Source organism: Typha latifolia, chromosome 12, assembly GCF_019914945.1.
Source record: "Typha latifolia isolate L0001 chromosome 12, TyphaL0001v2, whole genome shotgun sequence".
Taxonomy (NCBI): domain Eukaryota; kingdom Viridiplantae; phylum Streptophyta; class Magnoliopsida; order Poales; family Typhaceae; genus Typha; species Typha latifolia.
In genome coordinates, this window is record NC_133097.1 from 495636 (window position 1) to 567724 (window position 72089).

Below are 72089 nucleotides of genomic sequence, written 5' to 3' on the forward strand. Positions count from 1 at the left end.
TGCATGGTTTGGTAGTGGGGTGGATGTTTGGGTTTGGGATTTGATGGTGGGTTGAATGCGTGAAATTGGAACTTTAACAACGCTAGCGGTTGTACTTGGGGTATGTTTTGAGATGGAGTGACAGATGGGTGGTAGGGATAGTCAGGCATTCCGGCATCTCTAATAGATACATTAACCAATGAGCAATCCTTGATCAAGGCACATTTAACTAGGGTGTCTCTAGACCATGTGTTGTCAGATTTAAATTGGCTTGAGATGGGTGACGCATTGATCAGTCTGTTATCGTGTCTAGTGATGAGTGGCTGGGGATGATCCAATGTTCTTCTTGTGCTAGATCTCGAGGCATAGGTAAACCCTGACTCGACACCTTGCTAGTTTGGGATTTGCCTCTGTTAGGAGGGATAAAGTTACCATGCTATGGTAGGCTACTATCGTGCTCCAAGCTAGGGTGAGATGATAGGCTACTCTGATGGCTAGTAGCTTCATCGCCTTTGGCTCCCGAGTTCAACAAGCCTTGCCATCCAACCAAGTTCGCAAATTGGGGCTGGAGAAGGTCGTGCAGCTTCGGCTATAAATACTCTGGGTACTCCAATTTTATCTTAGATTCAAGTCTCCAATGGTGCATGCATTCTACAAAATCATGCCCAAGATATCTATAGAAGGAACAATAACGTGGTATTCTCTCATATGTGACTTGAACCTCTCGGCAAGAAACATCCAGGAGAGAGACAAACAAAGAGCTTGTTAAAGGCTTGGAAATGTCTATACTCAACCTACATCTAATGAACCTTACCCATTTGGCCAAGTCAGGAGATTCCAAGAGAACTGAGGTGCTCACCCTTGCCGCAAGCGACTAACTCTGATGTTGAGCTCGCTAAATATTCCAAGGGTAACCCATGGAATTGAACCAAGAACTTAGCTCAGTTGAAAGTCCAATCTTCAAGAGGCATGTTTGGACGAAAGATATCTAAGGTAAAGAGTCCCTATTGTATGACCATGGAGCTCCAACCCAAACTTTCCACTTGTCACTTTCCAACTGAAATGATAACAGGAAAGTATTTTCCCCCACCTCGTTGAAGGCTAAGGCACCAACAAGAGCCCAAGCTTTAGTGAGAGAGGCTTTGAGTCCCATTAGGCTAAAGGTGCGATCGAAAATGAGCTTGCCGATAAGACATAAGCTTGGGTTATGGCTTGGGATTGTGTTTTCTTCCATTAGAGAAATTGTTTCCTCCATAATATCCTCTTTGAGAAGAGAGGTGAAGCTTTAGAGCAGTTCTTCATCGTCATCCATCAGTTTGAAAACACACCAGACAAGAGTACTAAGAGCACACTAGTGGTGGAGGGGTTGGTGAAAGGAGAGATATAGGTGTAGCAAGGGCTAGTGAAGGAGGAGGCTTAGGAGCTATGTCAGTAGAGGGAGAGGGAGGTTTGTAGAGAGGTGAGAGTAGAAGTGAGCTTGGGTACTATATCAGAAGAAGGAGAGGAAGAATTGTAGGGGAAATAGAGGAGAGGAGTTGTAGGGGAAAGGAATGGTGGAGGGAGAAGCTCTCGGTGGAGAGAGAGAGAAGCTAGAGGATGCACTCTAGAAGAAAATCAACGATATATGTATCTTCAACTTGCAAAGTTAATTTATGGGCATCAATATACATGGTAGTAGTTTCCAATTTCCAAATTGCTCAAATTGGTGAATTAGAGGGTACTTTTTTATTTCGAGTTAAATCTCAATCCAAGATTATTTATTTTTTAAATTTACTTTAGGATTTTAAACTTTTTAGCTTTCAAAGAGATCCCTGTGGACTTGACCCTCTTCTTACCGCTCTATCTCTTTTAAAATTTATTAAGCAAGATTAACTATTTCTATTATTTGTTTATAGTTCAAATATTGATGGTTCTTTTTATTATTTTCCAAGTCGTAACACTTTAACCATATACGAATCTTAGATTATACGTCATATTTCTAAGTGTTTTACTTCCACAAACTTGTCATTATATAATTTGCATTTATAGTCTACATTTTGATATCTATCTCATATGACTCCTCTTATCATGGCATCACAAAGATTATATTTGTTCCAAATGATTCTCTATATTCGCTTGCAAGAATTATGCAAGATTTTTGATTTAATCTGTTTATATAACATCACTTCTAAGCATGAAAATCGATGATCAACAAGGGCCAGGCTTATCTTATTCATATTGGAGTCAATATCAGTTTGAATTTTGTTATATATGAGTATAATGAGAGTGCAACACTAAAGTTATCTCCAATAAAGGGTCTTCTTTTTAGTGTTTTCTTGTCATAACTTTGCATTCTTAATTCATAGGGTTTTTATTCATCCTTCTAATGCGTCATTCCTTCCATGAAACCTCTTATTATGGCTATCTTAAATCACAACCAGGCATACAAAACTCGACGAAATGTACCGGAGACATCACCTGTAGAAATTTGGTGATGAGTATTAATGACTCCAACGATGAAGAGTAATACTAGTGAAGGGGAGAGATGCATATCTAATAAGTCTTGAGGGTAAGATTAATGAGAAGGCAAGGTCTATGCAAGTAGATGGCTCTTGAGCAGACTCACCTACTTGTTGAGCAGGCGTATCAGGGGACAGTTTGGATGATATTTACTCCTTCATGTAGTAGTGGTTTTCTTCCTCTTAGATTGTGCTTAAGCAATTTCTAACAAAAAGTAGAGTGTAGTTGTATGTTGATTTGAGCTTTGACTATAGCCTATTGACTAAATTATTTAATTTTGGTCGTGCCACTTTGTTCAATTACTAGTTGACTCTATTATGCATGTGCACATATACATTATATGAAGAGTTTTATGTGGTGCGCTGCTTTGTTATATAATGTGTTGCTTTTCTATGTTATGAGTATTGTTTGTTTTGTATTTTGAATAACATTGATCACTGAACTATACTGATTATCTTGATCACTATCTTGATATGCACTTCTTCTAATGATCATTATATATATATATATATATATATATATATATATATATATTTCATTGATCATAGAGCAATTGAGTTTGCAGGATCTCTCTAGATTATTATTGACTTGTGTTTGGTCTGTTAGGAAATTATAATAATGGATTTGTTTTAGAATTTATATATGAGCAATAGTACAAGTTGAATAAGGATTGGTGAAGTACCATAAGTTGGAAGTCGAATTATTGGCCAATGTTGGAACACGTCTTTAGAGTGTTGTTCAAATGCTAGCAATGTTTTGATGTACCTTGGAATGTTCTATAGAAAACAGATATAAAGTTCAAACTATCTCAAAAGTATAGAAATATCATTCGAATCATCTCTTTGTGGAATTTATAAAACTTAGATATTAGAAATGTGGTTTGAACCATATCAAATACGGAATTATCAAAACTCAAAAAACCAGCCAAGTGTTTAGAGGCTTCAAAAGAACTTCTGATACTTTATGATAGAGATATATAAAGGGACTATGACTTAACCTTAAAGACATCTCTTGTGCTATGTTAATTGAGAGACTTGGAGATCACTATATATTATGGCTTTGAGACGTCCTATGACAGAAGTGCTAAATAGACAATAGCAGATTTTGTGGGCAAGTTCATGATATGCCATCATGATTATTATCGTCTCGAAGATTATTAAGACGAGTGATACAATCTCGAGGGTTATAGAAATTGAAACCAAGTTAAGATTATTACAGACTTAGTTAGGGTAACAACAATCTAACGGTAAGTTATTGTAGCCGCTACTTTTAGTTTAGTGCTTAGTTTCAGTCTTAACATTTAATTCATGAATTTTTGTCCTAAGTTTATGATGGATTTTTTTCATATAAAAAGCACTTATTTTCTGTTTTATTATATATCTTGCAATAACATTTTGTCTTTCCACTTCCCAAGAGTTTCAAATTTTCAGATTTGATTAATCATAGAAAAGCTCAAGGTGATATGTAAGGCTTATATACTCTAACATTTGTACATTATTCTGAAATAAGTAATCTTTAATGTAAGATCAAATTATTTTTATCCCAAATCATATGTTAGCTGAATGCCATCAAGATAAACATATCCCCAAAAATTTGGCTTCCAAGATACTCTTCACCTCCTTTCACTGATCATGCTGATCCTTTAGCAAAAGCAAAATAAAAAAGTTCACACAAACGCAAAAGAGGAACCTTATTCCCTAACCCTTCCACTGTCATCCTTTTCTTCTCTCTCTCTCTCTCTCTCTCTCTCTATATATATATATATATACGCTTATATAAATTAAGCGCCAGTCTATCAGCTTGCTTTCAAGTTTCCATGGCGGAAGAAGAAGCCACCACCTCCTACCACTCCCCTCCTCCCAAGATCCATGGCGGCGTCTCGAAGGTGGCCAGCCGCCGGTCCCCTGTCCGCGTCTTCATCATCGCCCTCCTCGCCCTCCTCATCCTCGCCAGCGTCGTCGCTCTCGTTCTCTACCTCGTCTACCGCCCCTCCCGCCCCCGCTTCTCAGTCACCACCGCCGCCATCTACTCCATCACCAACACCTCCTCCTCCCCCGCCGCCGCCGCAGTCTCAGCCACCATGCAATTTACCCTCCTCATCCGCAACCCCAACTCCCGCTCCTCCGTCCGCTACGACCGCCTCTCCGCCCACGTGGCGTACCGCGGCGAGGCGATCACGCCGCCCATGCCGCTCCCGCCGCTCGTGCTGGAGAGCGGCATGGCCGTGTCGGTGTCGCCGGTGCTGGGAGGCGCCGCCGTGCCGGTGTCAGCCAACGTGGCGGCTGGGCTAGGGACCGACAAGGCGTACGGGGTGGTGGCGCTGCGGCTGGTCGTGGTCGGCCGGGGGAAGTACAAGTCCGGTCCATTCCACAGCCGGTGGAATTCGATGTACGTGCGGTGCGATATGCTCGTCGGCGTCAGGAAGGGAGTCACCGGCCAGGTGCCGCTGCTCGGCAACCCGGACTGCCACGTGGATATCTAATCGATCTTTTTAAGTTTTTTCTAATTTTTTCCTTATCTCTTCTCTTGGGTGTATAGGTGAGTACTGCCACAGTAGAGTGTAATAAATAATTAACAGCTAGGGGATGCATCAAATTGTAAAGAATTTCTATCTTCTTCTCTATCTCTGAATCTATGTGTAACTTTGTCATGCATGGATGCATGGTTTGCTTTTGTTCTTTTGAGTTCAAGAAATGAAGAATAGAGAGATCTCATATGGTCTTGTTGATAATTATTTTTTACTAAAGTTTATTTATCTCCATGTTCAAGATATTATCACAACCGCAACTTGGTCTTGATCTGTGATTAAGTTTTTTTAAGTTCAAAATACAAAAATTAAGGTGAAATCTAGCCAAATTACATAGGTATAAACCATAATTCGCCCCCAAGATAGAATAAATGGTTAGAGGTGCAAGGTATCTTTGGTGCTCGTTATTATAAATACTATAGGCCTTTATCATGCATGAAACAATATTTTAATTAAAAGTTATGCCTTTCAAGAGTTTCAAGAGCAAAGAAAAGGAAGGTTCCACTACTTTAATGATCTAATTGTTATTCTTACTTAAAAGCTCTCTACCTTCTCTCTAAGTGTAGAAGTTTCACATGACAGCTAATTACACATATCTATAATGCATGCGTTATTATATGACTGGAAATAATATTTTACTTAAAATCCTAGATTTATAAATGACATTATTCAATATAATATTCTAGATGTAAATATCTTTTATCTAAAAATATATAACAAACATTCTATCAAAGGTGTGTGTATATATGGCATTCTACACTATATCTTAATGATCATGAGATGAATAAACTTGAGATTATTTTTTTTTCTAGATATCTGGTAATATTTGGATGTGCTGTAACTCCTAAATTTAGTTAGTTGCACTTCTCTTTTAAACTTGAATATTTATAAAAAATATGGTGTTTATATTAGTGATATCATGATTATACTTGATGTGATATAAAAAAAAGTAATAAATTTAAAAGGATAAGAGAGGATAAAGAGGAGAGAGAATAGTTAAATTAATAGTTTATTAAAATGATGTCTTTTTAATTCCAAAATAGTAATTAAATTTTGTTGATAAATATAAAATATTAGAAGACAAGAGAAGAGAGAAGAAAAAGTCTAAGTAGGTTAACCTAAACTAATTTTAGAATAAATTAGTGATTAGATACTAAACTGATTTAGAGTTATGTCTAAACACATCACAAAAAAGGCTAAGCATTTATTCTCTCCAAAATAAATAGAAGGGATTTTTTTGAATAATACACTATTACCTTATGATCTTTTGCTCAATTCTACTGCACTATCTTTTTCTTTTAAGCATTGTTCCATTAACAATAAAAAAAATCCCACACCCCTTATTGTATCAATAAAAAGATACCAAATAATTATTTTACCTCTAAGCAAATTTATTTAAATATTTTTTTTTTACTTTACAAATCACATCTTATATTTTATTTGATTCATATCTCATCTTTAAGGTTTTTATAATCCAATTCTTATTTTTTTTTCTTATACTTCTCATTTAATTCTTACCTTTAATTTAAACAATATTAGTAAATAACTATTCTGTTATAATATATAAAATAATTTATAAATACTTAAATTATCTATGACTTTTTAGAGAAATGATAGAGAGGATGAAAAATAATGGTGATAGTATTTTAATAATTTAGTCAATATTAGCTAATTAAAGAGTGAATCGCAGTAGATAAAATATAGGGTAACGATTTATAAAATACCATAATACCGTAATATTAATTTATTTAGAGGAAATAATAACGTAAGCAAGTACCCCCGGGGATGAGGATTGTCAGAGTGATCATCTCAGGGTGGGGGACGGGGGGGGGGGTGAGGTGTCATCTGCATATATAACGGAGTCACGTTGTCTTCACGTGGTAGTTTATCAGCACTTGCACGATGCATATCCTGATGTCGATCTAATAGTTTTTCTCGGAATTCGTGAATTATTTTTTCGTCACTCATGACCTCACATTTTAGAACTGCTTATCAGAGAATTTGCATTTAACACCCTGCCCTTTTATCTATTTATAAAATATATAAATCCAGCTCTAAGTTTTTACCAAGTATTTATTAAAAATACCAATTAGGTGCATAAGAATATTTTATCCACTATAAATCAATATTTCTTTTTTTTCCTTTTAGGACACAATGAGACTTAATTTTCTTCCTTAGCAAAATCTCATTCCAAGAGGGAGTAAATTGGTTCTTTTTGAAAAAGTCGTTGTGATTATAACTGGGGATTATGTCACAGATATTGTCAAAGTCAACCTGTGGTTTTCCAAGGCCGCCGATGACTTCAAAGATTGACCACAAAAAAAAAAACAAAAAAACACCCTCTTAGAGGAGTTTGGGTCGGCAAAGAGGCAACCCGGTTAAAGAAGATCCAAATCCAATATTCACACCCAAACCCACTAACTCGATCCATGAAGCACCGCAAAATCTTACACAGTATTCTTACTTGCAGTAAGGTGGGCCCCATTCGGATCCTGGCTGGACGAGCTGAGGACGATAATCCTGCCATCCGTGCGAAAAAGCGTAATATATTTGGTGCACCTTCCGAGAAAGAATTTGGGAAATTTGCAAATAACACCTTAACTTTTACTGATTTTTATGATTGAAAACCAGCTATTTATAATCGATTTCATTTCACACCTGGGTGAAGTTAATTTTTTAATTAAAAAATATCTCAACTATCTTTATATATTCTTTTTTTTTTCTTGGCTTCGCAAATATTCTTGTTTAAAGTACCATTACAAAATCTAAACTTCTTCTAGAACATTTTTCAAAAAGATATCTTCGTAAATTTGGCTGGCGGATTGTATTAGAAAGTATCTGAGAGGTATTTTTGTGACTTCACTCATGGAGTTTAAACAAACAATAGTTTTAGGATCATAAAAAATAATACCACATACAAAAAAAATACTAAAATATAGGGTGTTATTTGAAATAATTTCCATGATTTTTTTTTTTGAAAGACTGACCTCAAAATCGTCGTCGAGCTCTTCAAAGGAAGACCTTTCTCCTGTCTCCATTTCATTCCCCTTTCAATGCCATTTAAATCCTTCTTCTTTCCTTGACTTACTTTTATATATACTTCCAGGAAAAAAGTATCTCTTGGGATAACTTATAGATAGGTTTGGATGTCAAAGGTGAGTTGTTTTGGAAACCCCTCCCAATTAATTCCTCCTCTTTCTGTCCCTTTCTTTTATTTAATTTGATTACCTACAATCGCTGCATGTTTGGTTTCATGCATAAATTCTGCATGTGGGTCGACTTTGAAAAGTCTTAAAATGACAACCAATATTACAATTATTATCCATTTTTATATATACCTCCTTATTTTTTTGAGAATTTCATGATTTGGCAATTTGCATTTTACTACTATACCAAAATTTAAGTCTTCTTTGTAGGATAATCTAGTCCAAAAAAAGGTTTTCTTATAAGGAAAAAAAAATAAAAATTGGATAAAGGGTGAACTATATTAATTTAGAGATATTGGTGTAATTAACAAAAATTATTATTATTTGAATGAGATAATTGCACTAACACTTCTCTAAACTATGTACTATTTCTACGAGCACCTTCTCATTTATTTATTTATTTTTAAACTTTTGGGACCAACTTTGGGGTTCCGATAGCTTCTGCATCAATGGTTTAAGTCCAAACTCCCATACAGATTCCAACAAAAATTTTCTCTGTGGAAGAAAACTAAAGTATGTCATTTCTTGGAAACACGTCTGTGGATTGTTTGACCTAATTACCACAATGAGTAAGACAAATCCTATGTGGTATATTTTAATTACAGATATTCGACTATTTATTTACTCTTAATTTTTCTTTCTTTTTTCTCTATAATAAGAGTAAAATAGTCCATAAAGAGACTAAAATTAATAATTAGACACTCGCATATTATATTTGAACTGATAATTAATAAAAAGGGCATTTTTCATTTAGTGCGTATGTGAAAATGAATAGTTCAAGGGTATAGATGTAATTATCCCATCACTTTAACTCCAGTAATAGCCGCTTATGGATGCTTCGATCAGCCCAAACCCCGACCTGGTCTTCGTCTCTCTCTCTCTATACCACCACCAGCGGTAGCTCCTCTCTTGTTCTTGACGCTATTGTTTGGCGGAGATCCGAATTGGTAGCTTGAAAGATACGATTAGGTACGCTCGAAAACAATGGTGATTTATATCTTCTTCTCTTTTCTTGGACTCTAGATCTGTTGTTTTATTTCTGCCACGTATATTTTATTTATTATATGGTTTGATTCCTCCATCTAATCCTACTTCAAATATATATTCCCTTTTCTGCATTCTGGTTTCTTAGCAGATTGTGTTAATCTGCCTCTTCCAGGTAGAAATTAGATTAAATTGGGTTCTTTTTGGGCCATGAGTTTTCTTCACTTGGGGATTTTGTTGAGGTTATCATCCTAAATTGCGTGATTCACGTGGTGAAGCCCTTTTGCTGTGAAATCTGTGACTCGTCTTTTGCGATCATGCTCTTTAGTTTCCTATATGGATGGCGATAAATGTAGAATATAATCTAATGCTATCATTCATTTAGTTCCATTGCGATGGACTTAAACACGAACTCAGCCGAAGTTTGGTTATTTCCGCCATAAGGTCAAATCATTAAGTAGTGGATTTCTGCTCAACCATATCTCGTTTAGGTTTAAATTTAGGCTGTCAATTGAACCATTCATATCTCTTGCTATTGGTTTCCTTTTGTCATTAACGTGTTAAGGTCCCTCCCAGTTAGTTCTTACTACTTTCTTTTGTCCTTCTATGGCTTGACACCAGTGTTAGTCTTTTCTCTGACTCATTTGAGGGAAGATTTTACCTTTTTATGATGTGTGAAGTCATGTGTTGACTTCTGCTGGATCCTATATTTCTTGATGATCTGCCATTTATGTTATCACATATATGCACTTCTTCTTTGGATTGATGAGAAAAACATCTAACTTCTTTTTCTATATAATTTGTCTTCCATTTACTCATTATCAGATGATTCAATTTCTATGTATTTATTAGTATATCATAAATGTGATATCTCCTCAACAATTTGCAAGATTAAGAATCTTTAGCTATTCATATGACACAGTAAAAAGCATGTTCGCTACTGTAGAAAAGATCACTTTATGTGCTCGAAATAAGAATACTGCCTTCACTATTTACTTTCATAGGAAAAGAAATAACTAAATATATACCTTCATGAATATAGCAGAATTATAGACTTTGTAACATTTCAATAACTGTAGCTATATCATGCACTCTTTAATAGTTTTAAATCCCAATATTCTAAAAATGGAGGAACATTTCAATAAACCACAATTTTGGTAATAGATTAACATTAAGTCTTCCCCACTCTGTTTGTCAAAAACTTTTTTTCCACCCCATGAAGTGCTCCTTTATTGGAACAATTAGGTTGGCTCCCTTTTCCTCTTTTAATGAAAAATCTAATAGAAGTTAGGATCGTCTTATGTCTTTACATATAATTATGCACTTAAAATGACATGTCAAAAGATAAGTTCTTCACAGTTTTAATAAATGGAAATTGGGGTTCACGACACGTGGATTTTGTTACTTCGAGTATGGCAAGCATGATCTATATCAAGTAATTCAGAAAATCATTCGTAACTTCTATAGTGTGCACAAATTACATTTCTATCTATAGAAGAATTTTTTTTTCACATTTTGTAATGTGTACTCAAATCTTCTCATATATCATGATTGTGATTTTCAATAAGATGTAGAATTGCAGATAATTTCCTTCTCATTGTTTCACTATAAAAGCATTGAAGCACCATATCTTTACTAATTCAAAAGTGAGATCCTTTCCTCTGTGATTTCTTCTCCTCCTCTTGTGAACTTGTGATCATTGTGCAGTTGATAGCTTGGGGAAACGTTTCCTTATCACTGTTACATGATTGTTATGCATTAATTGCAATTTGATGATGTAATTGATATGGTTTAAATTCCTTTCATTTTTTAATTTCTAATTTTTAGTTGTAAATTAATAACAATCCTTTGATGTTAATCCTCTGCTGGTCTTAGTTTTGCTTCATTTAGTTTCTGTGCACTTAGAAAACTTAATTGACTTTTAATGGGGAAGTGTTGCACCTTGTTCTGTTTCAACATGGAATTCTTTTTGTTTAGATCTGCTTTAGTTGAGCTTACAAGGAATATTTTTAGTTTGTTTGCAGATCTAAAGAACTTGGGTTAACTTCTACCTGTCATTCCATAATTGTAGTGGATTTTTGAAATTGCATTGTGGAAGGGATGGCTTCAGCCTTTATGAACATGACAACAACGACATTGGCTTGGGTGTCATCAGCATTTGATGCTCCTCTTGCGCGTGCAGTCGTTTTCGGGGTTCTCATTGATGGTGGGTTTTATTTTTCTGAAAAATTGGAAAGTTCCTTTTCTTCATTCTCATATTGTGGTGTTGATCGACCCTAGAGAATGAAAATTGAGTGTAACTTGTGTTTTTTTTGGTAATTTTGTGATTGAAGGGCATCTTGTTGTTGAAGTGCTTCTCGTTGTGGTCATATTGTTCCTGCTTACGAGGAAGAGTTACAAACCACCAAAGAAGCCACTGACTGAGAAGGTTCGTGGTTCTTGTTGAATGGATCCCATCTTCCATTCTTTGTTTTCTCTAGAATTGTTTTGCTTTATTTCTCTGTTCATGTTTTTTGCTTTAATGTGGTTTATTTTATTTATTGGTACATTTTTTTGGCCTTTTTCAAATTGTATATATCTGTTTTGAGTTAATGATGACTCTTATGTTGCAATCTGCAGGAGATTGATGAACTTTGCGAAGAATGGGTGCCGGAACCTCTTTGCCCACCGATCACAGAGGAGATGCAAGCTGAACCTCCGACTTTGGAAAGGTTTGAATAATTTAATCCCCCTAATCTATCTTTTTATTTTTTAATTTTTTTAATGTGCCTCTTCCTTATTTTTAAGTGCTTGAGGAAACATATTATGTACTGATTATTTTCCTTTTTCAAAGTGTATTACCTCAATATTCGGCCACGAGCCCTTTGGTATCCAACATTTTTTCTTTGTGTAACTTGATTGTATATTGTTAAACAAGTCTAATTAATCTGGGATTTAGTATCATGAAGATGGTTGTGTGCTTTTCTAAGATAATGCCAATTGAATGTGCAATTAGAGTAAAAATAAGAAATTGAGAACAAGAGTAGTTGGTATGATGGTTTGATTGGTTCATCTTTTACCAATTCTTTTGACATGCATAAGCTAGTGGTGAAGGGTTATCAAGATTTATAGAGCTATTTTGGCCTTGTTTTATATATTTTACCTCTGAACATCTAACCTATTAAGTGTTCTACAATGATGTTTAACTTTATAGTTGAAAGAGAACCTTAAAGTAATTATCATGGTTATCTGAGATCTATTTTAGAAGAAATTGTTACCCTCCTTGTGTTTAACTCAATTTTACAAAATCACCATATACTCTCAACTTAAGCACTTAACCTCTCTATAATTTTGGCTAAAGTATAATTGTTATATTTTTTTATCATATGACTAAATTAGATGTCGAATTTGAAACTTTTTACCAGAGATAAAGTTGTAGAGTATTGGATAAAGTTTTTGATACATTTAAAACAATATCAATTGAGTTTCAAATGATAAAAGTATGATAAATATATTGAACAAATGTATATTATTATCACTTAAAATTCGATCGGTATTATTTTAGATGCATTAGAAAGCTTATTCAATATTTTACAATTTTGTCTCTGATAAGGATATTTAAATTCGACATCTTTTGGTCAAATATGATGAAGAAGATAATAGTTGCATTTTAGTCAAGATCACAGGGGTTAAATGCTTAAGTTGAAAGCAAGGTTTGAAAAATCGGGATCGGGATTTGTTTTTCGAAAAAACGATACGTCTCGATCATATCAGTTGCCTAGATCGAATCGGACTTTTTTTAATTACGTAAATTCTAAATATTATGTAGATTTTTTTTAAAAATTAAGAAAAAATGATAAAAAATAAGAAAATAAAGAAAGAAAAACTATGATAAAGTGAAAACTGAAAAGAATAAGAAATTAGAGAGAGATTTAGTGGAAGAAAACTAAACAAAAGAAAAAAAACTATAGTGCACTGAAGAAGAAGAAGAAGAAAAGAGAAGAAAAGGAGACGGAGAGTAGAAGAGATGAAAAAACTGAGAGAAATAAAAGAAATAAAATTAAAAAAATTACATATCGGAGTTCGCCGGAGTTAGATCTCTCTGTAAGAAAAACAATGGCTATATGGTAGGGAGAGAAAAAAAAGAAAGAAAGAGTGAAAAAGAGAGAGAGAGTTTGGATCGGGCCTGGATTGGGGTCGGCCGATTCAACAAACCATGGTTGAAAGTATATGGGGTTTTGTGAAATTGAGCTAAACCACAGAGAGGTAAAGTGTAATTAACCCCATATTTTACTGTTTGAAATTACTTATCAATTCAATTCTGATACTTTGTGCTCAGTCTTGTATTCTTTCTAATTTTGATCTAAGCAATAGCATTTCTCTACAATTGATAATTGTTCCTCTAGAAGTTTATGCACATGATATTTTCTCAGTCCCCACAAGAATCCGATTGGAAGCATCTGCATTATTTGAACCAATCAGGTCTAGCTGAATTAAGTAAGTTCTATTTTCTTCTTGTGTGACTCAAAGATCTTCATGGTAGATGATGGCTTTTGTCAAAAAGTTTACCATCTTTCCCTCAATTTTATTTCTCTCCTATATAACCTAATGAAGTCACTTTGGTAGATATTGGTAATATGAAGTGGGCATTTGCTAAGATGAACCTGATGCGTGATGTAAACTTGTCTAGCATCGTTGGCTGATTCGATGAATTGAAATTCTGAAGTACAGGAGGGTAAACTCGAGTAGATGTTATACTTTATAAGATCTCAATGATTCTCATGTTCTTGCTAAGTCTTTCAAAAGTTTATTAGTAAATAAGTATTACATAATTAGGAATAGTGGGAGAATGGGCTGCTAGTATTCTTCTTATATTACTAATTTACTGGGACACCCTTCCCCCTAACAATTTGTTATTCATTTATGCTGCACTTTCAAACTCCTAATTATGATAAGATTCCTTAACAATTTGAACATCAAAGTAGCAGGTAACTTTTACTCGCAAAATTTGAATAGCTTTCAGTGTATATACCACTTTTGTAGTTATTTTACGGTGTTCATTATTATCCTTGGCTTCAAAAAATCTAATTTGAGCATGTAAAAGTCTTATCAGTCCATTTATTTCAGGAGTAGTCTTACATCATATTTTGAGGGAAGTAAAACTTTTGCCTCTCTAATGGAGGCTCACAATCTTGATTCTACTTAAAAATTACAAATAAAGAAAGAACCCTCATTTTATGAGCATACTTTCTGTTGTTCTCTCTACCTTTTTCTGGATAAGCATTAACCAGATTATCATTAATTCATGGGGGTGATGCTAGTGCGAAGAACTAAAGTCCTCTCTTCTTTAGTTGTTTGATCAATTTGTTTCAAATAGTATTGCTGAAAGAAGCATTTCCAACGTCCATTCTCTCAACTTTTAACTTTTTAATATGAAACTTTTTAACTCTTCAATATGGTAATGATACATTGTGTTATCAACTTGGTTTTAGCTTCCCACTTCCCAGACACTAACTTTTCTTTGTACTTATTTCTTTAATGAGCATTCCCTCACAAGGATACAATTTTTTCCTCTATTCCTTACCGTTTTAGTCCAAGACCATCTTCACAGAATTTGGTCAGCAACAGTTTGAAAGATTCATCTATATTTCACTTGACAAATGCATTGAGCATGGTTATGCCGTATGCATCAATCTTACTTTCTTCTCTTGTGAACTTATTTAGCTTTGCTGCTAATTAATCATTATCTGTGGTATTCTTGTTTCTTTGTTCATTTGTTGCAGTTTGCCTTCTGACACTCTTCGTTGATCTTACTTCTGTTCAGGATATCTGAAAATGTAAATGCATTATTGAGACAACTTTTCTCCTCATGTACTTGATTTATACTTGTCATAATGGTTGTGCTTCAGTCCTTCCATACTTTTGGCACCTACTTATTTAACCAAAAGTAGACACTTTTTTTCATCTATTTTTCCTTGAAGTTCTGACTTGTTTTTGTGCAGTTCTGTAATGCTTCTTCCCTCACACCATACCTGAGAATATTTTTTCCTTCTTCCACATAATAGGACAATATAGAACCATTTTCTGAAATTTGATTTGTGATCTCTTAGCTCTTGAATCACCTTAATTAGCACATCAATGACTATTAGAAAATGACACTATTGCTGTGACACTCATCTTGCTTTGCTAAAGTTCCCCTCTAATGGTTATGCCTTTTCCTTTTCTTTTATCACATTATTTTTTCTCTCAGAATATAAATTGGTGTACCTTCTTGTAAATAAAGTTGATAAGGAGAAATTATTAACTCACTAGTTTCAAATTGTCAGAAATTAATTCCACATGTTGTGTCTGCCCTAGTTGAGCTTGTTACAAATTGTGAGCTGTCTCGTGTACTAAGTCATCCTTGCCTAACTCCTTGCCAATAAACTAATAATGTTGAAACTCTTATTACCTGGATGGTTCAAACCCTTTGATTTGGACAACGATGGCCGTGTAATGACATGTGCCGTCCTGTGCCGTCCTGTGCCACCATCGACATGGGGTCTGCCGAGCGGCATGAGTCGGCACGCCTCTGTGTGCTAGTGACACACATTTATAATATTTTTAATAAAATTTTTAGGATATTTAAAGATGCTTTTTGGTCTTTGACATATCAATATTTAGTTTTTGATTTAAATGTATGTAGTAAAATCTACTTTATAGTGTTTTATTTTTAGATTATCTTGTAAATGACCTATTTTATTAAAGATAAAACAACAGTTAAATATAAATATTATTTAACATATAATATAATTGACTACATTCATTAAAACTAATATTAATGATTGAACACTTTATAATATGATTGAATACTACATAATATAATTGAATATATAATAATATTCAACACAATATTAATTAATAATAGTTTAATAATTAAAACTAATATCTAGTTGAACATAGCATGATGAGGAGAATCAAAGACTATATTTGCCGGCACAAGATAAAACATGTGAATGTTGCACTAAATACTATCGATAATTTTCAAAACTCATCCACTGATAGTACTGTTTGTTGTAACGTTTTACATATTCTTTATACAAATAAAAATTTTACGATTCTCTTATGATATGATAAGAATATTGAACATGCACGGGAATTAAAGTTGATTTGATGATTATTGATGGAAAAAAAAAAAGGCTTCACATGTCGTGCCGGTCGGCACAACTCGGCACAGGGGTGCGCCACTTGCACACCCCATGCCAAGTGCTGTAAGGCGTGCTGACCGGCACAACCATCCTTGAATTTGGACTCCTCCCACATAAGAGCTATGGCAGTTGAGTACATGTAATTAGTTATTGCAATTTGTTTCAAGTTCTCAATCTTACAATTGAAGCATCAATCCATTTGAGATAAACAAATTATCTTGAAGATTTATATTGCTCAAATCAACTCTCTTCAAATGGAAGAAAGAAAACATCTTTTGTATGATTGCAGATAATCAAGTTATAGCATGTTTGTAAAGTTTTTTATATGTGCTGTAGTCACTTCATATATTTGTGTGGCAGTACCAATAGTTCCTGGCATGTCTGGGATAAAACCATTCATGGCAGAACTTTTAGACAATAGTGACCTCATAGGGGAGTAAGCCTGACATTCTGCAAGATGGAGAGGAAGACTAAACATACCTAAATAAACAAAAGAGAATGTAATGAGATGACAACCTTCAAATTTAAGATGATTATTAGATAAAGTTGTAAAACTCATGTTTCATAGTTGACCTAGCCGACTGCAAATTGTATGGATTTAAGACTCTTCTGGATAGCTCAAAGTCATGACCCCTAATTGGCCTCAATTCATCTTTATGCTTTGAGAGGAGTTGTCTATGTGCTCATATAAACCTCTGATCTTCTATATATTTCTTACAGACATTATGATATATAATATTTAAGTGATTTTACATCATGAGAAGCAAATATTTAATTTCTTCCTGTATTGCAATTAATGTAAGTATGTGCAGGTTGCATTTGTTATGGATGTGTATTGTGTTGAATTATGAAGAGTGAGAAGATATGATTAGAGAATGCCTTTAGTTGCTGCAGTTTGATCATAAGGATCTTATAATTATTATCAAAAGTTGGAATAATTGTGTCCTCTTTCCCTCTCTCTCTTTCTCTCTCTCTCTCTCTCTCTCTCTCTCTCTCTCGCTCTAATGAGGTGGCATTTGATGCAGTGCTGCTGGACCCCACACAGTGATTAATGGAAAGGAAGTTGTGAACTTTGCATCGGCAAACTACCTAGGGTTGATAGGGAATGAGAAGATAATTGTGAGGAGACTCTCATGTTTATGTTATATATTACTGTTTGTTTGTTTTTTGTTGTGTATTCACCATAAGACAAGTAAAACTGCAGGATTCATACATTGCTATAATGGAGAGCTTTTACTTATTTGTTTATGTTTCTATCCATTCGCATGTTTCTTCTCTCACAAACATGAACTGCAGGGTTCATGCATAGGATCACTGGAGAAGTACGGTGTTGGTTCTTGTGGTCCGCGTGGTTTTTATGGGACGATAGGTAAGTTGGTCAGAATATATAACTATTATGACTACGATGAAATTCATGTTCTATGCTTTAAGCCTTTAACCATTTCTACAAATAGGCAAATACTAAAAGGAACATTTCATAGCTAACTAATTGCTCCTTTGCAGATGTCCACCTTGACTGTGAGACAAAAATAGCAAAATTCTTGGGTACTCCAGATTCAATTCTCTACTCATATGGAATTTCTACAATTTTCAGCGTAATTCCTGCCTTTTGTAAAAAAGGAGATATTATAGTAGCGTAAGTATACCCTTTCCACTGCCTAAAGTATCTGCAATTGCGATGTCTTGGAGAGAAATTATTATATTTGTCCAATATTATTTATTATGATTGTTGCTTTGGGGCTTTAGTTATACTTTATTTTAAAGATAAATGATAGTTGGTTACTTGCTCTCTTTCTGCATTACTGTTTAGTACTCATTTCCAGAGTTTGTGATGACAACTGTCATTTTTTTACATCTATTTGGCATTTTCCCACATTTAGTAGATTCTTCATTGTTCTTAAAATAGAAATACTAGACAATGCTCATATAACTTAGCATTTGCCTCTGGAAAAATCATTGGAATAATGGAGTAGTATTAAACTTATTAATTCCTTTGAATGATATGTCTTACTTTCAGATTAAGCTCACGAATTTCAGCAAAAATGGATATTTACTCTCTTGTTTGCTTGGTTTTGGTTTTATTTTCCTTGTTCTAATGCTGATGTTTATTTTGTATTACAGAGATGAGGGTGTTCACTGGGGAGTGCAAAATGGTCTTTATCTGTCAAGAAGTTCTGTTGTTTATTTCAAGCACAATGATATGACTTCACTTGCAAACACCTTGGAGAAATTAACTCGTGGAAATAAACGGGCGGAAAAAGTACGGCGTTACATTGTTATAGAAGCTATATACCAGGTATGGAGGCTGATGCCATGATGATTCTTTTTTATTTAGATGAATTCATTTCTGTAATCAGTCTAGATCCTTTCTCTAGTGGGTCCATGTAAAAATTAGCCAAAAATCCATGCTGGACTCTGATGATCTTTTTCACCTTCATGATAAAAAAAATGTTTGTGGAGGGTATGATGTATCTTTATTTCTGAGAAATACTTGGAAAATCAAGGCAATTTGGGAGAATATCTATTCAGGTCAATGACCCTTGTTAAGTAGATCCTTCCAGCTCCTCACTGATTTTAATACCAAGCATGTAAATTATATGTAGGCCAATTCGCTTGCAAAATAGAAGCATGTTATAAGATTTATTTTATAAATAGACAGTATATTTGTGTTGCTTGATTATTGAACATTAGCAAAATAATAGTAAGAATGAAGCTATCAGCATGATGAACCTAATACTCAAAGGAAATTAAATTTTTCATTAAGTTCTCATGGAAGATTCTATCTAGTTTTTTTAGAGCATCTTGGAAAGATACTACTGCCTTGTTGATATAAGCTACTTTTCAAGGATGGCTGTGTTGGTCGGCATGCCCCGTGCCAGTAGAGGCACGACACTTGGCACGGGGTGTGCTAGTGGCACACCCCCGTGCCAAGCCGTGCCGACCGACACGCGTGCCGTGCTGATTCGTGCCAGTCCGGCACGACCACGTGTCGTCTGGCACAGTCTCGTGCTGGTCATATGGCAATGTAGAGATTTTTTTTTAAAATTTTTCTATTTCCATCAATCTTTATCAAATCAACTTTACTTATTTTCTTAACAAACATGATATGACATGTTGAACCTATTTTTATAATTTTTTCTTATTTTCATCAATTAACTTTTATCATTTATCATTTTTGAAATGACAACTTATTTGTCATTTTTTAAAATTGGAATGACAATTCATTTGCTAGATTTAGACAACCATAAAGCCGAATTTATCAGAGACAGAAGAAAGGAAAGGGACCATCTCAAGCTCAATATGATTATAGTCAGATGAGAGAAGGACTTGAGTGTATAGGTAGCAGGACATCAGGATAGGTGCGCTCATAGGATGGTATGAGTGCATCATTATTACCATTATAACAATCACACCCACCAGAGCCACAACACCCTTATTATACTTCATATCCACAATCTGCATATGTTTATGGTGTGCCTGTGCCGGTCGTTTCCGTGTATATTCAATATCCATATCATATCATCGAAGAATTACAAAATTCTTATTTCTATAAAGGCTATGTGAGACGTTATAACGAGCAATATTATTAGTGGATAAGTTTTAAAGAATATCGACTGTATTTGACGCAACATTTTCGTGTTATTCTTGTACTAGCAAATGAAGTCTTTAATCTTTCTCGTCATTCTACGTTCAACTAGATATTAGTTTTAATTATTGAACTATTATCAATTATGTATTGAATGTTATTATGCGTTTAATTATATTATGGAGTATTCAATCATATTATGGAGCTTTTTAATAAATATGTTATTTACAAAAATAATCTAAAAATAAAACATTGTAATGTAGATTTTAAATTTTAATACATATATTTAGACAAAAAAAATCAAAGATTGTCATACCAAAGACCCAAAAACATTTCTAAATATTCTAAAATTTTTATTAAAAACATTATAAGGGGCGTACCACTAGCACGGGGGGGGGTGGGGTGGGGTGTGTGTGCCGAGGCGTGCAGCACGGCCGTCACTGCTACTTTTGTTTGTCATGCCAACTTATATTCCTCACAAATATGTGTTAAGGTTTACTTCCAGTCCGCAAGAACAAAGACTAGAGGCAATGAGGTAGTATTCCCTGTAGACCAACTCCTCTTCTAGATTGTCATTGTATTCCCTCTGTCTACAGTTGTTCAATGGATGAACTTGAGTCCTTCAGATGGTAGAGCTGACATTGACATTAAATAAGAGGTAGACATTCTATGGAGAGTTAATGGTGTTTTCTACATCTTGTTCCTAATGAGGGCTGACTCCACAATAGGTTCCATAGGACCAGAAAAGGTTTTGATGTGGCAAATTATTAGTTGTATTTTGGTGGATACTCCAGCATTATGACTTGTTATGGATTTCAAAATCATCCTTGTTCCTCCATCTTCTCTTGCATCATTTTCTTGCATTATTCTAGTTATACTCTTTTGGCTAAGGAGCTTCAAAGGATTTTATTTTTTATCTTGCCAAATTTACCAAAAAAAATGAATGATTTATCATATTTCATATTTCCCTATTTTTAGTATTTACTATTTATCAATGTCTCCGGTAGACTAAGGCATGCTTACAAATTGTGTTAAAAGCACCTGGTACATTGATCTTCTCTTGCATCATTGTATATATATATATATATATATATATATCTATCTATCTCAACCTCAACCACAATTTTTAAGGTCAAAGCTTATTTTGGTGCAGTTGTAACACCAAATTGTTTTAGTGGCATGCAATAGCAAGCTTTGACTTCTGCAAATTCGAATTCCTACTTGGGTGTACATTTTTCATGAAACATGTGACAAGTTACTAATGGTTTATGAAGGTTAATACTTTCATTACATTCTTAAAGGAGTGAATTTGAAATTAGATTACAGTGTGGTTTCTATACTGACATCTTTCTTGTCTGATGTTAGAGTTCATTTTGTTTATGAATGAATGCAGAATTCTGGTCAAATAGCCCCACTTGATGAGATTGTCAGGCTAAAGGAGAAGTATCATTTCCGTGTTATACTAGAAGAAAGTCACTCCTTTGGTGTTCTTGGAAATTCTGGACGAGGTCTTGCTGAACACTATGGAGTCCCGGTGCGTCTTAGGTTTCTATTTGCAATTTATGTTTACAATTTCATTTATCTATTTCTATGTATTTATGACTTATGAATTCTCGTGTTACTGCAGATTGAGAAAATTGATATCATTACTGCTGGAATGGGGAATGCATTGGCAACTGATGGGGGTTTCTGCACAGGGAGTGTCAGAGTTGTTGATCATCAAGTAAGATTTGGACAGACTTATATAATGATCAGCCATTTGAAATGCAACATTTCATGTAGATTGAACTTGCAATTAACTGATATATTCTGCTCTTGCAGCGCTTAAGTAGCTCTGGCTATGTTTTTTCTGCTTCTTTGCCTCCATATCTTGCCAGTGCTGCAATTTCTGCAGTAGATTACTTGGAGGAAAATCCAAATATTCTTACGACACTTCGGAGTAATATTGCTCTGCTGTGGGAAGGTTTGTATTCTCTCTTTTTCTTAATGGCCTGTTGCTACTTTGGATTCCCTCTTATAATTGGCACTTATATGGAAAGTGTGCAGTGTAACTTCTTTATTTTTCTAGAAGTACTGCAACTGCTTCTTTATTGGTTTCATACATCTTGGTCTTCTGCATATCATATATTTCATTTCCTTGAATGGTTTTAGTCTTTTCTAATTTTTTAATGGCAATCTGCAATGTTCCATCTGTTTCATTTTATTTCATTTTCTGCACTGAGATTTGCTTTCTTGTTTACAGCAATATCCTTATGCATAAACCATAAACATAATTATCTCTATAATTCCAAACCTATTTGGCTATTTCAAGCTTCGTATGTTAATAGGGACCAGATTATGCTTAATAGGGTTGATACCTTCTGAGTGAAGCATATTCTCTTTATGAGCAAAATTCATATTTCAATGTGAATCTACAGATATTTGAATCTGCCTATATAGACCAACTTTCTAGAACTTGAGTTTGCTCTTTGTGGACCAGATTCTTCATATTGAACAGTTCAGGCCTATCCTACTATGGTGTATGTAGTTCCTTGTTTTCGGATTTGTTCTCTTCAGTAGAATGTATCAATACAATCTCAAACTTGGCATTGAAACACCTCTTCATATAAGGGATCTGTGTGGATATGACATACCTTATTTTCAGACTTTACATGGGAAGTGTTAGTAGCTTATTCCTTTGATCATTAGTCATCCTTTAAGACCGCTTGTAAGTGCATAATCCTTTTCTATCATCCATCAATCATACCTTATAATGCCATATTTACCTAGACACTAAATATGGCGGACAGAATTCCTAATCTGCAGTCTGATGTTCTCATGACATATTCTGGTAGTTCTATTCTGAGATAAACAAAACAAGTAGTTTTCTTTTTATCTCTTCTGAATATGATGGTAATTGTTTCCCTACCTTGCCTAGTCAAATGTAAATCTAAATTTCTGACTGTTTTGTCCTTCGTGGGTTACTGCAGGCTTATCAAACGTACCAGGGCTTGTCATTGCTAGCCATCCTTTATCGCCCATTATCTTTCTGAAACTTAAGAAATCGACAGGTTCATCAAAGGGTGACTCACAGCTTCTGGATACAATTGCTGAAAGGGTAAGTTGATACATAATATGAATTTCAGGAGCAGTTTACTTGATTATATGCAAATAATTCTTTCTCACACAGGTCTTAGAGGAAGATTCAGTGTTCATCGTGACAATGAAAAGGTCAATTTTGGACAAGTGCCGCCTTCCTTTGGGCATTCGCATATTTGTTTCAGCTGGTCACTCTGAATCTGACCTTTCAAACGTGTCTACTTCGTTGAAGAGAGTTGCAGCATCCGTGCTCTTCGAGCTTCTTTAATTCTGATTATGTTCGACCATGGAACGGGAGACAACTCAGTTAATACTAGCTCCTGTATTTCCTCTTTGCTTTTCACTATATAGGAGTGTACATAAGTCGGTACAATTCTTCTCCTGAAAATTTTCCTTGGATCTATTTTTGTGCTTGAAAGAAAAGCTAGAAATGTTTGTAACACAGTAATGCTTTGATTAGGAAGTATGCTCTTGTATCATACTCTCGTGATTTCCTTCTCTGTTGTAAAATCAGTTGTCCTGAAATGGATTTGCACCAGCAGCTTTGGGAAAACCTAATTTGTTCATTTAATTAGCTTTTATGCACATGCTAATTAGGATTAATGAGCCGCCAGCATTTGAATCATTTGAGTGGCTAGCTGATTCAGTTTTCTGGACGGATAGATAGTTGAAGCTTTTGGCACCTAGAGTTCCATGTTCTTGCTGGATTTTTATTTTAAACATAGAATTATTTTCTATTTTCGAGTGAGGTGGGCTATGTCCCAGTTATATTTATTATGTCGAATGTATAAAGAAGGGGGAAATTACCAGGAATTTCAAGAGAGGGAAGAAAAATCATCCATGCCGGAGGCCAATGGCAGTCCTTGCCTTAGAATCCAGAAAATTCTCTTAAAAGCTGCCAAAATATTCCTACCAAATGATCGAAGAACTTGTGCAAGATCAGGGCGTGATCATGGATGGCCTTCACTCCGATGGTAAGGAGGGAGAAGCCTTGATTGCTTCAAGGAAGACAGAGGGATCCCCAGAAGCGGCGGGCAAAAGAGCACTCCCGAAGAAGGTGGTGAATAGAAGGAAGGAATCCTAGAAGTGTACCAGGGAAGATATTAGCACTGTTGTGGAGAGGTGGAAGATGAAGTCTTTGCAAATAAACCCTGTATCAGTGGTGCAGGGGCTGCTCTTTTTCAATTGAGTCCTGTATCAGTTGGGGTTCTCCTTAAGAAGCCCTTAGTTGTATCGTGCTCTGCATGTGCTGTCGGTTAGGATAGGCGGTAGTCCAAGTCCTGGCAGTTAGGAGGAGAGAGAAACGAGATCTGAGATAAAATTAGAAACCCTTCGTCGATTGTAATCGCTTATCTTGTTACCCAAGCTAATGAAATAGCTTTGTCCTCAGCTGGAAGAGGAGTAGGAAGGTAAAACCCTTTGTTCTCTTGGCTAATTGCAGAAATTGGAGGTTCCTAGCTATTATAGGGTTGTTGTTGCTGCTATTAGAGTTAGATCTTGACATTTGGTATTAGAGTAGGACTGCAAACCACATCCAGCTGCGACGTGAAGAAGACATAGTTCAGGAATGGCAAAAGCTACTTGGTTGGCTATGCTTGCGGAGCTTTCGCACATCAATGAACAGAAGATTCAGGAGCTAACCCACCAACAGCAGATCCATGCAGAAACCATGGAGGAATCAATAGATAGCTTTCAATCCCACATTTGTTCTCAAATGGAAGCCCTCTTCAGAGGTGTGAACGAGCTGCGCAATAGGGAGAAGAGTATGGACGATGAATGTTTACCTCAATTTCAGACTTCGGCCACTCCACGAGACCCTCGAGTGTAGCGGCACCTGAAGGAAGAACCTTCAGATTTGAAGAGGCGATGTCGATCAGATTGGGGATATGGAGGAATTGGAGCTGCTATTCAAGTCCCTAGGGTTGAACTCCCTCGATTTGATGGGAGTAACCCGCGGGACTGGTGTAGGCGCTGCAGATATTTTTTTCCAAGTTACTGTCATTCCTGATGACCAGAAGGTATTATACACTTCTCTTTATTTGGAAGGTAGGGCTGAGGCTTGGTTTTATGACTATCAGGAAGCTAAGGACGCCTTGGCCTAGGAGGAATTTGAGGAGGATGTCTGCCTTCGCTTCGACAACTTGGGCTATGACAACATCATATGCGAATTTAATAAACTAAAGCAGGAGTCAGGAGCTGAAATCATTGATGTTGATCAAAAACAACTATTTCACCGAGGACTACTTCATTTAAAGTTTCATTAGTGGACTGCTTGAAGACATACGTCCTATGGTATGCATGTTCCATCTCCAAACCTTCCAGCAAACTATTTTCATTGCTGAAGTACAGAATAGCGTTGTTGATTCCACTAGCAAAACCAAACGGATGCCTAGTTGGGGTTCCACTTATGTTAGACCTCATGTGCCATCACTCCATCAATCTACAAATGCTTATATTCCCACCTCACCTGGTTACGCAAATGCTAAAGGACCCTCGGCTTTCTTCTGCCAACTGTCTACAGCAACAAATTCAGCCATGGCCAAACCTACACCTGTAGTGCAGCAGAGGGTGATTTTCTCCTATTCCCCCCCACCCCCCAATACAGAAATGGTGGCCAGCTGAGATGAAGGCCAGACAGGATAAGGGCTTTCTTACAAGTACGATGGGATCTACAAGAAAGGGCACCGTTTGTATTAGGTAGCAGCTTTTCATGATTAATCTAGAGGAGGAAGATCTAGAAGAAGAGGTTGATGCTGTAATTCCAGAGCCTGAAATCTAAGCTTATGTGGACCCAGAGATTGGTATCTCCCTTCATGTATTAGAGGGACTCTCCTCATCTAACACCATTCGAATTCGAGGATTTCAAAAGGGAGTTATATATATTGGTGGATACCGATAGTACGCATAGTTTTATTGACCCAAATGCTCTACATGAAGGACATAGCATTTCAGAACCTACAACTCCCTTCTATGTCACTATAGCAAATGGATAGCAACTGATTAGTTCTTCGAAGTGCACCAAACTTTGATGGACTATGCAAGGCCATTATTTTTAGGCCAAGGTGAGGGTACTTCAGCTGGGGGGTTGTGATATGATCCTAGGGGTGGATTGGATGAAGAAGTACAGCCCTATAATCTTTGACTTTGATAAGCTCAAGCTATCGTTCCATATGGATGGACAGGAAGTTATATTGGTGGGAAATAATTCGGAACACCCTTGTTATCTTGTATCCAAATCAGCCATTCACAAACTTATTCAAAAAGGGCATTGTGCTTACATAGCACAACTCTTCTCCTTGGAGGGTCAACCACAAACACTTGCTCCACCTTGTGCCAAGCCATTTCAAGAACTCATAAACCGATATTCAGCTGTATTTGAAAAACCTACTCAGTTACCTGCATCTCGAACTCAGGACCATCACATTCACTAGAAGTCTAATGCTACACCACCCAACATGCGATCCTACTAAAGTCCATTTGCGCAAAAGGCTATTGTCAAAGGAATTATTCAAGAAATGTTGAAGAACGGGGTGATCCAGCCTAGCCATAGTCCTTATTCATCTCCTATTCTCTTGGTCAAGAAGAAGGATAGGTAGTTGGAAGATGTATATAGATTATAGAAGGCTTAATGACCTCACTATTAAGGACAAATATCTTATACCAATAATTGAATAACTATTGGATGAATTATGGTGCTAAAGTTTTCTCTAAGCTAGACTTGAGATCGGGGTACCACCAAATTTGAATCCACCCACCTGACATTGAGAAAACAACTTTTTGTACTCGATCATTTTGGCCATTACGAGTTTAGGGTTATGCCATTTGGGCTTTGTAATGCACCGGCTACCTTCCGGTCATTGATGAATGCCCTCTTCAAACTCTTGCTCAAAATTTTTGTGTGGGTTTGCTTCGATGACATATTAATTTACAGCTCCACCTACGAGTCTCACCTTAAACACCTAGAGCAGTTTTTGAGGATTTTGATGGAAAATTTGCTGTTTGCAAAGCTTTCAAAATGTGTAATAGCAGTAAAGGAGATTGAGTACCTAGGCCACATTATTTTTGAACAAGGGGGTATCAGTGGATCCTGCCAAGGTACAATGTATGCTTGAGTGGCCTATTCCTATTACTTTGAAATAGTTGAGGGGTTTTTTTGAGGCTCACCAGGTATTACAGGGAATTTGTGAAGAGCTATGGGCTGATTGCAAAGCCATTTACAGAACTATTGAAAAAGAAATATTTTCGTTGGCCTACTAAAGCTGAGGAAGCTTTTGAAACACTAAAAAATAGCCATGACTATAATCTCAGTCCTAGCCTTGCTGGATTTTTCTGAACACTTCGAGCTTGAAGTTCGAGCAAGGTGGGAGTTGGAGTAGTCCTTCAACAAAAATGACACCTGATAGCTTTTTTTAGTCGAGCATTGGGGCCCAAGTTCAGATCTTACTATGCGTATGAAAGAGAGCTTTTAGTTACTGTAATGGCTATTATTAGGTAGAAATCCTGCCTTAAGGGTACTCATTTTGTAATACACACTGAGCATCAAAGCATCAAATACTTCTTAAAGCAGACAATGACTGTTGCTTGTTTCTGACTGCACATCTACATTGAGGCCAGATTGATTATTTTCTATTTCTGGTTGCTTGTCGAGATTAGATTGTTTATTCCCTATTTCTGGTTGCACATCGAGGCTAGATTGATTACTTCTTTTTTCTTGCATGTAGAGGCCAGATTGATTATTTTCTATTTCTGGTTGCATGTCGAACTAGGTTGACTATCGCTTGTTATAGGATGCACATCAATAATAGATCATTACTGTGTGTTTATGATTGCGCCACAATGGTAGATTGATTATTCTCTACATCTGATTACATATTGAGGCTAGAAAGATTATTGTCGTCATGACTGATGTTTGCACAATAGGGACATGCATCACCGGCATCATTCATGTCGCCACCATAGGCTCCATTTGAGTAACTTGGAAACATGGCAATATTGTTAGAGGGCACTGGACTATGCGCGAGTAAATGGTTGTTTAGAATCTTACCTTCGCTGCATGACGAATTCTAAGCCGAAGAAATTGGCTGCATGACTAGCACTAGCTGAATGGTGGTATTAATACCAATTACCACAACAGCCTAAATACTACCCTTTTCAAGCACTTTATGGATACACCCCTCCATAGTTAGCTTTGACATTCAAAGTAGCATCACCTATTGAGTGAGTGGAGGCTTATCTACAGGAGTGGAACCAAATAAAGAACCTCATGCGGAGCAAAGTTAAATCTAGAATGAAACAATTTGCTGACCATCAGCGGAACAAGGAGGAGTATGCAGTCGGTGATTGGGTGTATTTGAAGCTGCAACCTTATAAGCAGACTTCTATGCAGATCCGACAAAGCACCAAGCGCATGCGTCCCAGACCTGTTCCCCTATCCTCTCTTTCTTTTCCTCTTCTTCAATGCACACTACCACTGCCACTCATCTATTTCCTCCTCCACCCCACCATCTCTCTCCCTCTCCTTTTGTGCTTCTTCAATGCACACTACCACTGCCACTCATCTATTTCCTCCTCCACCCCACCATCTCTCTCCCTCTCCTTTTGTGCTGTCGACGCTGGAGCCGACTCCTGCAAACCCAAGTCCTAGACACCTCCTTGGTAAGCCCCCAAACCTCTCAATTAATTACGGTAATCATCTTCTCTCACCTCGCCATCGGAGTTCCTGGCAGTTGGCGACTTCTCGTCTAACCGACCAGTTCGAGAGCTCCGGTGAGGGGAGATGTGGATTTATGTGGGCTTCGAGCTCTTAGTGAAAGGGGGTGGACCTCCATGGCCGCGCGGCCATGGAGTGCACCTTGTCGCTCCCGCTCCCTCGTAGGCAGGGAGGATAATTAAACTGCTCCACCATGGGCTCAAGCTACGCCCTCACCCCCACCGCCGAACAAGAATTGTTATCATTGGCAAACTAAAGCCGAGGAAGCTTTCCAAACACTCAAAAATAGCCATAACTATAACCCCAGCCCTAGACTTGCCGGATTTTTCTAAACACTTCGAGCTTGAAGTTAATTCGAGCAGGGTGGGAGTTGGAGTAGTTCTTCAACAAAAAGGACACCGATAGGCTTTTTTTAGTCAGGCAGTGGGGCCCAAGTTCAGATCTTACTATGTGTATGAAATAGAGCTTTTAGCTATTGTCATGCTATTATTAGGTAGAAATTCTGCCTTGAGGGTACTCATTTTATAATACACACCGGGCATCAAAGCATCAAATACTTCTTAAAAAAGAAACTAACTATTGCTTGTTTCCGACTGCACATCTACATCGAGGTCAGATAGATTATTTTCCTTTTCTAGTTGAATGTTGAGACCAGATTGATTATTTTCTATTTCTGGTTGCACATCAAGCTATGTTGATTATCGCTTGTTATAAGTTGCACATAAAGAATAGATTCATTACTGTATGTTTCTGACTGCACCACAATGGTAGATTTATCTAATGTTTGCATAATAGGGACATTCATCACCAACATCATTCATGTAGCCACCATAGTTTCCATTTGAGTAACTTGAAAACATGGCAACATTGTTAGAGGGCACTAGACTATGCGCGGGTAAATGGTTGCTTATAATCTTACCTTCACTGCATGACAAGTTCTAAGTCGAAGAAATGGGCTGCATAACTATCACTAGTTGAATGGTGCTATAATACCAATTACCACAGCAACTTAAATACCACCCCTTTTCAAGCACTTTATGGATACAACATTAGCTTTGATATTCAAAGTACCATCATCTATTGAGTTAGTGGAGGCTTATCTGTAGGAAAAGAAGAAGTATGCAGAGTGTATTTGAAGTTGAAACCTTATAGACAGACTTCTATGTAGATCCGAGAGAACTTTTATAATGCCCATATTTAAAACAAATCTCCCGCATGCGCCAAGGGTGTGCTTCCCAGACCTACCCCTTGTCCTCTCTTTCTTTTCTTTCGTGCACGCTACCGCTGCCCCCCACCATCTCTCTCCCTCTCCTCTCGTGCTGCCGACACCGAAGCCGACTCATGCAAACCCAAGTCATAGACACCTCCTTGGTAAGCCCCTAAACCACTCAATTAATTACGGTAATCATCTTCCCCCACCTCACCTTCATCGGAGCTCTTAGTGATTATTTTCTATTTCTAGTTGCATGTCGATGCCAGATTGATTATTTTCTATTTCTGGTTGCACGTCAAGCTACGTTGATTATCGCTTGTTATTGGTTGCACATAAAGAATAGATACATTACTATATGTTTCTGACTGCACCACAATGGTAGATTTATAATGTTTGCACAATAGTGACATGCATCACCAGCGTCATTCATGTAGCCACCAAAGGTTCCATTTGAGTAACTTGGAAGCATGGCAAGATTGATAGAGGGCACCGGACTATGCACGGGTAAATGGTTGCTTAGAAACTTACCTTCGCTGCATGACAAGTTCTAAGTCAAAGAAATGGGTTGCATGACTATCACTAGCTGAATGGTGGTATAATATCAATTACCACAGCAACTTAAATACCACCCCTTTTCAAGTACTTAATGGATACACCCCTCCACAATTAGCTTTGACATTCGCAGTACCATCACCTATTGAGTTAGTGGAGGCTTATCTGTAGGAAAAGAAGGAGTATGCAATCGTGATTCGGTGTATTTGAAGCTGCAACCTTATAGACAGACTTCTATGCAGATCCGATAAAACTTCTATAACACCCAAATTTTAAACCCCCATCCCCACCCCCACGCGCCAAGCGGCTACGTCCCAGGCCTGCTCCCCGTCCTCTCTTTCTTTTTCTTCTTCATTCGTGCACGCTACCCCTCATCTATCTCCTCCTCCACCCCACCATCTCTCTCTTCCTCTGCACTCGTGCTGCCGATGCCGGAGAAGACTCATGCAAACCCAAGTCCTAGATACCTCGGTAAGCCTCTAAACCTCTCAATTAATTACGGTAATCATCTTCCCCCACCTCGCCTTCATCGTTGTTCCTAGCGGCTGGCGAACTCTCATCTAACCGTCCGGTCCGATAGCTCTGGTGAGGGGAGAAGTGGATTTATGTGGGCTTCGAGCTCTTAGTAAAAAGGGGGTCCTCCATGGCTGCCGGCCATGGAGTGCACCTTGTCGCCCCGTCGGGCTGGAGCTACGCCCCCGCCCCCGCCCCCGCCGCCGAAAAAGAATTGTTTTTAATGGCCCACTAAAGCCGAGGAAGCTTTCCAAGCACTCAAAAATAGCCATGACTATATCCCAGTCCTAGCCTTGCTGGATTTTTCTAAACACTTCGAGCTTGAAGCTGATTCGAGCAGGGTGGGAGTTCGAGTAGTCCTTCAACAAGGACACATGATAGCTTTTTTTAGTCAGGCACCGGGGCCCAAGTTCATATATTACTATGTGTATGAAAGAGAGTTTTTAACTATTGTCATGCTATTAGTTGTATTAGTTGGTAGAAATCCTGCCATGAGGGTACCCATTTTGTAATACTCACTGAGCATCAAAGCATCAAATACTTATTAAAGCAGACACTAACTATTGCTTGTTCCGACTGCACATCTACATCAAGGCCAGATTGATTATTTTCTATTTGTAGTTGCATGTCGAGGTCAGGTTGTTTATTCCCTATTTTTGGCAGCACATTAGGGCTAGATTGATTATTTCGTGTTTTTGGCATATCGATGCCAGATTGATTATTTTCTATTTCTAGTTGCACGTCGAGCTAGGTTGATTATCGCTTGTTATAAGTTGCACATCTAAAATAGATTCATTACTATGTGTTTTTGACTACACCACAATGGTAGATTGATTATTCCCTGCATCTGACTACATATTGAGGCCAGAAAGATTATTGTCGTCATCACTAATGTTTGCACAATAGGGACATGCATCACCAGCATCATTCAGGTAGCCACCATAGGCTCCATTTGAGTAACTTGGAAGCTTGGCAAAATTGATAGAGGGCACTAGACTTTGCGCAGGTAAATGGTTGCTTAGAATCTTCCCTTCGCTACATGACAAGTTCTAAGTCGAAGAAATGGGCTGCATGACTATCACTAGCTCAATAGTGGTATAATATCAATTACCACAACAGCTTAAATACGACCCTTTTTAAGCACTTTATGGATACACCCCTCCATAATTAGCTTTGACATTCGTAGTACCATCACCTATTGAGTTAGTGGAGGCTTACCTGCAGGAACAGAAGGAGTATGCATTCGGTTAGTAGGTGTATTTGAAGCGGCAACCTTATATATAGACTTCTATGCATATCCGACAAAACTTTTATAACATCGAGATTTAAAAAAAAAAATTTGCCCCCACGCGCCAAGCGCCTGCGTCCCAGACTTGCCCCCGTCCTCTCTCTCTTTTCCTTCTTTTTTCGTGCTCGCTACCACTGCCTCTCATCTATTTCCTCTTCCACCCCACCATCTCTCTCTGCCTTTCCTCTCGTGCTGCCAACGCCGGAGCAGACTCATGCAACCCATGTCCTAGACACCTCCTTGGTAAGCCCCTAAACCTCTCAATTAATTATAGTAATCATCTTCCCCTACCTCACCTTCATCGAAGTTCCTAGTGGCTAGCGACTTCTCATCTAGCCGTTCGATCTGAGAGCTCTGGTGATGGGAGAAGTGGATTTATGTAAGCTTCGAGCTCTTAGTGAATTTGGGGGGGGACCTCCATGGCCGCCGGCCATGGAGTGCACTTTGTCGCCCAATCGGCTACCTTTGCCACGGGGCGAGCTACTCCCGCTCCCTCGTAGGCGGGAAGGATGTCCAAACTGCTCCACCAGGGGCTTGCTATGCCCTCACCCCCGCCTCCGCCCCCGCCACCGAAGAAAAATTGTTTTCGTTGCCCCACTAAAACTGAGGAAGGTTTTCAAACACTAAAAAAAAGCCATGACTCTAACCTCAGTCCTAGCCTTGTCGGATTTTTCTAAACACTTCAAGCTTGAAGCAGATTCGAGCAAGGTGGGAGTTGAATAGTCCTTCAACAAGAAGTATACGTGAAAGCTTTTTTCAGTCGGGCACTAGGGCCCAAGTTCAGATCTTACTATGTGTATAAAAGAGAGCTTTTAGCTATTGTCATGCTATTATTAGGTAAGAATCCTGCCTTGAGGGTACTCATTTTGTAATACACACCGAGCATCAAATACTTCTTAAAGTAGGCGGTACGATTGCTTAATTTCTGACTATATATCTACATCGAGGCTAGATAGATTCTTTTCTATTTCTAGTTGCAAGTAGATGTCAGATTGTTTAATTTCTATTTTCGGCTACATATCCCAGCTAGATTGATTACTTCTTGTTTCTGGCATCTCGAGGGCAGACCGATTATTTTCTATTTATGGTTGCACGTTGAGCTAGGTTGATTATTGATTGTTATAGGTTGCACGTCAAGAAGAGATTTATTATTGTGTGTTTCTGACTGCACCACAATGGTAGATTGATTATTCCCTACATCTGACTGCATATTAAGGCCAGAAATCTTGCTTTGAGGGTACTCATTTTGTCATACAAACCGAGCATCAAAGCATCAAATACTTCTTAAGTAGACAATGATTATTGCTTGTTTCCGATTGCACACCTACATTGATGCCAGATTGATTATTTTGTATTTCTAGTTGCATGTCGCGGTCGATTGTTTAATTCCCTGTTTCTAGCTGCACATCAGGGCTAGATTGATTACTTCTTGTTTTTGGCATGTCCAGGCCAGATTGATTATTTTCTATTTCTAGTTGCACGTTGAGTTAGGTTAATTCTCTTGTTATAAGTTGCACATCAAAAATTAATTCATTACTGTGTGTTTCTGACTGCAGCACAATAGTAGATTGATTATTCCCTGCATCTGATTGCATATTAAGGCCATAAAGATTATTATTGTCATGATTGATGTTTGCACAATAGGGACAAGCATCACAAGCCATTTGAGTAACTTGGAAACATGGCAACATTGATAGAGGGCATCGGACTATGCGCGGGTAAATAGTTGGTTAGAACCTTACCCTTGGCGCATGATGAGTTCTAAGCCAAAGAAATGGGCTGCATGACTATCATTGGTATAATGCCAATTACCACAGCAACTTAAATACCATCCCTTTTCTAGCACTTTACGGTTACACCCCTCCACAATTAGCTTTGGCATTTGAAGTACCATCATCTATTGAGTTAGTGGACGCTTATCTGCAGTAAAAGAAGGAGTATGCAGTCGGTGATTGTGCGTATTTGAAACTGCAACCTTATAGACAGTCTTCTATGTTGATCCGACAAAAGTTCTATAACACCGAGATTTTAAAAACAAAATCCCCTGCACGCGCCAAGCGTGTGCGTTCTAGACCTGTGCCCTGTCCTCTCTTTCTTTTCCTTCTTCTTTCGTGCATGCTAGCATATCTCTTTCTCCCTCTGCTCTCGTGCTGTCGACGCCAGGGCCGACTCATGCAAACCCAAGTCCTAGACACCTCCTTGGTAAACCCCTAAACCCCTCAATTAATTACGGTAATCATCTTCCCCTACCTGACCTTCATCGAAGTTCATGACAGCTAGTGATTCTCATCTAATCGTCTGGTCTGAGTGCTCCGGTGAGGGGAGAAGTAGATTTATGTGGTCTTCAATTTCTAAGTGAGGGGTGGGGGGACCTCAATGGCCGTCGGTTATGGACTGCACCATGTCACCCCATAGGCCACCCTGGGCGCGGGGCGAGCTACTTTCGCTCCCTCAGAGGTGGGGAGGATGGCGAAACTGCTGCACTGCACACTAGGGCTATGCCCCCGCGCTCGCCGTCGAAGAAGAATTGTTTTCATTGGCCCACTAAAGTCAAGGAAGCTTTCAAAACACTCAAAAATATCCATGACTATAACACCGGTCCTTGCCTTGCCAGATTTTTCTAAACACTTCGAGCTTGAAGCTGACTCGAGCAGGGTGGGAGTTGGAGTAGTCCTTCAACAAGAAGGACACTTGATAGCTTTCTTTAAGTCGGGCATTGGGGCCGAAGTTCAGATCTTACTATGGGTATGAAAGAGAGCTTTTAGCTATTGTCATGCTATTACTAGGTAGAAATCCTACCTTGAGGGTATTCATATTGTAATACACACCAAGCATCAAAGCATCAAATACTTTTTAAAGCAGACACGAACTATTGCTTGTTTCTAATTGCACATCTTTATCGAGGCCAGATTGATTATTTTCTATTTCTAGTTACATATTGAGGTCACATTGTTAATTCCCTATTTCCAGCTGCACATCAAGGCTAGATGATTTTTTCTGGCATGTCAAAGCTCTTATTTTCTATTTCTAGTTGCATGTCGAGCTAGATTGATTATCGCTTATTATAAGTTGCACATAAAAATAGATTCATTACTGTGTGTTTCTGACTGCACCCCAACAGTAGATTTATTATTCCCTGCATCTGACTACATATTTTCTATTTCTAGTTGCATGTCAAGGTCAGATTGTTTATTCCCTGTTTCCAACTGCACATTAGGGCTAGATTGATTACTTCTTGTTTCTGGCATGTCAAGGCCGAATTGATTATTTTCTATTTCTAGTTGCATGTCGAGCTAGGTTGATTATCACTTGTTATTCATTACTGTGTTTTATTGACTGCACCCCAACGATAGATTGATTATTCTCTGCATTTGACTACATATTGAGGCCAGAAAGATTATTGTCGTCATCACTGATGTTTGCACAATAGTGACATGCATCCCTAGCATCATTCGTGTAGCCACCAAAGGCTCCGTTTGAATAACTTGGAAGCATGGCAACATTGATAGAGGGCACCAGACTATGCGCGGGTAAATGGTTGCTTAGAATCTTACCTTTGCTGCATGACGAGTTCTAAGTCGAGGAAATGGGCTGCATGACTGTCACTAGCTGAATGGTGGTATTATATCAATTACCACAGCAGCTTAAATACCACCCTTTTTCAAGCAATTTTTGGATGCACCCCTCCATAGTTAGCTTTGACATTCGTAGTACCATCATCTATTGAGTTAGTGGAGGCTTATCTGTAGGTAAAAGAAGGAGAATGCAATCGGTGATTCAGTGTATTTGAAGCTGCAACCTTATAGACAGACTTCTGTGCAGATCCGATAGAAGTTATATAACACCCAAATTTAAAAAAAATCCCTTCACCACGCGCCAAGCACTTGCGTCCCAGACTTGCCCCCCGTCCTCTCTTTCTTTTCCTTCTTTTTTCGTGCATGCTACAACTGCACATAATCTATTTCCTCCTCCACCCCATCTTCTCTCTAAGCCTCTCCTTTCGTGGCTGCCGACGCCGAGAAGACTCAGGCAAACCCATGTCCTAGACACTTCCTTGGTAGGCCAGATTGATAATTTTCTATTTCTAGTTGCACGTCGAGATAGGTTGATTATCGCTTATTATAAGTTGCAAATAAAAAATAGATTCATTACTGTCTTTCTCAAGATTGATTATTCCCTGCATCTGACTACATATTTCATATTTCTAGCTGCATGTCAAGGTCAGATTGTTTATTCCCTATTTCCAACTGCACATTAGGGCTACTACATTGACTACTTCTTGTTTCTGGCATGTACAGGCCAAATTGATTATTTTTTATTTCTAGTTGCACGTTGAGCTAGGTTGATTATCGCTTGTTATAAGTTGCAAATCAAAAATAGATTCATTACTATGTATTTCTGACTGCATCACAATAGTAGATTGATTATTCCTGCATCTGATTACATATTAAGGCCATAAAGATTATTATCGTCATGACTGATGTTTGCACAATTGGGACAAGCATCACCAACATCATTCATGTAGCCACCATAGGCTCCATTTGAGTAACTTGGAAGCATGGCAAAATTCATGTAGCCACCATGGCTGGCAGTTTGTCACCCCATCGGCCACGCTGGCCGTGGGGCAAGCTACTCCCTTTCCCTCGTAGCTAGGGAGGATGGCCAAACCTACCACCGAAGAAGAATTGTTTTCGTTGGCCCACTAAAGCTGAGGAAGCTTTCCAAACACTCAAAAATAGCCATGACTATAACAACAATCCTAGCATTGTGGGATTTTTCTAATTTTCTAAACACACCAAGGTTGAAGCTGATTCGAGCAAGGCAGGAGTTGAGTAGTCCTTCAACAAGAAGGACACATGATAGCTTTTTCTAGTTCAGCAGTTGGGCCTAAGTTCAGATCTTACTATGTGTACAAAATAAAGCTTTTACCTATTGTCATGCTATTACTAGGTAGAATTTCTGCCTTGAGGGTACTCATTTTTTAATACACACAGAGCATCAAAGCATCAAATTCTTAAAGCAGGCACTGACTATTGCTAGTTTCTAACTGCACACCTACATCGAGGCCAAATTTATTATTTCGTATTTCTGTTTGCATGTCGAGGTCAGATTATTTATTCCCTATTTCTAGCTGCACATCAAGGCTAGATTGATTACTTCTTGTTTCTGGCACGTCGAGGCCAGATTGATTATTTCCTAGTTTTAGTTGCACGTCGAGCTAGGTTTTTATCGCTTGTTATAAGTTGCACTTAAATGGTTGCTTAGAATCTTACCTTCGCTGCATGATGAGTTCTAAGTCAAAGAAATGGGCTGCCCTTCCACAATTACTAGCTGAATGGTGATATAATATCAATTACCATACTAGCTTAAATACCACCCCTTTTCAAGCAATTTTTGGATAAACCCTTCCACAATTAGCTTCGACATTTTCAGTACCATCAGCTATTGAGTTAGTGGAGGCTTATCTATAGAAAAAGGAGTTTGCAATCAGAGATTTGGTGTATTTGAAGCTGCAAACTTATAGACAGACTTCTATGCATATCCATCAGAACTTCTATCATACCCAGATTTTTAAAAAAATGACCTCCCCGCACCAAGCGCCTCCGTCCGAGACTTGCCCCCCATCCTCTCTTTCTTTTCCTTCTTTTTTTCGTGCATGCTACCACTGCTCGACAGAACATATATAATAGCCAAATTATAAAAAAAATCCCCCCACCACGTGCCAAGCGCCTGCGTCCCAGACTTGCCCCCTTTGTCCTCTCCTTCTTTTTTCATACACGCCTAATCTATTTCTCCTCCACCCCACCTTATCTCGAAGAAATGGGCTGCACGACTATCACTACACATTAGGGCGACATTAATTACTTCGTGTTTCTGGTATGTCAATACCAGATTGATTAGTTTCTATTTCTAGTTTTACGTGGAGCTAGGTTGATTATCACTTGTTATAAGTTACACATAAAAAATAGATTCATTACTGTGTGTTTCTGACTGCACCCAACAGTAGATTGATTATTCCCTGTATCTGACTACATATTGAGGCCAGAAAGATTATTGTCGTCATCACTGATGTTTGCATAACAGTGACATGCATCACTAGCATCATTCATGTAGCCACCAAAGGCTCCGTTTGAGTAACTTGGAAGCATGGCAACATTGACAGAGGGCACCGAACTATGTGCGGGTAAATGGTTGCTTAGAATCTTACCTTTGTTGCATGACGAGTTCTAAGTCGAAGAAATGGGCTTCATGACTATCACTAGCTGAATGGTGGTATTATAACAATTACAACAGTAGCTTAAATACCACCCTTTTCAAGCACTTTATCGATACACCCCTCCATAGTTAGCTTTGTCATTTGTAGTTCCATCACCTATTAAGTTAGTGGAAGCTTATCTGTACAATTAATTACAACAATCATCTTTCCCTACCTCGCCTTCATCGGAGTTCCTGACAGCTAGCAAATTCTCTTCTAATCGTCCGGGTCTCGAGCTCCGGTGAGGGGAGAAGTAGATTTATGTGGTCTTCAAGCTCTAAGTGAAGGGGGTGGGGGGAGCTCAATGGCCGACGGTCACTATTGTCAAGCTATTACTAGTGAGAAATCGGGCCTTGAGGGTACTCATTTTGTAATACAAACCGAGCATCAAAGCATAAAATACTTCTTAAAACAAACACTGACTATTGCTTGTTTCCGACTGCACATCTACATCGAGGCTAGATTGATTATTTTCTATTTTTGGTTGCATGTCGAGGTCAAATTTCTATTTCTAGCTGCACATTAGTGCTAGATTGATTATTTCTTATTTCTGGCTTGTCGAGGCCAGATTACTTAATTTTATTTTTTAGTTGCACATCGTGTTGATTATCGATTGTTAGAAGTTGCACATAAAAAATAGATTCATTACTGTGTGTTTCTGACTGCACCACAATGGTAGATTTATTATTCCCTGAATCTGACTACATATTGAGGCCAGAAAGATTATTGTCGTAATCACTAACGTTTGCACAATAGGGACATGCATCACCAATATCATTCATGTAGCTACAATAGGCTCCACTTGAGTAACTTGGAAGCATGGCAACATTGATAGAGGGCACCGAACTATATGCAGGTAAATTGCTCCACTGCACGCTCGAGCTATAACCCCAATCCTTGCATTATCAGATTTTTCTATACACATCCAGCTTGAAGCTGATTCGAGTAGGGTGGGAGTTGGAGTAGTCCTTCAACAAGGACACCTAACAGCTATTTTTAGTTTGGTACTCAGGCCCAAGTTTAAATTTTATTATGTGTATAAAAGAAAGCTTTTAGCTATTGTCATGCTATTACTAGGTAGAAATCCGGCCTTGAGGGTACTCATTTTGTAAAACACACCGAGCATCAAAGCATCAAATACTTCTTAAAACAAACACTGACTATTGCTTATTACCGACTACACATCTATATCGAGGCCAGATTTATTATTTTCTATTTCTGGTTGCATGTCGAGATCAGATTGTTTATTCCCTACATCCGGCTGCACATTGGGGCTAGATTGATTACTTCTTATTTTTGGCATGTCGATGCCATATTGATTAATTTCTATTTTTTAATTGCACGTCGAGCTAGGTTGATTATCGCTCGTTATAAGTTGCACATCTAAAATAAATTCATTACTGTGTGTTTTTGACTGCACCACATTGGTAGACTGATTATTCACTACATCTGACTACATATTGAAGCCAAAAAATTATTGTCGTCATCACTAACGTTTGCACAATAGGGACATGCATCACCAATATCATTCATGTAGCCACCATAGGCTCCACTTGAGTAACTTGGAAGCATGACAACATTTATAGAGGGCACCGAACTATGTTCGGGTAAATGGTTGTTTAGAATCTTATCTTCGCTGCATGATGAGTTCTAAGTCGAAGAAATTGGCTGCATAACTATCACTAGCTGAATGGCAGTATAATATCAATTACCAGAGCAGCTTAAATAGCACCCCTTTTCAAGCACTTTTTGGCTACACCACTTCACAATTAGCTTTGACATTTGCAGTACCATTAGCTATAGAGTTAGTGGAGGCTTATATGTAGGAAAAGGAGTTTGCAATCGGAGATTTGGTGTATTTGAAGCTGTAACCTTATAGACAGACTTCTATGCATATCCATCATAACTTCTATCATACCCAGATTTTTAAAAAAATGACCCCCCCGAACCAAGCGCCTCCGTCTGAGACTTGCTCCCATCCTCTCTTTCTTTTCCTTCTTTTTTCGTATACGCTACCACTTCCCGTCATCTATTTCCACCACTACCCTACCATCTCTCTTTGCCTCTCCTCTCGTGCTGCCGATGCCGGAGCAGACTCATGCAAACCCAAGTCCTAGACACCTCTTTGGAAAGCCCATAAACCTCTGAATTAGTTACGGTAATCATCTTCCCCCACCTCACCTTCGTCGGAGTTCCTGGTGGCTGGCGACTTCTCGTCTAACCGTCCGGTCTAATAGCTCTGGTGAGGGGAGAAACGGATTTATGTAAGCTTCGCGCTCTTATTGACTTGGGGGGGGACCTCCATGGCTGGCAGTTTGTCACACCATCGGCCACACTGGCCGTGGGGCAAGCTACTCCGTTTTCCTCGTAGCCGGGGAGGATGGCCAAACCTACCACCGAAGAAGAATTGTTTTTGTTGGCCCACTAAAGCTGAGGAAGCTTTCCAAACACTCATAAATAGCCATGACTATAACAACGGTGCTAGCATTGTGGGATTTTTCTAAACACACCAAGGTTGAAGCTGATTCGAGCAAGGCAGGAGTTGAGTAGTCCTTCAACAAGAAGGACACCTGATAGCTTTTTCTAGTTCAGCAGTTGGGCCTAATTTCAGATCTTACTATGTGTACAAAATAAAGCTTTTACCTATTGTCATGCTATTACTAGGTAGAATTTCTGCCTTGAGGGTACTCATTTTTTAATACACACAGAGCATCAAAGCATCAAATTCTTAAAGCAAGCACTGACTATTGCTAGTTTCTAACTGCACACCTACATCGAGGCCAAATTTATTATTTCGTATTTCTGTTTGCATGTCGAGGTCAGGTTATTTATTCCCTATTTCTAACTGCAAATCAAGGCTAGATTGATTACATCTTGTTTCTGGCACGTCGAGGCCAGATTGATTATTTTCTAGTTTTAGTTGCACGTCGAGCTAGGTTTTTTATCGCTTGTTATAAGTTGCACTTAAATGGTTGCTTAGAATCTTACCTTCACTGCATGATGAGTTCTAAGTCAAAGAAATGGGCTGCATAACTATCACTAGCTGAATGATGGTATAATATCAATTACCAGACTAGCTTAAATACCACCCCTTTTCAAGCACTTTTTGGATAAACCCTTCCACAATTAGCTTCGACATTCGCAGTACCATCAGCTATTGAGTTAGTGGAGGTTTATCTGTAGAAAAAGGAGTATGCAATCAGTGATTCAGTGTATTTGAAGCTGCAACCTTATAGACAGACTTCTATGCAGATCCGACAGAACTTATATAACACCCAAATTATAAAAAAAAAATCCCCCCACCACGTGCCAAGCGCATGCATCCTAGACTTGCCCCCTGGTCCTCTCTTTCTTTTCCTTCTTTTTTCATACACGCCTAATCTATTTCTCCTCCACCCCACCTTCTCTCTAAGCCTCTCCTCTCGTGCTGCCGACGCATGCAAACCCAAGTCCTAGACACCTCCTTGGTAAGCCCATAAACCTCTCAATTACTTACGGTAATCATCTTCCACTACCTCGCCTTCATCGGAGTTCATGGTAGCTGTCGACTTCTCGTCCAATTGTCCGGTCTGAGTGCTTCGGTGAGGGGAGAAGTAGATTTATGTGGTCTTCAATTTCTTAGTGAGAGGGGGACCTCAACGGCCGCCGACCATGGAGTGCACCTTGTCGCCCCGTAGGCCACCCTGGCTGCTCATATTGTAATACACACCAAGCAACAAAGCATCAAATACTTTTTAAAGTAGACACATACTATTGCTTGTTTCTAACTGCACATCTACATCGACGCCAGATTGATTATTTTCTATTTCTAGTTTCATATTAATGTCAAATTATTAATTCCCTATTTTCGGCTGCACATCAAGGCTAGATTGATTACTTCTTTTTTCTGGCATGTCAAGGCTAGATTGATTATTTTCTAGTTCTAGTTGCACGTCGAGCTAGGTTGATTATCGCTTGTTATAAGTTGCACATAAAAAATAGATTCATTACTATGTGTTTCTGATTGCACCCCAACGGTAGATTAATTAGTCCCTGCATCTGACAACATATTTTCTATTTCTAGTTGCATGTCAAGTTTAGATTGTTTATTCCCTATTTCCAACTACACATTAGGGCTAGATTGATTACTTCTTGTTTTTGGTATGTCAAGACCAGATTGATTATTTTCTATTTCTAGTTGCACGTCGAGCGTGGTTGATTATCACTTGTTATAAGTTGCACATTAAAAATAGATTTATTACTGTGTGTTTCTGACTGCACCCAATAGTAGATTGATTATTCCCTGACTACATATTGAGGCCAAAAAGATTCTTAGAATCTTACCTTCGCTGCATGACGAGTTCTATGTCGAAGAAATGGGCTACACGACTATCACTAGCTAAATAGTGGTATAATATCAAATACCACAGCAGCTTAAATATCACCCCATTTTTAACTGCACCCCAATAGTAGATTGATTATTCCCTGCATCTGACTACATATTTTATATTTCTAGTTACATGTCAAGGTCAGATTTTTTATTCCCTATTTCCAACTACACATTAGGGCTACATTGATTCCTTCTTGTTTCTAGTATGTCAAGATTGATTATCTTAAAACAAAACACGGAACAAACACGACTATTGCTTGTTTCCGACTACACATCTACATCGAGGCTAGATTGATTATTTTCTATTTTTGGTTGCATGTCGAGGTCAGATTTCTATTTCTAGCTGCACATTAGGGCTAGACTGATTATTTCTTATTTCTGGCATGTCGAGGCTAGATTACTTAATTTTATTTTTTAGTTGCACGTCGAGTTAGGTTGATTATCGATTGTTATAAGTTGCAGATAAAAAATAGATTCATTACTGTGTGTTTCTGACTGCACCACAATGGTAGATTGATTATTCCGTGAATCTAACTACATATTGAGACCAGAAAGATTATTGTCGTAATCACTAACGTTTGCACAATAGGAACATGCATCACCAATATCATTCATGTAGCCACAATCGGCTCCACTTGAGTAACTTGGAAGAATGGCAACATTGATAGAGAGGACCGAACTATGTGCGGGTAAATTGCTCCACTGCACGCTCGAGTTATAGCCCCAATCCTTGCATTTTCAAATTTTTCTATACACATCCAGCTTGAAGCTGATTCGAGTAGGGTGGGAGTTGGAGTAGTCCTTCAACAAGGACACGTAACAGCTATTTTTAGTTTGGTACTCGGGCCCAAGTTCAAATTTTACTATGTGTATAAAAGAAAGCTTTTAGCTATTGTCATGCTATTACTAGGTAGAAATCCAGCCTTGAGGGTACTCATTTTGTAAAACACACCGAGCATCAAAGCATCAAATACTTCTTAAAACAAACACTAACTATTGCTTATTACGGACTACACATCTATATCGAGGCCAGATTTATTATTTTCTATTTCTGGATGCATGTCGAGATTAGATTGTTTATTCCCTACATTCGGCTGCACATTGGGGCTAGATTGATTACTTCTTGTTTTTGGCATGTCGAGCTAGGTTGATTATCGCTCGTTATAAGTTGCACATCTAAAATAAATTCATTACTGTGTGTTTTTGACTCCACCACATTGGTAGACTGATTATTCACTACATCTGACTACATATTGAAGCGAAACAGATTATTATCGTCATCACTAACGTTTGCACAATAGGGACATGCATCACCAATATCATTCATGTAGCCACCATAGGCTCCACTTGAGTAACTTGGAAGCATGACAACATTTATACAGGGCACCGAACTATGTGCGGGTAAATGGTTGCTTAGAATCTTACCTTCGCTGCATGATGAGTTCTAAGTCGAAGAAATTGGCTGCATAACTATCACAAGCTGAATGGTGGTATACTATCAATTACTAGACTAGCTTAAATACCACCCCTTTCCAAGCACTTTTTGGATAAACCCTTCCACAATTAGCTTCGACATTCGCAGTACCATCAGCTATTGAGTTAGTGGAGGCTTATCTGTAGAAAAAGGAGTATGCAATCAGTGATTCAGTGTATTTGAAGCTGCAACCTTATAGACAGACATCTATGCAGATCCGACAGAACTTATATAACACCCAAATTATAAAAAAAAATCCCCCCACCACGTTCCAAGTGCCTGCGTCCCAGACTTGCCCCCTGGTCCTCTCTTTCTTTTCCTTCTTTTTTCATACACGCCTAATCTATTTCTCCTCCACCCCACCTTCTCTCTAAGCCTCTCCTCTCGTGCTACCGACGCTAGAGAAGACTCATGCAAACCCAAGTTCTAGACACCTCCTTGGTAAGCCCCTAAACCTCTCAATTAATTACGGTAATCATCTTCCCCTACCTCGCCTTCCTCGGAGTTCAAGGTAGCTGGCGACTTCTCGTCTAATCGTCCGGTCTGAGTGCTTCAGTGAGGGGAGAAGTAGATTTATGTGGTCTTCAATTTCTTAGTGAGAGGGGGACCTCAACGGCCGCCGGCCATGGAGTGCACCTTGTCGCCCCGTAGGCCACCCTGGCTGCGGGGTGAGCTACTTTCGCTCCCTCGTAGGTGGGGAGGATGGCGAACCTGCTCCACTGTACACTAGGGCTATGCCCCCGCCCCCGCCGTCGAAGAAGAATTATTTTTGTTGGCCCACTAAAACCGAGGAAGCTTTCCAAACAATCAAAAATAACCTTGATTAAGTCCTAGCATTGCTGCATTTTTCTAAATACTTCGAGCTTGAAGCTGATTCGAGCAGGGTGGGAGTTGTAGTAGTCCTTCAACAAGAAGGACACCTGATAGCTTTTTACAGTCGGGCACTAGGGCCCAAGTTCAAATCTTTCTATGTGTATGAAAGAGAGCTTTTAGCTATTGTCATAGAAATCCTACCATGAGGGTACTCATATTGTAATACACACCAAGCATCAAAGTATCAAATACTTTTTAAAGTAGACACAGACTATTGTTTGTTTCTAACTGCACATCTACATCGACGCTAGATTGATTATTTTCTATGTCTAGTTTCATATTAATGTCAAATTGTTAATTCCCTATTTTCGGCTGCACATCAAGGCTAGATTGATTACTTCTTTTTTCTGGCATGTCAAGGCCAGATTGATTATTTTCTAGTTCTAGTTGCACGTGGAGCTAGTTTTATTATCGCTTGTTATAAGTTGCACATAAAAAATAGATTCATTACTGTGTGTTTCAGAGTGCACCCCAACGGTAGATTGATTATTCCCTTCATCTGACTACATATTTTCTATTTCTAGTTGCATATCAAGTTCAGATTGTTTATTCCCTATTTCCAACTACACATTATGGGTAAGTTTTTGATTACTTCTTGTTTCTGGCACGTCAAGGCCAAATTGATTATTTTCTATTTCTAGTTGCACGTCGAGCGAGGTTGATTATCACTTGTTATAAGTTGTCCATTAAAAATAGATTCATTACGTGTGTTTCTGACTACACCCAATAGTAGATTGATTATTCCCTGTATCTGACTACATATTGAGGCCAAAAAGTTTCTTATCACTTGTTATAAGTTACACATAAAAAATAGATTAATTACTATGTGTTTCTGATTGTACCCAATAGTAGATTGATTATTCCCTGTATCTGACTAAATATTGAGGCCAGAAAGATTATAGTCGTCATCACTGATGTTTGCATAACAGTGACATGCATCACTAGCATCATTCATGTAGCCACCAAAGGCTCCGTTTGAGTAACTTGGAAGCATGGCAACATTGATAGAGGGCACGGGACTATGCGCGGGTAAATGGTTGCTTAGAATCTTACCTTTGTTGCATGACGAGTTCTAAGTCGAAGAAATGGGTTGCATGACTATCGCAAGCTGAATGGTGGTATTATATCAATTACAACAGTAGCTTAAATACCACCATTTTCAAGCACTTTATCGATACACCCCTCCACAGTTAGCTTTGTCATTCGTAGTTCCATCACCTATTAAGTTAGTGGAAGCTTATCTGTACAATTAATTACAACAATCATCTTTCCCTACCTCGCATTCATCGGAGTTCCTGACAGCTAGCAAATTCTCTTCTAATCGTCCGGTCTGAGAGGTCCGGTGAAGTGAGAAGCAGATTTATGTGGTCTTCAAGCTCTAATTGAAGGGGGTGGGGGACCTCAATGGCCGCCGGTCACTATTGTCAACCTATTACTAGTTAGAAATCGGGCCTTGAGGGTACTCCTTTTGTAATACACACCGAGCATCAAAGCATCAAATACTTCTTAAAACACACACTGACTATTGCTTGTTTCCGACTGCACATCTACATCGAGGCTAGATTGATTATTTTCTATTTTTGGTTGCATGTCGAGGTCAGATTTCTATTTCTAGCTTCACATTAGGTCTAGATTGATTATTTCTTATTTCTCGCATGTCGAGGCTAGATTACTTAATTTTATTTTTTAGTTGCACGTAGAGTTAGGTTGATTATCGATTGTTATAAGTTGCACATAAAAAATAGATTCATTACTGTGTGTTTCTGACTGCACTACAATGGTAGATTGATTATTCCCTGAATTTGACTACATATTGAGGCCAGAAAGATTATTGTCGTAATCACTAACGTTTGCACAATAGGGACATGCATCACCAATATCATTCATGTAGCCACAATAGGCTCAACTTGAGTAACTTGGAAGCATGGCAACATTGATAGAGGGCACCGAACTATGTGCGGGTAAATTGCTCCACTGCACGCTCGAGCTATAGCCCAAATCCTTGCATTATCAGATTTTTCTATACACATCCAGCTTGAGGCTGATTCGAGTAGGGTGGGAGTTGGAGTAGTCCTTCAACAAGGACACTAAACAGCTATTTTTAATTTGGTACTCAGGCCGAAGTTCAAATTTTACTGTGTATAAAAGAAAGCTTTTAGCTATTGTCATGCTATTACTAGGTAGAAATCCGGCCTTGAGGGTACTCATTTTGTAAAACACACCGAGCATCAAAGCATCAAATACTTCTTAAAACAAACGATGACGATTGCTTATTACCGACTACACATTTATATCGAGGCCTAATTTATTATTTTCTATTTCTGGTTGCATGTCGAGATCAGATTGTTTATTCCCTACATCCGGCTGCACATTGGGGCTAGATTAATTACTTCTTGTTTCTAGCATGTCGATGCCATATTGATTAAGTTCTATTTTTTAGTTGCACGTCGAGCTAGGTTGATCATCGCTCGTTATAAGTTGCACATCTAAAATAAATTCATTACTGTGTGTTTTTGACTGCACCACATTGGTAGACTGATTATTCACTACAACTGACTACATATTGAAGCCAAAAACATTATTGTCATCATCACTAACATTTGTGCAATAGGGACATGCATCACCAATATCATTCATGTAGCCACCATAGGCTCCACTTGAGTAACTTGGAAGCATGACAACATTTATACAGGGCACCGAACTATGTGTGGGTAAATTGTTGCTTAGAATCTTATCTTCGCTGCATGATGAGTTCTAAGTCGAAGAAATTGGCTGCATAACTATCACTAGCTGAATGGTGGTATAATATCAATTACCAGAGCAGCTTAGAAAGCACCCCATTTCAAGCACTTTTTGCATACACCCCTTCACAATTAGCTTTGACATTTGCAGTACCATTAGCTATTGAGTTAGTAGAGGCTTATCTGTTGGAAAAGGAGTTTGCAATCGAAGATTTGGTGTATTTGAAGCTGCAACCTTATAGACAGACTTCTATGCATATCCATCAGAACTTCTATCATACCCAGATTTTTAAAAAAATGACCCCCCTGCAACAAGCGCCTCCGTTCGAGACTTGCCCCCTATCTTCTCTTTCGTTTCCTTCTTTTTTCGTGCACGCTACCACTGCCCGTCATCTATTACCACCACCACCCTACCATCTCTCTTTGCCTCTCCTCTCGTGCTGCCGATGTCGGAGCAGACTCATGCAAACCAAGTCCTAGACACCTCCTTGGTAAGCCCTTAAACCTCTGAATTAGTTACGGTAATCATCTTCCCCCACCTCACCTTCGTCGGAGTTCCTAGTGGCTGGCGACTAAGCTTCGAGCTCTTAGTGACTTGGGGGGGACCTCCATGGCTGGCAGTTTGTCACCCCATCGGCCATGCTGGCCGTGGGGCAAGCTACTCCCTTTCCCTCGTAGCCGGGGAGGATGGCCAAACCTACCACCGAAGAAGAATTGTTTTCGTTGGCCCACTAAAGCTGTGGAAGCTTTCCAAACACTCAAAAATAGCCATGACTATAACAACAGTCCTAGCATTGTCGGATTTTTCTAAACACACCAAGGTTGAAGCTGATTCGAGCAAGGCAGGAGTTGAGTAGTCCCTCAACAAAAAGGACACCTGATAGCTTTTTCTACTTCAGCAGTTTGGCCTAAGTTCAGATCTTACTATGTGTACAAAATAAAGCTTTTACCTATTGTCATGCTATTACTAGGTAGAATTTCTGCCTTGAGGGTACTCATTTTTTAATACACACAGAGCATCAAAGCATCAAATACTTCTTAAAGCAGGCACTGACTATTGCTAGTTTCTAACTGCACATCTACATCGAGGCCAAATTTATTATTTCGTATTTCTGTTTGCATGTCGAGGTCAGATTATTTATTCCCTATTTCAAGTTGCACATCAAGGTTAGATTGATTACTTCTTGTTTCTGGCACGTCGAGGCCAGATTAATTATTTTCTAGTTTTAGTTGCACGTCGAGCTAGGTTTTTTATTGCTTGTTATAAGTTGCACTTAAATGGTTGCTTAGAATCTTACCTTCGCTACATGATGAGTTCTAAGTCAAAGAAATGGGCTGCATAACTATCACTAGCTGAATGGTGGTATAATATCAATTACCAGACTAGCTTAAATACCACCCCTTTACAAGCACTTTTTGGATAAACCCTTCCACAATTAGCTTCGACATTCTCAGTACCATCAGCTATTGAGTTAGTGGAGGCTTATCTGTAGAAAAAAGAGTATGCAATCAGTGACTCGGTGTATTTGAAGCTACAACCTTATAGACAGACTTCTATGCAGATCCGACAGAACTTATATAACACCCAAATTATAAAAAAAATCTCCCCACCACGTGCCAAGCGCCTGCGTCCTAGACTTGCCCCTGGTCCTCTCTTTCTTTTCCTTCTTTTTTTATACACGCCTAATCTATTTCTCCTCCACCCCAACTTCTCTCTAAGTCTCTCCTCTCGTGCTGCCGACACCAGAGAAGACTCATGCAAACCCAAGTCCTAGACACCTCCTTGGTAAGTACCTAAACCTCTCAATTAACTACGGTAATCATCTTCCCCTACCTCGCCTTCATCGGAGTTCATGGTAGCTGGTGACTTCTCGTCTAATCGTTCGGTCTGAGTGCTTCGGTGAGGGGAGAAATAGATTTATGTGGTCTTCAATTTCTTAGTGAGAGGGGGACCTCAACGGCCGCCGGCCATGGAGTGCACCTTGTCGCCCCGTAGGCCACCCTGGCTGCGGGCGAGCTACTTTCGCTCCCTCGTTGGTGGGGAGGATGGCGAACCTGCTCCACTGTACACTAGGGCTATGCCCCCGCCCCCGCCGTCGAAGAATAATTATTTTTGTTGGCCCACTAAAACCGAGGAAGCTTTCCAAACACTCAAAAATAACCTTGATTAAGTCCTAGCATTGCTGCATTTTTCTAAACACTTCGAGCTTGAAGCTGATTCGAGCAGGGTGGGAGTTGGAGTATCCTTCAACAAGAAGGACACCTGATAGCTTTTTACAGTCGAGCACTAGGGCCCAAGTTCAAATCTTTCTATGTGTATGAAAGAGAGCTTATAGCTATTGTCATAGAAATCCTACCATGAGGGTACTCATATTGTAATACACACCAAGCATCAAAGCATCAAATACTTTTTAAAGTAGACACAAACAATTGCTTGTTTCTAACTGCACATCTACATCGACGCCAGATTGATTATTTTCTATTTCTAGTTACATATTAATGTCAAATTGTTAATTCCCTATTCTCGGCTGCACATCAAGGCTAGATTGATTACTTCTTTTTTTTGGCATGTCAAGGCTAGATTGATTATTTTCTAGTTCTAGTTGCACGTCGAGCGAGGTTTATTACCGCTTGTTATAAGTTGCACATAAAAAATAGATTCATTACTGTGTGTTTCTGATTGCACCCCAACGGTAGATTGATTATTCCCTGCATCTAACTACATATTTTCTATTTCTAGTTGCATGTCAAGTTCAGATTGTTTATTCCCCATTTCCAACTACACATTAGGGCTAGATTGATTACTTCTTGTTTTTGGCACGTCAAGGCCAAATTGATTATTTTCTATTTCTAGTTGCACGTCGAGCGAGGTTGATTATCACTTGTTATAAGTTGCACATTAAAAATAGATTCGTTACTTTGTGTTTCTGACTGCACCCAATAGTAGATTGATTATTCCCTGTATCTGACTACATATTAAGGCCAAAAAGTTTCTTAGAATCTTACCTTCGCTGCATGACGAGTTCTATGTCGAAGAAATGGACTACACGACTATCACTAGCTAAATGGTGGTATAATATCAATTAGCACAGCAGCTAAAATACCACCCCTTTTTTGACTGCACCTCAATAGTAGATTGATTATTCCCTGCATCTGACTACATATTTTATATTTCTAGTTGCATGTCAAGGTCAGATTTTTTATTCCCTATTTCCAACTACACATTAGGGCTACATTGATTACTTCTTGTTTCTGGTATGTCAAGACCAGATTGATTATTTTCTATTTCTAGTTTCACGTGGAGCTAGGTTGATTATCACTTGTTATAAGTTACACATAAAAAATAGATTCATTACTCTGTGTTTCTGACAACACCCAACAGTAGATTGATTATTCCCCTGTATCGACTACATATTGAGTCCAGAAAGATTATTGTCATCATCACTGATGTTTGCATAACAGTGACATGCATCACTAGCATCATTCATGTAGCCACCAAAGGCTCCGTTTGAGTAACTTGGAAGCAGGACAACATTGATAGAGGGCACCGGACTATGCGCGGGTAAATGGTTGCTTAGAATATTACCTTTGTTGCATGACGAGTTCTAAGTCGAAGAAATGGGCTGCATGACTATCACTAGCTGAATGGTGGTATTATATCAATTACAACAGTAGCTTAAATACCACCATTTTCAAGCACTTTATCGATACACCCCTCCACAGTTAGCTTTGTCATTCGTAGTTCCATCACCTATTAAGTTAGTGGAAGCTTATCTGTATAATTAATTACAACAATCATCTTTCCCTACCTTGCCTTCATCGGCATCTTTCCCTACCTCGCCTTCATCGGAGTTCCTAACAGCTAGCAAATTCTCTTCTAATCGTCCGGAATGAGAGCTCCGGTGAGGGGAGAAGTAGATTTATGTGGTCTTCAAGCTCTAAGTGAAGTGGAAGGGGGGGACCTCAATGGCCGCCGGTCACTATTGTCAAGCTATTACTAGTTAGATATCGGGCCTTGAGGGTACTCATTTTGTAATACACACCGAGCATCAAAGCATCAAATACTTCTTTAAACAAACACTGACTATTGCTTGTTTCCGACTGCACATCTACATCGAGGCTAGACTGATTATTTTCTATTTTTGGTTGCATGTCGAGGTCAGATTTCTATTTCTAGCTGCACATTAGGGCTAGATTGATTATTTCTTATTTCTGGCATGTCGAGGCCAGATTACTTAATTTTATTTTTTAGTTGCACGTCGAGTTAGGTTGATTATCGATTGTTATAAGTTGCAAATAAAAAATAGATTTATTACTGTGTGTTTCTGACTGCACCACAATGGTAGATTGATTATTTCCTCAATCTGACTACATATTGATGCCAGAAAGATTATTGTCGTAATCACTAACGTTTGCACAATAGGGACATGCATCACCAATATCATTCATGTAGCCACAATAGGCTCCACTTGAGTAACTTGGAAGCATGGCAACATTGATAGAGGGCACCGAACTATGTGCACGTAAATTGCTCCACTGCACTCTCGAGTTATCGCCCCAATCCTTGCATTATCAGATTTTTCTATACACATCCAGCTTGAAGCTGATTCGAGTAGGGTGGGAGTTGGAGTAGTCTTTCAACAAGGACACATAACAGCTATTTTTAGTTTGGTACTCGGGCCCAAGTTCAAATTTTACTATGTGTATAAACGAATGCTTTTAGCTATTGTCATGCTATTACTAGGTAGAAATCCGGCCTTGAGGGTACTCATTTTGTAAAACGCACCGAGCATCAAAGCATCAAATACTTCTTAAAACAAACACTGACTTTTGTTTATTACCGACTACACATTTATATCGAGGCCAGATTTATTATTTTCTATTTCTGGTTGCATGTCGAGATCAGATTGTATATTCCCTACATACGGCTGCACATTGGGGCTAGATTGATTACTTCTTGTTTTTGGCATGTCGATGCCATATTGATTAATTTCTATTTTTTAGTTGCACGTCGAGCTAAGTTGATTATCGCTTGTTATAAGTTGCACATCTAAAATAAATTCATTACTGTGTGTTTTTGACTGCACCACATTGGTAGACTGATTATTCACTATATCTGACTACATATTGAAGCCAAAAAGATTATTGTCGTCATCACTAACGTTTGCAAAATAGGGACATGCATCACCAATATCATTCATGTAGCCACCATAGGCTCCACTTGCGTAACTTGGAAGCATGACAACATTTATACAGGGCACCGAACTATGTGCGAGTAAATTGTTGCTTAGAATCTTACCTTCGCTGCATGCTGAGTTATAAGTCGAAGAAATTGGCTGCATAACTATCACTAGCTGAATGGTCGTATAATATCAATTACCAGAGCAACTTAAATAGCACCCATTTTCAATCACTTTTTTGATACACCCCTTCACAATTAGCTTTGACATTTGCAGTACCATTAGCTATTGAGTTAGTGGTGGCTTATCTGTAGGAAAAGGAGTTTGCTAACGGAGATTTGGTGTATTTGAAGCTGCAACCTTATAGACAGACTTCTATGCATATCCATAAGAACTTCTATCGTACCTAGATTTTAAAAAAAGTGACCTCCCCCGCACCAAGCGCCTCCGTCCGAGACTTGCCCCCAATCCTCTCTTTCTTTTCCTTCTTTTTTCGTGCACGCTACCACTGCCCGTCATCTATTTCCACCACCACCCTACCATCTCTCTTTGCCTCTCCTCTCGTGCTGCCGATGTCGGAGCAGACTCAAGCAAACCCCCAAGTCCTAGACACCTCTTTGGTAAGCCCTTAAACCTCTCAATTAATTACGGTAATCATCTTCCCCCACCTCACCTTCGTCGGAGTTCCTGGTGGCTGGCGACTTCTCGTCTAACCGTCCGGTCTAATAGCTCTTGTGAGCGGAGAAACATATTTATGTAAGCTTCGAGCTCTTATTGACTTGGGGGGGGACCTCAATGGCTGGCAGTTTGTCACCCCATCGGCCACGCTGGCCGTGGGGCAAGCTACTCCCTTTCCCTCGTAGCCGGGGAGGATGGTCAAACCTACCCTCGAAGAAGAATTGTTTTCGTTGGCCCACTAAAGCTGAGGAAGCTTTCCAAACACTCAAAAATAGCCATGACTATAACAACAATCCTAGTATTGTGGGATTTTTCTAAACACACCAAGGTTGAAGCTGATTCGAGCAAGGCAGGAATTGAGTAGTCCTTCAACACGAAGGACACCTGATAGGTTTTTCTAGTTCAGCAGTTGGGCCTAAGTTCAGATCTTACTGTGTACAAAATAAAGCTTTTACCTATTGTCATGCTATTACTAGGTAGAATTTCTGCCTTGAGGGTAATCATTTTTTAATACACACCGAGCATCAAAGCATCAAATACTTCTTAAAGCAGGCACTGACTATTGCTAGTTTCTAACTGCACATCTACATCGAGGGAAGATTTATTATTTTGTATTTCTGTTTGCATGTCGAGGTCAGATTATTTATTCCCTATTTCTAGCTGCACATCAAGGCTAGATTGATTACTTCTTGTTTCTGGCACGTTGAGGCCAGATTGATTATTTTCTAGTTTTAGTTGCACGTCGAGCTAGGTTTTTTATCGCTTGTTATAAGTTGCACTTAAATGGTTGCTTAGAATCTTACATTCGCTACATGATGAGTTCTAAGTCAAAGAAATGGGCTGCATAACTATCACTAGCTGAATGGTGGTATAATATCAATTACCAGACTAGCTTAAATACCACCCCTTTTCAAGCACTTTTTGGATAAACCCTTCCACAATTAGCTTCGACATTCTCAGTACCATCAGCTATTGAGTTAGTGGAGGCTTATCTGTAGAAAAAAGAGTATGCAATCAGTGACTCGGTGTATTTGAAGCTACAACCTTATAGACAGACTTCTATGCAGATCCGACAGAACTTATATAACACCCAAATTATAAAAAAAATCTCCCCACCACGTGCCAAGCGCCTGCGTCCTAGACTTGCCCCTGGTCCTCTCTTTCTTTTCCTTCTTTTTTTATACATGCCTAATCTATTTCTCCTCCACCCCAACTTCTCTCTAAGTCTCTCCTCTCGTGCTGCCGACACCAGAGAAGACTCATGCAAACCCAAGTCCTAGACACCTCCTTGGTAAGTCCCTAAACCTCTCAATTAATTACGGTAATCATCTTCCCCTACCTCGCCTTCATCGGAGTTCATGGTAGCTGGTGACTTCTCGTCTAATCGTCCGGTCTGAGTGCTTCGGTGAGGGGAGAAATAGATTTATGTGGTCTTCAATTTCTTAGTGAGAGGGGGACCTCAACGGCCGCCGGCCATGGAGTGCACCTTGTCGCCCCATAGGCCACCCTAGCTGCGGGCGAGCTACTTTCGCTCCCTCGTTGGTGGGGAGGATGGCGAACCTGCTCCACTGTACACTAGGGCTATGCCCCCGCCCCCGCTGTCGAAGAAGAATTATTTTTGTTGGCCCACTAAAACCGAGGAAGCTTTCCAAACACTCAAAAATAACCTTGATTAAGTCCTAGCATTGCTGCATTTTTCTAAACACTTCGAGCTTGAAGCTGATTCGAGCAGGGTGGGAGTTGGAGTATCCTTCAACAAGAAGGACACCTGATAGCTTTTTACAATCGAGCACTAGGGCCCAAGTTCAAATCTTTCTATGTGTATGAAAGAGAGCTTATAGCTATTGTCATAGAAATCCTACCATGAGGGTACTCATATTGTAATACACACCAAGCATCAAAGCATCAAATACTTTTTAAAGTAGACACAAACAATTGCTTGTTTCTAACTGCACATCTACATCGACGCCAGATTGATTATTTTCTATTTCTAGTTACATATTAATGTCAAATTGTTAATTCCCTATTCTTGGCTGCACATCAAGGCTAGATTGATTACTTCTTTTTTTTGGCATGTCAAGGCCAGATTGATTATTTTCTAGTTCTAGTTGCACGTCGAGCGAGGTTTATTACCGCTTGTTATAAGTTGCACATAAAAAATAGATTCATTACTGTGTGTTTCTGATTGCATCCCAACGGTAGATTGATTATTCCCTGCATCTGCCTACATATTTTCTATTTCTGTTGCATGTCAAGTTCAGATTGTTTATTCCCTATTTCCAACTACACATTAGGGCTAGATTGATTACTTCTTGTTTCTGGCACGTCAAGGCCAAAATGACCCCCCCTGCACCAAGCGCCTCCGTCCGAGACTTGCCCCCCATCTGTTGGAAAAGGAGTTTGCAATCGAAGATTTGGTGTATTTGAAGCTGCAATCTTATAGACAGACTTCTATGCATATCCATCAGAACTTCTATCATACCCAGATTTTTAAAAAAATGACCCCCCCGCAACAAGCGCCTCCGTTCGAGACTTGCCCCCTATCTTCTCTTTCGTTTCCTTCTTTTTTCGTGCACGCTACCACTGCCCGTCATCTATTACCACCACCACCCTACCATCTCTCTTTGCCTCTCCTCTCGTGCTGCCGATGTCGGAGCAGACTCATGCAAACCCAAGTCCTAGACACCTCCTTAGTAAGCCCTTAAACCTCTCAATTATTTACGGTAATCATCTTCCCCCACCTCACCTTCATCGGAGTTCCTGGTGGCTGGCGACATCTTGTCTAACCGTCCGGTCTAATAGCTCTGGTGAGGGGAGAAACGGATTTATGTAAGCTTCGAGCTCTTAGTGACTTGGGGGGGGCTCCATGGCTGGCAGTTTGTCAACCCATCGGCCACGCGGGCCGTGGGGCAAGCTACTCCCTTTCCCTAGTAGCCGGGGAGGATGGCCAAAGCTACCACCGAAGAAGAATTGTTTTCGTTGGCCCACTAAAGCTGAGGAAGCTTTCCAAACACTCAAAAATAGCCATGACTATAACAACAGTCCTAGCATTGTGGCATTTTTCTAAACACACCAAGTTTGAAGCTGATTCGAGCAAGGCAGGAGTTGAGTAGTCCTTCAACAAGAAGGCCACCTGATAGTTTTTTCTAGTTCAGCAGTTGGGCCTAAGTTCAGATCTTACTATGTGTACAAAATAAAGCTTTTACCTATTGTCATGATATTACTAGGTAGAATTTCTGCCTTGAGTGTTCTCATTTTTTAATACACACAGAGCATCAAAGCATCAAATACTTCTTAAAGAAGGCACTGACTATTGCTAGTTTCTAACTGCACATCTAAATCGAGGCCAAATTTATTATTTTGTATTTCTGTTTGCATGTCGAGGTCAGGTTATTTATTCCCTATTTCTAACTGCACATCAAGGCTAGATTGATTACTTCTTGTTTCTGGCACGTCGAGGCCAGATTGATTATTTTCTAGTTTTAATTGCACGTCGAGCTAGGTTTTTTATCGCTTGTTATAAGTTGCACTTAAATTGTTGCTTAGAATCTTACCTTCGCTGCATGATGAGTTCTAAGTCAAAGAAATGGGCTACATAACTATCACTAGCTGAATGGTGGTATAATATCAATTACCAGAGTAGCTTAAATACCACCCCTTTTCAAGCACTTTTTGGATAAACCCTTCCAAAATTAGCTTCGACATTCGCAGTACCATCAGCTATTGAGTTAGTGGAGGTTTATCTGTAGAAAAAGGAGTATGCAATCAGTGATTCAGTGTATTTGAAGCTGCAACCTTATAGACAGACTTCTATGCAGATCCGACAGAACTTATATAACACCCAAATTATAAAAAAAAATCCCCCCACCACGTGCCAAGCGCATGCGTCCTCGACTTGCCCCCTGGTCCTCTCTTTCTTTTCCTTCTTTTTTCATACACGCCTAATCTATTTCTCCTCCACCCCACCTTCTCTCTAAGCCTCTCCTCTCGTGCTGCCGACGCCAAAGAAGACTCATGCAAACCCAAGTCCTAGGTAAGCCCCTAAACCTCTCAATTACTTACGGTAATCATCTTCCACTACCTCGCCTTCATCGGAGTTCATGGTAGCTGGCGACTTCTCGTCTAATCATCCGGTTTGAGTGCTTCGGTGAGGGGAGAAGTAGATTTATGTGGTCTTCAATTTCTTAGTGAGAGGGGGACCTCAACGGCCGCCGGCCATGGAGTGCACCTTGTCGCCCCGTAGGCCACCATGGCTGCGGGGCGAGCTACTTTCGCTCCCTCGTAGGTGGGGAGGATGGTGAAAATGCTCCATTGTACACTATGGCTATGCCCCCGCCCCCGCCGTCGAAGAAGAATTGTTTTTGTTGGCCCACTAAAACCGAGGAAGCTTTCCAAACACTTAAAAATAACCTTGATTAAGTCCTAGCATTGCTGCATTTTTCTAAACACTTCGAGCTTGAAGCTGATTCGAGCAGGGTGGGAGTTGGAGTCGTCCTTCAACAAGAAGGACACCTGATAGCTTTTTACAGTCGGGCACTAGGGCCCAAGTTCAAATCTTTCTATGTGTATGAAAGAGAGCTTTTAGCTATTGTCATAGAAATCCTACCATGAGGGTACTAATATTGTAATACACACCAAGCATCAAAGCATCAAATACTTTTTAAAGTAGACACAGACTATTGCTTGTTTCTAACTGCACATCTACATCGACGCCAGATTGATTATTTTCTATTTCTAGTTACATATTAATGTCAAATTGTTAATTCCCTATTTTCGGCTGCACATCAAGGCTAGATTGATTACTTCTTTTTTCTGGCATGTCAAGACCAGATTGATTATCTTCTAGTTCTAGTTGCACGTCGAGCTAGATTGATTATCGCTTGTTATAAGTTGCACATAAAAAATAGATTCATTACTGTGTGTTTATGATTGCACCCCAACGGTAGATTGATTATTCCCTGCATCTGACTACATATTTTTTATTTCTAGTTGCATGTCAAGTTCAAATTATTTATTCCCTATTTCCAACTACACATTAGGGCTAGATTGATTACTTCTTGTTTCTGGCACGTCAAGGCCAAATTGATTATTTTCTATTTCTAGTTGCACGTCGAGCGAGGTTGATTATCACTTGTTATAAGTTGCACATTAAAAATAGATTCATTACTGTGTGTTTCTGACTGCACCCAATAGTAGATTGATTATTCCCTGTATCTGACTACATATTGAGGCCAAAAAGTTTTTTAGAATCTTACCTTCGCTGCATGACGAGTTCTATGTCGAAGAAATGGGCTACAGGACTATCACTAGCTAAATGGTGGTATAATATCAATTACCACAGCAGCTTAAATACCACCCCTTTTTTGACTGCACCCTAATAGTAGATTGATTATTCCTTACATCTGACTACATATTTTATATTTCTAGTTGCATGTCAAGGTCAGATTTTTTATTCCCTATTTCCAACTACACATTAGGGCTACATTGATTACTTCTTGTTTCTGGTATGTCAAGACCAGATTGATTATTTTCTATTTCTAGTTTCACGTGGAGCTAGGTTGATTATCACTTGTTATAAGTTACACATAAAAACTAGATTCATTACTGTGTGTTTCTGACTGCACCTAACAGTAGATTGATTATTCCCTATATTTGACTACATATTGAGGCCAGAAAGATTATTGTCGTCATCACTGATGTTTGCATAACAGTGACATGCATCACTAGCATCATTCATGTAGCCACCAAAGGCTCCGTTTGAGTAACTTGGAAGCATGGCAACATTGATAGAGGGCACGGGACTATGCGCGGGTAAATGGTTGCTTAGAATCTTACCTTTGTTGCATGACGAGTTCTAAGTCGAAGAAATGGGCTGCATGACTATCACTAGCTGAATGGTTGTATTATATCAATTACAACAGTAGCTTAAATACCACCCTTTTCAAGCACTTTATCGATACACCCCTCCACAGTTAGCTTTGTCATTCGTAGTTCCATCACCTATTAAGTTAGTGGAAGCTTATCTGTACAATTAATTACAACAATCATCTTTCCCTACCTCGCCTTCATCGGCATCTTTCCCTACCTCGCATTCATTGGAGTTCCTGACAGCTAGCAAATTCTTTTCTAATCGTCCGGTCTGAGAGCTCCGGTGATGGGAGAAGTAGATTTATGTGGTCTTCACGCTCTAAGTGAAGGGGGTGGGGGGGACCTCAATGGCCGCCGGTCACTATTGTCAAGCTATTACTAGTTAGAAATCGGGCCTTGAGGGTACTCATTTTGTAATACACCGAGCATCAAAGCATCAAATACTTCTTAAAACAAACACTGACTATTGATTGTTTCCGACTGCATATCTACATCGAGGCTAGATTGATTATTTTCTATTTTTGGTTGCATGTCGGGGTCAGATTTCTATTTCTAGCTACACATTAGTGCTAGATTGATTATTTCTTATTTCTGGCATGTCGAGGCCAGATTACTTAGTTTTATTTTTTAGTTGCACGTCGTGTTAGGTTGATTATCGATTGTTATAAGTTGCACAAAAAAAATAGATTTATTACTGTGTGTTTCTGACTGCACCACAATGGTAGATTGGTTATTCTCTGAATCTGACTACATATTGAGGCCAGAAAGATTATTGTCGTAATCACTAACGTTTGCACAATAGGGACATGTATCACCAATATCATTCATGTAGCCACAATAGGCTTCACTTGAGTAACTTGGAAGCATGGCAACATTGATAGAGGGCACCGAACTATGTGCGGGTAAATTGCTCCACTGCACGCTCGAGCTATAGCCCCAATCCTTGCATTATCAGATTTTTCTATACACATCCAGCTTGAAGCTGATTCGAGTAGGGTGGGAGTTGGAGTAGTCTTTCAACAAGGACACCTAACAGCTATTTTTAGTTTGGTACTCGGGCCCAAGTTCAAATTTTACTATGTGTATAAAATAAAGCTTTTAGCTATTGTCATGCTATTACTAGGTAGAAATCCGGCCTTGCGGGTACTCATTTTGTAAAACACACCGAGCATCAAAGCATCAAATACTTCTTAATACAAACACTGACCATTGCTTATTACCGACTACACATCTATATCGAGGCCAGATTTACTATTTTCTATTTTTGGTTGCATGTCGAGATCAGATTGTTTATTCCCTACATCCCGCTGCACATTGGGGCTAGATTGATTACTTCTTGTTTCTGGCATGTCGATGCCATATTGATTAATTTAGATTTTTTAGTTGCACGTCGAGCTAGGTTGATTATCGCTTGTTATAAGTTGCACATCTAAAATAAATTCATTACTGTGAGTTTTTGACTGCACCACATTGGTAGACTGATTATTCACTACATCTGACTACATATTGAAGCCAAAAAGATTATTGTCGTCATCAGTAACGTTTGCACAATAGGGACATGCATCACCAATATCATTCATGTAGCCACCATAGGCTCCACTTGAGTAATTTGGAAGCATAAAAACATTTATAGAGGGCACCGAACTATATGCGGGTAAATGGTTGCTTAGAATCTTACCTTCGCTGCATGATGAGTTCTAAGTCGAAGAAATTGGCTGCATAACTATCACTAGCTGAATGGTGGTATAATAGCAATTACTAGGGCAGCTTAAATAGCACCCCTTTTCAAGAACTTTTTGGATACACCCCTTCATAATTAGCTTTGACATTTGCAGTACCATTAGCTATTGAGTTAGTGGAGGCTTATCTGTAGGAAAAGGAGTTTGCAATCGGAGATTTGGTGTATTTGAAGCTGCAACCTTATAGACAGACTTCTATGCATATCTATCAGAACTTCTATCATACCCAGATTTTTAAAAAAATGACCCCCCGCACCAAGCGCCTCCGTCCGAGACTTACCCCCCATCCACTCTTTCTTTTCCTTCTTTTTTCGTGCACGCTACCACTGCCCGTCATCTATTTCCACCACCACCCTACCATCTCTCTTTGCCTCTCCTCTCGTGCTGCCGATGCTGGAGCAGACTCATGCAAACCCAAGTCCTAGACACCTCCTTGGTAAGCCCTTATACCTCTCAATTAGTTACGGTAATCATCTTCCCCCACCTCACCTTCGTCGGAGTTCCTGGTGGCTGGTGACTTCTCGTCTAACCGTCCGGTCTAATAGCTCTTGTGAGGGGAGAAACGGATTTATGTAAGCTTCGAGCTCTTAGTGACTTGGGGGGGGACCTCCATGGCTGGTAGTTTCTCACCCCATTGGCCACGCTGGTCGTGGGGCAAGCTACTCCCTTTCCCTCGTAGCCGGGGAGGACGGCCAAACCTACCACCGAAGAAGAATTGTTTTCGTTGGCCCACTAAAGCTGAGGAAGCTTTCCAAACACTCAAAAATAGCCAAGACTATAACAACAGTCCTAGCATTGTGGGATTTTTCTAAACACACCAAGGTTTAAGCTGATTCGAGCAAGGCAGGAGTTGCGTAGTCCTTCAACAAGAAGGACACCTGATAGCTTTTTACAGTCGGGCAATAGGGCCCAAGTTCAAATCTTTCTATGTCTATGAAAGAGAGCTTTTAGCTATTGTCATAGAAATCCTACCATGAGGGTACTCATAATGTAATACACACCAAGCATCAAAGCATCAAATACTTTTTAAAGTAGACACATACTATTGCTTGTTTCTAACTGCACATCTACATCGACGCCAGATTGATTATTTTCTATTTCTAGTTTCATATTAATGTCAAATTATTAATTCCCTATTTTCGGCTGCACATCAAGGCTAGATTGATTACTTCTCTTTTCTGGCATGTCAAGGCTAGATTGATTATTTTCTAGTTCTAGTTGCACGTCGAGCTAGGTTGATTATCGCTTGTTATAAGTTGCACATAAAAAATAGATTCATTACTGTGTGTTTCTGATTGCACCCCAACGGTAGATTAATTATTCCCTACATCTGACAACATATTTTCTATTTCTAGTTGCATGTCAAGTTCAGATTGTTTATTCCCTATTTCCAACTACACATTAGGGCTAGATTGATTACTTCTTCTTTCTGGTATGTCAAGACCAGATTGATTATTTTCTATTTCTAGTTGCACGTCGAGTGTGGTTTATTATCACTTGTTATAAGTTGCACATTAAAAATAGATTCATTACTTGTGTGTTTCGATTGCACCCAATAGTAGATTGCTTATTCCCTGACTACATATTGAGGCCAAAAAGTTTCATAGAATCTTACCTTCGCTGCATGACGAGTTCTATGTCGAAGAAATGGGCTACAGGACTATCACTAGCTAAATGGTGCTATAATATCAATTACCACAGCAGCTTAAATACCTCCCCATTTTTAACTGCACCCCAATAGTAGATTGATTATTCCTTGCATCTAACTACATATTTTATATTTTTAGTTACATGTCAAGGTCAGATTTTTTATTCCCTATTTCCCACTACACATTTGGGCTACATTGATTACTTCTTGTTTCTGGTATGTCAAGAACAGATTGATTATTTTCTATTTCTGGTTTCACATGGAGCTCGGTTGATTATCACTTGTTATAGGTTACACATAAAAAATAGATTCATTACTGTGTGTTTCTGACTGCACCCAACAGTAGATTGATTATTCCCTGTATCTGACTACATATTGAGGCCAGAAAGATTATTGTCATCATCACTGATGTTTGCATAACAGTGACATGCATCACTAGTATCATTCATGTAGACACCAAAGGCTCCATTTGAGTAACTTGGAAGCATGGCAACATTGATAGAGGGCACCGGACTATGCGCGGGTAAATGGTTGATTAGAATCTTACCTTTGTTGCATGACGAGTTCTAAGTCGAAGTAATGGGCTGCATGACTATCACTAGCTGAATGGTGGTATTATATCAATTACAAGAGTAGCTTAAATACCACCCTTTTCAAGCACTTTATCGATACACCCCTCACAGTTAGCTTTGTCATTCGTAGTTCCATCACCTATTAAGTTAGTGGAAGCTTATCTGTACAATTAATTACAACAATCATCTTTCCCTACCTCGCCTTCATCGGCATCTTTCCCTACCTCGCCTTCATCGGAGTTCCTGACAGCTAGCAAATTCTCTTCTAATCGTCCGGTCTGAGAGCTCCGGTGAGGGGAGAAGTAGATTTATGTGGTCTTCAAGCTCTAAGTGAGGGGGGTGGGGGGGACCTCAATGACCGCAGGTCACTATTGACAAGCTATTACTAGTTAGAAATCGGGCCTTGAGGGTACTCATTTTGAAATACACACCGAGCATCAAAGCATCAAATACTTCTTAAAACAAACACTGAACAAACACAGACTATTGCTTGTTTCCGACTGCACATCTACATCGAGGCTAGATTGATTATTTTCTATTTTTGGTTGCATGTCGAGGTCAGATTTCTATTTCTAGCTGCACATTAGGGCTAGATTGATTATTTCTTATTTCTGGCATGTCGAGGCCAGATTACTTAATTTTATTTTTTAGTTGCACGTCGAGTTAGGTTGATTATCGATTGTTATAAGTTGCACATAAAAAATAGATTCATTACTGTGTGTTTCTGACTGCACCACAATGGTAGATTGATTATTCCCTGAATCTGACTACATATTGAGGCCAGAAAGATTATTGTCGTAATCACTAACATTTGTACAATAGGGACATGCATCACCAATATCATTAATGTAGCCATAATAGGCTCAACTTGAGTAACTTGGAAGCATGGCAACATTGATAGAGGGCACCGAACTATGTGCGGGTAAATGGTTGCTTAGAATCTTACCTTCGCTGCATGATGAGTTCTAAGTCGAAGAAATTGGCTGCATAACTATCACTAGCTGAATGGTGGTATAATATCAATTACCAGAGCAGCTTAGATAGCACCCCTTTTCAAGCACTTTTTGGATACACCCCTTCGAAATTAGCTTTGACATTTGCAGTACCATTAGCTATTGAGTTAGTGGAGGCTTATCTGTAGGAAAAGGAGTTTGCAATCGAAGATTTGGTGTATTTGAAGCTGCAACCTTATAGACAGACTTCTATGCATATCCATCATAACTTCTATCATACCCAGATTTTTAAAAAAATGACCCCCCCGCACCAAGCGCCTCCGTCCGAGACTTGCCCCCCATCCTCTCTTTCTTTTCCTTCTTTTTTCGTGCACGATACCACTGCCCGTCATCTATTTCCACCACCACCCTACCATCTCTCTTTGCCTCTCCTCTCGTGCAGCCGGTGCCGGAGCAGACTCATGCAAACCCAAGTCCTAGACACCTCCTTGGTAAGCCCTTAAACCTCTCAATTAGTTACGGTAATCATCTTCCCCCACCTCACCTTCGTCGGAGTTCCTGGTGGCTGGCGACTTCTTGTCTAGCCATCCGGTCTAATAGCTCTGGTGAGGGGAGAAACGGATTTATGTAAGCTTCGAGCTCTTAGTGACTTAGGGAGGGGGGGACCTCCATGGCTGGCAGTTTGTCACCCCATCGGCCACGCTAGCCGTGGGGCAAGCTACTCCCTTTCCCTCGTAGTCGAGGAGGATGGCCAAACCTACCACTGAAGAAGAATTGTTTTCGTTGGCCCACTAAAGCTGAGGAAGCTTTCCAAACACTCAAAAATAGCCATGACTATAACAGTGGGATTTTTCTAAACACACCAAGGTTGAAGCTGATTCGAGCAAGGCAGGAGTTGAGTAGTCCTTCAACAAGAAGGACACCTGATACCTTTTTCTAGTTCAGCAGTTGGGCCTAAGTTCAGATCTTACTATGTGTACAAAATAAAGCTTTTACCTATTGTCATGCTATTACTAGGTAGAATTTCTGCCTTGAGGGTACTCATTTTTTAATACACACAGAGCATCAAAGCATCAAATACTTCTGCACTGACTATTGCTAGTTTCTAACTGCACATGTACATCGAGGCCAAATTTATTATTTTTTATTTCTGTTTGCATGCTGAGGTCAGATTATTTATTCCCTATTTCTAGCTGCACATCAAGGCTAGATTGATTACTTCTTGTTTCTGGCACGTCGAGGCCAGATTGATTATTTTCGAGTTTTAGTTGCACGTCGACCTAGGTTTTTTTTATCTCTTGTTAAAAGTTGCACTTAAATGGTTGCTTAGAATCTTACCTTCGCTGCATGATGAGTTCTAAGTCAAAGAAATGGGCTGCATTACTATCACTAGCTGAATGGTGGTATAATATCAATTACCAGAGTAGCTTAAATACCACTCCTTTTCAAGCACTTTTTGGATAAACCCTTCCAAAATTAGCTTCGACATTCGCAGTACCATCAGCTATTGAGTTAGTGGTTAGTGGAGGTTTATAACCTTATAGACAGACTTCTATGCAGATACAACAGAACTTATATAACACCCAAATTATAAAAAAAAATCCCCCCACCACGTGCCAAGCGCATGCGTCCTAGACTTGCCCCCTGGTCCTCTCTTTCTTTTCCTTCTTTTTTCATACACGCCTAATCTATTTCTCCTCCACCCCACCTTCTCTCTAAGCCTCTCCTCTCCTCTCCTAGACACCTCCTTGGTAAGCCCCTAAACCTCTCAATTACTTACGGTAATCATCTTCCACTACCTCACCTTCATCGGAGTTCATGGTAGCTGGCGACTTCTCGTCTAATCGTCCGGTCTAAGTGCTTCGGTGAGGGGAGAAGTAGATTTATGTGGTCTTCAATTTCTTAGTGAGAGGGGGACCTCAACAGCCGCCGGCCATGGAGTGCACCTTGTCGCCCTGTAGGCCACCATGGCTGCGGGGCGAGCTACTTTCGCTCCCTCGTAGGTGGGGAGGATGGTGAAAATGCTCCATTGTACACTATGGCTATGCCCCCGCCCCCGCCGTCGAAGAAGAATTGTTTTTGTTGGCCCACTAAAACCGAGGAAGCTTTCCAAACACTTAAAAACAACCTTGATTAAGTCCTAGCATTGCTGCATTTTTCTAAACACTTCGAGCTTGAAGCTGATTCGAGCAAGGTGGGAGTTGGAGTAGTCCTTCAACAAGAAGGACCCCTGATAGCTTTTTACAGTCGGGCACTAGGGCCCAAGTTCAAATCTTTCTATGTGTATGAAAGAGAGCTTTTAGCTATTGTCATAGAAATCCTACAATGAGGGTACTAATATTGTAATACACACCAAGCATCAAAGCATCAAATACTTTTTAAAGTAGACACAGACTATTGCTAGTTTCTAACTGCACATCTACATCGACGCCAGATTGATTATTTTCTATTTCTAGTTACATATTAATGTCAAATTGTTAATTCCCTATTTTCGGCTGCACATCAAGGCTAGATTGATTACTTCTTTTTTCTGGCATGTCAAGACCAGATTGATTATCTTCTAGTTCTAGTTGCACGTCGAGCTAGATTGATTATCGCTTGTTATAAGTTGCACATAAAAAATAGATTCATTACTGTGTGTTTCTGATTGCACCCCAACGGTAGATTAATTATTCCCTACATCTGACAACATATTTTCTATTTCTAGTTGCATGTCAAGTTCAGATTGTTTATTCCCTATTTCGAACTACACATTAGGGATAGATTGATTACTTCTTGTTTCTGGCAGGTCAAGGCCAAATTGATTATTTTCTATTTCTATTTGCACGTCGAGCGAGGTTGATTATCACTTGTTATAAGTTGCACGTTAAAAATAGATTCATTACTGTGTGTTTCTGACTACACCCAATAGTAGATTGATTATTGCCTGTATCTGACTACATATTGAAGCCAAAAAGTTTCTTAGAATCTTACCTTCGCTGCATGACGAGTTCTATGTCGAAGAAATGGGCTACACGACTATCACTAGCTAAATGGTGGTATAATATCAATTACCACAGCAGCTTAAATACCACCCCTTTTTTGACTGCACCCCGATAGTAGATTGATTATTCCCTGCAACTGACTACATATTCATGTCAAAGTCAGATTTTTTATTCCCTATTTCCAACTACACATTAAGGCTACATTGATTACTTCTTGTTTTTGGTATGTCAAGACCAGATTGATTATTTTCTATTTCTAGTTTCACGTGGAGCTAGGTTGATTATAATTTGTTATAAGTTACACATAAAAAATAGATTCATTACTTTGTGTTTCTCACTGCACCCAACAGTAGATTGATTATTCCCGTATATCGACTACATATTGAGGCCAGAAAAATTATTGTCGTCATCACTGATGTTTGCATAATGGTGACATGCATCACTAGCATCATTCATGTAGCCACCAAAGGCTTCGTTTGAGTAACTTGGAAGCATGGCAACATTGATAGAGGGCACCGGACTATGCGCGGGTAAATGGTTGATTAGAATCTTACCTTTGTTGCATGACGAGTTCTAAGTCGAAGAAATGGGCTGCATGACTGTTACTAGCTGAATGGTGGAATTATATCAATTACCACAGCAGCTTAAATACCACACTTTTTCAAGCACTTTATGGATGCACCCCTCCATAGTTAGCTTTGACATTCATAGTACCATCACCTATTGAGTTAGTGGAGGCTTATCTGTAGGAAAAGGAGGAGTATGCAATCGGTGATTCAGTGTATTTGAAGGTGCAACCTTAAAGACAGACTTCTATGCAGATCTGAGAGAACTTATATAACACCCAGATTTTAAAATAAATCCCCCCCTACGCGCCAAGTGCCTACGCCCCAGACCTGCCCCCCATAGTTTATTTCTTTTGCTTCTTCTTTCATGCAAGCTAGCTACCACTACACCTCATCTATTTCCTCCTCCTCCACCCCACCATCTCTAATTGCCTCTCCTCTCGTGCTGCCAACGCCAGAGCAGACTCATGCAAACCCAAGTCCTAGACACCTCCTTGGTAAGCCCCTAAACCTCTCAGTTAGTTACGGTAGTCATCTTCCCCCACCTCACCTTCTTCGGAGTTCCTAGCGACTGGCAAATTCTCGTCTAATCGTCCAGTCCGAGAGCTCCAGTGAGGGGAGAAGTATATTTATGTGGGTCTTCAAGCTCTAATTGAAGAGGGGTGGGGGGGACCTCCATGGCTGCTGGCAATGGAGTACAACTTATCAGCCCGTCGGCCAGGGCGAGCTACTTCCGCTCCCTCATAAGTGGGGACGATGGCGAAACTGCTCCACCGCAGGCTCGGGCTATGCCCCGGACCCCGCTGCCATAGAAGAAATGTTTTTGTTAGCGCACTAAAACCGAGGAAGCTTTCCAAACACTCAAAAATAGCCATGATTATAGCCCCAGTCCTAGCGTTGTCGAATTTTTCTTAATAGTTCGAGCTCGAAGCTGATTCGAGCTGGGTGGGAGTTGGAGTAGTCTTTCAACAAGGACACCTGATAGCTATTTTTAGTCGGGTACTAGGGCCCAAGTTCAAATTTTACTATGTGTATAAAAGAAAGCTTTTAGCTATTGTCATGCTATTACTAGGTAGAAATCCGGCCTTGAGGGTACTCATTTTGTAATACAAACCGAGCATCAAAGTATCAACTACTTCTTAAAACAAACACTAACTATTGCTTATTTCCAACAGCACATCTACATCGAGGCCAAATTGATTATTTTCTATTTCTGGTTGCATGTCGAGGTTAGATTTTTTATTCCCTTTTTCTAGCTGCACATCAGGGCTAGATTGATTACTTCTTGTTTCTAGTATGTCGAGGCCAAATTGATTATTTTCTATTTCTAGTTGCACGTCGAGCTAGGTTGATTATCGCTTGTTATCAGTTGCACGTAAAAAATAGATTCATTACTGTGTGTTTCTGATTTCACCCCAACGTTAGATTGATTATTCCCTGCATCTGACTACATATTTTCTATTTCTAGTTGCATGTCAAGTTCACATTGTTTATTCCCTATTTCCAGCTACACATTAGAGCTAGATTGATTACTTCTTGTTTCTGACACGTCAAGGCCAAATTGATTATTTTCTATTTCTAGTTGCACGTCGAGCGAGGTTGATTATCAATTGTTATATGTTGCACATTAAAAATAGATTCATTACTGTGTGTTTCTGACTGCACCCAATAGTAGATAGATTATTCCCTATATCTGACTACATATTGAGGCCAAAAAGTTTCTTAGAATCTTACCTTCGTTGCATGACGAGTTCTATGTCGAAGTAATGGGCTACACGACTATCACTAGCTAAATGGTGGTATAATATCAATTACCACAGCAGCTTAAATACCACCCCTTTTTTGACTGCACCCCGATAGTAGATTGATTATTCCCTGCATCTGACTACATATTTTATATTTCTAGTTGCATGTCGAGGTCAGATTTTTTATTCCCTTTTTCTAGCGGCACATTAGGGCTAGATTGATTACTTCTTGTTTCTGGTATGTCGAGGCCAAATTGATTGTTTTCTATTTCTAGATGCACGTCGAGCTAGGTTGATTATCGCTTGTTATTAGTTGCACATAAAAAATAGACTCATTACTGTGTGTTTCTGATTTCACCCCAACGGTAGATTGATTATTCCCTGCATCTGACTACATATTTTCTATTTCTAGTTGCATGTCAAGTTCACATTGTTTATTCCCTATTTCCAACTACACATTAGGGCTAGATTGATTACTTCTTGTTTCTGGCACGTCAAGGCCAAATTGATTATTTTCTATTTCTATTTGCACGTCGAGCGAGGTTGATTATCACTTGTTATAAGTTGCACATTAAAAATAGATTCATTACTGTGTGTTTCTGACTGCACCCAATAGTAGATTGATTATTCGCTGTATCTGACTACATATTGAGGCCAAAAAGTTTCTTAGAATCTTACCTTCGCTGCATGACGAGTTTTATGTCGAAGAAATGGGCTACACGACTATCACTAGCTAAATGGTGGTATAATATCAATTACCACAGCAGCTTAAATACCACCCCTTTTTTGACTGCACCCTGATAGTAGATTGATTATTCCCTGCAACTGACTACATATTCATGTCAAGGTCAGATTTTTTATTCCCTATTTCCAACTACACATTAAGGCTACATTGATTAATTCTTGTTTTTGGTATGTCAAGACCAAATTGATTATTTTCTATTTCTAGTTGCACGTCGAGCGAGGTTGATTATCACTTGTTATAAGTTGCACATTAAAAATAGATTCATTACTGTGTGTTTCTGACTGCACCCAATAGTAGATTGATTATTCCCTGTATCTGACTACATATTGAGGCCAAAAAGTTTCTTAGAATCTTACCTTCGCTGCATGACGAGTTCTATGTCGAAGAAATGGGCTACACGACTATCACTAGCTAAATGGTGGTATAATATCAATTACCACAGCAGCTTAAATACCACCCCTTTTTTGACTGCACCCCGATAGTAGATTGATTATTCCTTGCAACTGACTACATATTCATGTCAAGGTCAGATTTTTTATTCCCTATTTCCAACTACACATTAAGGCTACATTGATTACTTCTTGTTTTTGGTATGTCAAGACCAGATTGATTATTTTCTATTTCTAGTTTCACGTGGAGCAAGGTTGATTATCATTTGTTATAAGTTACACATAAAAAATAGATTCATTACTTTGTGTTTCTCACTGCACCCAACAGTAGATTGATTATTCCTTGTATCTGACTACATATTGAGGCCAGAAAGATTATTGTCGTCATCACTGATGTTTGCATAATGGTGACATGCATCACTAGCATCATTCATGTAGCCACCAAAGGCTTCGTTTGAGTAACTTGGAAGCATGGCAACATTGATAGAGGGCACCGGACTATGCGTGTGTAAATGGTTGATTAGAATCTTACCTTTGTTGCATGACGAGTTCTAAGTCGAAGAAATGGGCTGCATGACTATTACTAGCTGAATGGTGGTATTATATCAATTACCACAGCTGTTTAAATACCACACTTTTTCAAGCACTTTATGGATGCACCCCTCCATAGTTAGCTTTGACATTAATAGTACCATCACCTATTGAGTTAGTGGAGGCTTATCTGTAGGAAAAGGAGGAGTATGCAATCTGTGATTCAGTGTATTTGAAGGTGCAACCTTAAAGACAGACTTCTATGCAGATCTGAGAGAACTTATATAACACCCAGATTTTAAAATAAATCCCCCTACGCGCGAAGTGCCTACGCCCTGCACCTGCCCCCCATCGTTTATTACTTTTGCTTCATCTTTCATGCACGCTAGCTACCACTGCACCTCATCTATTTCCTCCTCCTCCACCCCACCATCTCTAATTGCCTCTCCTCTCGTGCCGCCAACGCCGAGAGCAGAG

At 39.1% G+C, this 72089-nt stretch overlaps 2 protein-coding genes across 4 annotated transcripts; both read left to right on the forward strand.

Moving 5' to 3' along the window:
* Positions 1-4266: 4266 nt before the first annotated feature.
* On the forward strand, positions 4267-5209 carry LOC140799088 (NDR1/HIN1-like protein 1). The gene has a single exon (XM_073153232.1). It carries the CDS (start codon positions 4295-4297, stop codon positions 4958-4960), a length of 666 nt encoding a protein of 221 aa, XP_073009333.1. The 5' UTR covers positions 4267-4294; the 3' UTR covers positions 4961-5209.
* Positions 5210-9042: 3833 nt separating this feature from the next.
* Positions 9043-23578, forward strand: LOC140799185 (long chain base biosynthesis protein 1b). 3 transcript variants are annotated; one of them, XM_073153365.1, is made up of 13 exons: positions 9043-9180; positions 11220-11401; positions 11529-11623; positions 11815-11906; positions 17387-17480; positions 17658-17730; positions 17865-17997; positions 18483-18657; positions 21341-21481; positions 21575-21670; positions 21769-21910; positions 22917-23044; positions 23117-23578. In XM_073153365.1, exons 2-13 carry the CDS (start codon positions 11296-11298, stop codon positions 23291-23293), a joined length of 1452 nt encoding a protein of 483 aa, XP_073009466.1. In that variant the 5' UTR covers positions 9043-9180; positions 11220-11295; the 3' UTR covers positions 23294-23578. The 3 variants fall into 3 exon arrangements, with proteins under 3 accessions (XP_073009466.1, XP_073009467.1, XP_073009468.1); XM_073153366.1 differs by having other exon boundaries at positions 9047-9180; positions 11209-11401; XM_073153367.1 differs by having other exon boundaries at positions 9052-9180; positions 11267-11401.
* Positions 23579-72089: the final 48511 nt, after the last annotated feature.

What these genes read in the sequence shown, in the direction of transcription:
- LOC140799185 (XM_073153365.1), top strand. Translation starts at nt 11,296, where the DNA reads ATGGCTTCAGCCTTTATGAACATGACAACAACGACATTGGCTTGGGTG. An exon ending in TGGTTTTTATGGGACGATAG is followed by an intron (nt 17,731 to 17,864) that starts GTAAGTTGGTCA and finishes GCTCCTTTGCAG; the next exon opens with ATGTCCACCTTGACTGTGAG. An exon ending in TATTGCTCTGCTGTGGGAAG is followed by an intron (nt 21,911 to 22,916) that starts GTTTGTATTCTC and finishes GGGTTACTGCAG; the next exon opens with GCTTATCAAACGTACCAGGG.
- LOC140799088 (XM_073153232.1), top strand. Translation starts at nt 4,295, where the DNA reads ATGGCGGAAGAAGAAGCCACCACCTCCTACCACTCCCCTCCTCCCAAG.